The following is a 72,089-nucleotide window of genomic DNA, read 5'->3' as shown; positions in this document are numbered from 1 at the left end:
AATCTGCAAGTGTTTATTTGGAGCGCTCTGAGGCCTATGATGGAAAAGGAAATATCTTCACATAAAAATTAGACAGAAGCATTCTCAGAAACTTCTGCATGATGAGTTCATTCAACTCACAAAGTTGAACGTTCCTTTCTATAGGACACTTTTGAAACACTCCTTTAGTAGAATCTGCAAGTGTTTATTTCGAGCCCTTTGAGGCCAAAGATTCAAAAGGAAATGTCTTCAAATAACAACTAGACAGAAGCATTCTCAGAAACTTCTTTGTGATGAGTGCATTCAACTCACAGACTTGAACCTTCCTTTTGAAAGAGCAGTTTTGAAACACTCTTTTTGTAGAATCTGCAAGTAGACATTTGGAGCGCTTTGAGGCCTATGCTGGGAAATGAAATATCTTCACCTAAAAACAAGAGAGAAACATTCTCAGAAACTTCTGTGTGATGAGTGCATTCAACTCACAGACTTGAACATTCCTTTCGATAGAGCAGTTTGGAAACACTCTTTTGTAGAATCTGCAAGTGTTTATTTGTAGTGCTTTGAGGCCTATGCTGGAAAAGGAAATATCTTCACATACAAACTACACAGAAGCATTCTGAGATACTTCTTGGTGATGAGTGCATTCAACTCACAGACTTCAACCTTCCTTTTGAAAGAGCAGTTTTGAAACACTCTTTTTGTAGACTCTGCAAGTAGATATTTGGAGCGCTTTGAGGCCTATGCTGGGAAATGAAATATCTTCATCTAAAAACAAGAGAGAAGCATTCTCAGAAACTTCTGTGTGATGAGTGCATTCAACTCACAGACTTCAACCTTCCTTTTGAAAGACCAGTTTTGAAACACTCTTTTTGTGGAATCTGCAAGTAGATATTTGGAGCGCTTTGAGGCCTATGCTGGGAAATGAAATATCTTCACCTAAAAACAAGAGAGAAGCATTCTCAGAAACTTCTGTGTGATGAGTGCATTCAACTCACAGACTTGAACATTCCTTTTGATAGAGCAGTTTGAAAACACTCCTTTTGTGGAATCTCCAAGTGTTTATTTGGAGCCCTCTGAGGCCTATGCTGGAAAAGGAAATATCTTCACATAAAAACTAGACAGAAGCATTCTCAGAAACTTCGGTGTGATGAGTTCATTCAACTCACAGACTTGAACGTTCCTTTTGATAGGACAGTTTTGAAACACTCCTTTAGTAGAATCTGCAACTGTTTATTTCGAGCCCTTTGAGGCCAATGATGGAAAAGGAAATGTCTTCAAATAAAAACTGCAAAGAAGCATTCTCAGAAACTTGTTTGCGATGAGTGCATTCAACTCACAGACTTGAACCTTCCTTTTGAAAGAGCAGTTTTGAAACACTCTTTTTGTAGAATCTTCATGTGTTTATTTGGAGTGCTTTGAGGCCTATGCTGGAAAAGGAAATATCTTCACATTAAAACTACACAGAAGCATTCTGAGATACTTCTTGGTGATGAGTGCATTCAACTCACAGACCTGAACTTTCCTTTTGAAAGAGCAGTTTTGAAACACTCTTTTTGTAGAATCTGCAAGTGGATATTTGGAGCGCTTTGAGGCCTATGCTGGGAAATGAAATATCTTCACCTAAAAACAAGAGAGAGGCATTCTCAGAAACTTCTTTGTGATGAGGGCATTCAACTCACAGACTTGAACCTTCCTTTGGAAAGAGCAGTTTTGAAACACTTTTTGTAGAATCTGCAAGTAGACATTTGGAGCGCTTTGAGGCCTATGCTGGCAAACGAAATATCTTCACCTAAAAACAGGAGAGAAGCATTCTCAGAAACTTCTGTGTGATGAGTGCATTCAACTCACAGACTTGAACATTCCTTTCAATAGAGCAGTTTGGAAACACTCCTTTTGTAGAATCTGCAAGTGTTTATTTGGAGTGCTTTGAGGCCTATGCTGGAAAAGGAAATATCTTCACATACAAACTACACAGAAGCATTCTGAGATACTTCTTGGTGATGAGTGCATTCAACTCACAGACTTCAACCTTCCTTTTGAAAGAGCAGTTTTCAAACACTCTTTTTGTAGAATCTGCAAGTAGATATTTGGAGCGCTTTGAGGCCTATGCTGGGAAATGAAATACCTTCACCTAAAAGCAAGAGAGAACCATTCTCAGAAACTTCTCTGTGATGAGTGCATTCAACTCACAGACTTGAATATTCCCTTCGATAGAGCAGTTTGGAAACACTCCTTTTGTAGAATCTGCAAGTGTTTATTTGGAGCGCTCTGAGGCCTATGCTGGAAAAGGAAATATCTTCACATAAAAACTAGACAGAAGCATTCTCAGAAACTTCTGCATGATGAGTTCATTCAACTCACAAAGTTGAACGTTCCTTTCTATAGGACACATTTGAAACACTCCTTTAGTAGAATCTGCAAGTGTTTATTTCGAGCCCTTTGAAGCCAAAGATTGAAAAGGAAATGTCTTCAAATAACAACTAGACAGAAGCATTCTCTAAACTTCTTTGTGATGAGTGCATTCAACTCACAGACTTGAACCTTCCTTTTGAAAGAGCAGTTTTGAAACACTCTTTTTGTAGAATCTGCAAGTAGACATTTGGAGCGCTTTGAGGCCTATGCTGGGAAATGAAATATCTTCACCTAAAAACAAGAGAGAAACATTCTCAGAAACTTCTGTGTGATGAGTGCATTCAACTCACAGACTTGAACATTCCTTTCAATAGAGCAGTTTGGAAACACTCCTTTTGTAGAATCTGCAAGTGTTTATTTGGAGTGCTTTGAGGCCTATGCTGGAAAAGGAAATATCTTCACATACAAACTACACAGAAGCATTCTGAGATACTTCTTGGTGTTGAGTGCATTCAACTCACAGACGTCAACCTTCCTTTTGAAAGAGCAGTTTTGAAACACTCTTTTTGTAGACTCTGCAAGTAGATATTTGGAGCGCTTTGAGGCCTATGCTGGGAAATGAAATATCTTCACCTAAAAACAAGAGAGAAGCATTCTCAGAAACTTCTGTGTGATGAGTGCATTCAACTCACAGACTTGAATATTCCCTTCGATAGAGCAGTTTGGAAACACTCCTTTTGTAGAATCTGCAAGTGTTTATTTGGAGCGCTCTGAGGCCTATGATGGAAAAGGAAATATCTTCACATAAAAATTAGACAGAAGCATTCTCAGAAACTTCTGCATGATGAGTTCATTCAACTCACAAAGTTGAACGTTCCTTTCTATAGGACACTTTTGAAACACTCCTTTAGTAGAATCTGCAAGTGTTTATTTCGAGCCCTTTGAGGCCAAAGATTGAAAAGGAAATGTCTTCAAATAACAACTAGACAGAAGCATTCTCAGAAACTTCTTTGTGATGAGTGCATTCAACTCACAGACTTGAACCTTCCTTTTGAAAGAGCAGTTTTGAAACACTCTTTTTGTAGAATCTGCAAGTAGACATTTGGAGCGCTTTGAGGCCTATGCTGGGAAATGAAATATCTTCACCTAAAAACAAGAGAGAAACATTCTCAGAAACTTCTGTGTGATGAGTGCATTCAACTCACAGACTTGAACATTCCTTTCAATAGAGCAGTTTGGAAACACTCCTTTTGTAGAATCTGCAAGTGTTTATTTGGAGTGCTTTGAGGCCTATGCTGGAAAAGGAAATATCTTCACATACAAACTACACAGAAGCATTCTGAGATACTTCTTGGTGTTGAGTGCATTCAACTCACAGACGTCAACCTTCTTTTTGAAAGAGCAGTTTTGAAACACTCTTTTTGTAGACTCTGCAAGTAGATATTTGGAGCGCTTTGAGGCCTATGCTGGGAAATGAAATATCTTCACCTAAAAACAAGAGAGAAGCATTCTCAGAAACTTCTGTGTGATGAGTGCATTCAACTCACAGACTTGAATATTCCCTTCGATAGAGCAGTTTGGAAACACTCCTTTTGTAGAATCTGCAAGTGTTTATTTGGAGCGCTCTGAGGCCTATGATGGAAAAGGAAATATCTTCACATAAAAATTAGACAGAAGCATTCTCAGAAACTTCTGCATGATGAGTTCATTCAACTCACAAAGTTGAACGTTCCTTTCTATAGGACACTTTTGAAACACTCCTTTAGTAGAATCTGCAAGTGTTTATTTCGAGCCCTTTGAGGCCAAAGATTGAAAAGGAAATGTCTTCAAATAACAACTAGACAGAAGCATTCTCAGAAACTTCTTTGTGATGAGTGCATTCAACTCACAGACTTGAACCTTCCTTTTGAAAGAGCAGTTTTGAAACACTCTTTTTGTAGAATCTGCAAGTAGACATTTGGAGCGCTTTGAGGCCTATGCTGGGAAATGAAATATCTTCACCTAAAAACAAGAGAGAAACATTCTCAGAAACTTCTGTGTGATGAGTGCATTCAACTCACAGACTTGAACATTCCTTTCGATAGAGCAGTTTGGAAACACTCCTTTTGTAGAATCTGCAAGTGTTTATTTGGGGTGCTTTGAGGCCTATGCTGGAAAAGGAAATATCTTCACATACAAACTACACAGAAGCATTCTGAGATACTTCTTGGTGATGAGTGCATTCAACTCACAGACTTCAACCTTCCTTTTGAAAGAGCAGTTTTGAAACACTCTTTTTGTAGACTCTGCAAGTAGATATTTGGAGCGCTTTGAGGCCTATGCTGGGAAATGAAATATCTTCATCTAAAAACAAGAGAGAAGCATTCTCAGAAACTTCTGTGTGATGAGTGCATTCAACTCACAGACTTCAACCTTCCTTTTGAAAGACCAGTTTTGAAACACTCTATTTGTGGAATCTGCAAGTAGATATTTGGAGCGCTTTGAGGCCTATGCTGGGAAATGAAATATCTTCACCTAAAAACAAGAGAGAAGCATTCTCAGAAACTTCTGTGTGATGAGTGCATTCAACTCACAGACTTGAACATTCCTTTTGATAGAGCAGTTTGAAAACACTCCTTTTGTGGAATCTCCAAGTGTTTATTTGGAGCCCTCTGAGGCCTATGCTGGAAAAGGAAATATCTTCACATAAAAACTAGACAGAAGCATTCTCAGAAACTTCGGTGTGATGAGTTCATTCAACTCACAGACTTGAACGTTCCTTTTGATAGGACAGTTTCGAAACACTCCTTTAGTAGAATCTGCAACTGTTTATTTCGAGCCCTTTGAGGCCAAAGATGGAAAAGGAAATGTCTTCAAATAAAAACTACAAGGAAGCATTCTCAGAAACTTCTTTGCGATGAGTGCATTCAACTCACAGACTTAAACCTTCCTTTTGAAACAGCAGTTTTGAAACACTCTTTTTGTTGAATCTGCAAGTAGACATTTGGAGCGCTTTGATGCCTATGCTGGCAAATGAAATATCTTCACCTAAAAACAAGAGAGAAACATTCTCAGAAACTTCTGGATGATGGGTGCATTCAACTCACAGACTTGAACATTCCTTTCGATAGAGCAGTTTGGAAACACTCCTTTTGTAGAATCTGCAAGTGTTTATTTGGAGTGCTTTGAGGCTTATGCTGGAAAGGAAATATCTTCACATAAAAACTACACAGAAGCATTCTGAGATACTTCTTGGTGATGAGTGCATTCAACTCACAGACCTGAACTTTCCCTTTGAAAGAGCAGTTTTGAAACTCTCTTTTTGTAGAATCTGCAAGTAGATATTTCGAGCGCTTTGAGGCCTATGCTGGGAAATGAAATATCTTCACCTAAAAACAAGAGAGAGGCATTCTCAGAAACTTCTTTGGATGAGGGCATTCAACTCAGAGACTTGAACCTTCCTTTTGAAAGAGGAGTTTTGAAACACTCTTTTTGTAGAATCTGCAAGTGTTTATTTGGAGTGCTTTGAGGCCTATGCTGGAAAAGGAAATATCTTCACATACAAACTACACAGAAGCATTCTGAGATACTTCTTTGTGTTGAGTGCATTCAGCTCACAGACTTCAACCTTCCTTTTGAAAGAGCAGTTTTGAAACACTCTTTGTGTAGACTCTGCAAGTAGATATTTGGAGCGCTTTGAGGCCTACGCTGGGAAATGAAATATCTTCACCTAAAAACAAGAGAGAAGCATTCTCAGAAACTTCTGTGTGATGAGTGCATTCAACTCACAGACTTCAACCTTCCTTTTGAAAGACCAGTTTTGAAACACTCTTTTTGTAGAATCTGCAAGTAGATATTTGGAGCGCTTTGAGGCCTATGCTGGGAAATGAAATATCTTCACCTAAAAACAAGAGAGAAGCATTCTCAGAAACTTCTGTGTGATGAGTGCATTCAACTCACAGACTTGAACATTCCTTTTGATAGAGCAGTTTGAAAACACTCCTTTTGTGGAATCTCCAAGTGTTTATTTGGAGCCCTCTGAGGCCTATGCTGGAAAAGGAAATATCTTCCCATAAAAACTAGACAGAAGCATTCTCAGAAACTTCGGTGTGATGAGTTCATTCAACTCACAGACTTGAACGTTCCTTTTGATAGGACAGTTTTGAAACACTCCTTTAGTAGAATCTGCAACTGTTTATTTCGAGCCCTTTGAGGCCAATGATGGAAAAGGAAATGTCTTCAAATAAAAACTACAAAGAAGCATTCTCAGAAACTTCTTTGCGATGAGTGCATTCAACTCACAGACTTGAACCTTCCTTTTGAAAGAGCAGTTTTGAAACACTCTTTTTGTAGAATCTGCAAGTGTTTATTTGGAGTGCTTTGAGGCCTATGCTGGAAAAGGAAATATCTTCACATTAAAACTACACAGAAGCATTCTGAGATACTTCTTGGTGATGAGTGCATTCAACTCACAGACCTGAACTTTCCTTTTGAAAGAGCAGTTTTGAAACACTCTTTTTGTAGAATCTGCAAGTAGATATTTGGAGCGCTTTCAGGGCTATGCTGGGAAATGAAATATCTTCACCTAAAAACAAGAGAGAGGCATTCTCAGAAACTTCTTTGTGATGAGGGCATTCAACTCACAGACTTGAACCTTCCTTTGGAAAGAGCAGTTTTGAAACACTCTTTTTGTAGAATCTGCAAGTAGACATTTGGAGCGCTTTGAGGCCTATGCTGGTAAACGAAATATCTTCACCTAAAAACAGGAGAGAAGCATTCTCAGAAACTTCTGTGTGATGAGTGCATTCAACTCACAGACTTCAACATTCCTTTCGATAGAGCAGTTTGGAAACACTCCTTTTGTAGAATCTGCAACTGTTTATTTGGAGTGCTTTGAGGCCTATGCTGGAAAAGGAAATATCTTCACATACAAACTACACAGAAGCTTTCTGAGATACTTCTTGGTGATGAGTGCATTCAACTCACAGACTTCAACCTTCCTTTTTAAAGAGCAGTTTTCAAACACTCTTTTTGTAGAATCTGCAAGTAGATATTTGGAGCTCTTTGAGGCCTATGCTGGGAAATGAAATATCTTCACCTAAAAGCAAGAGAGAAGCATTCTCAGAAACTTCTGTGTGATGAGTGCATTCAACTCACAGACTTGAATATTCCCTTCGATAGAGCAGTTTGGAAACACTCCTTTTATAGAATCTGCAAGTGTTTATTTGGAGCGCTTTGAGGCCTATGCTGGAAAAGGAAATATCTTCACAAAAAAACTAGACAGAAGCATTCTCAGAAACTTCTGCCTGATGAGTTCATTCAACTCACAAAGTTGAACGTTCCTTTCTATAGGACACTTTTGAAACACTCCTTTAGTAGAATCTGCAAGTGTTTATTTCCAGCCCTTTGAGGCCAAAGATTGAAAAGGAAATGTCTTCAAATAACAACTAGACAGAAGCATTCTCAGAAACTTCTTTGTGGTGAGTGCATTCAACTCACAGACTTGAACCTTCCTTTTGAAAGAGCAGTTTTGAAACACTCTTTTTGTAGAATCTGCAAGTAGACATTTGGAGCGCTTTGAGGCCTATGCTGGGAAATGAAATATCTTCACCTAAAAACAAGAGAGAAACATTCTCAGAAACTTCTGTGTGATGAGTGCATTCAACTCACCGACTTGAACATTCCTTTCGATAGAGCAGTTTGGAAACACTCCTTTTGTAGAATCTGCAAGTGTTTATTTGGAGTGCTTTGAGGCCTATGCTGGGAAAGGAAATATCTTCACATACAAACTACACAGAAGCATTCTGAGATACTTCTTGGTGTTGAGTGCATTCAACTCACAGACTTCAACCTTCCTTTTGAAAGAGCAGTTTTGAAACACTCTTTTTGTAGACTCTGCAAGTAGATATTTGGAGCGCTTTGAGGCCTATGCTGGGAAATGAAATATCTTCACCTAAAAACAAGAGAGAAGCATTCTCAGAAACTTCTGTGTGATGAGTGCATTCAACTCACCGACTTGAACATTCCTTTTGATAGAGCAGTTTGAAAACACTCCTTTTGTGGAATCTCCAAGTGTTTATTTGGAGCCCTCTGAGGCCTATGCTGGAAAAGGAAATATCTTCCCATAAAAACTAGACAGAAGCATTCTCAGAAACTTCGGTGTGATGAGTTCATTCAACTCACAGACTTGAACGTTCCTTTTGATAGGACAGTTTTGAAACACTCCTTTAGTAGAATCTGCAACTGTTTATTTCGAGCCCTTTGAGGCCAATGATGGAAAAGGAAATGTCTTCAAATAAAAACTACAAAGAAGCATTCTCAGAAACTTCTTTGCGATGAGTGCATTCAACTCACAGACTTGAACCTTCCTTTTGAAAGAGCAGTTTTGAAACACTCTTTTTGTTGAATCTGCAAGTAGACATTTGGAGCGCTTTGAGGCCTATGCTGGCAAATGAAATATCTTCACCTAAAAACAAGAGAGAAACATTCTCAGAAACTTCTGGATGATGGGTGCATTCAACTCACAGACTTGAACATTCCTTTCGATAGAGCAGTTTGGAAACACTCCTTTTGTAGAATCTGCAAGTGTTTATTTGGAGTGCTTTGAGGCTTATGCTGGAAAGGAAATATCTTCACATAAAAACTACACAGAAGCATTCTGAGATACTTCTTGGTGATGAGTGCATTCAACTCACAGACCTGAACTTTCCTTTTGAAAGAGCAGTTTTGAAACACTCTTTTTGTAGAATCTGCAAGTAGATATTTGGAGCGCATTGAGGCCTATGCTGGGAAATGAAATATCTTCACCTAAAAATAAGAGAGAGGCATTCTCAGAAACTTCTTTGTGATGAGGGCAATCAACTCAGAGACTTGAACCTTCCTTTTGAAAGAGGAGTTTTGAAACACTCTTTTTGTAGAATCTGCAAGTGTTTATTTGGAGTGCTTTGAGGCCTATGCTGGAAAAGGAAATATCTTCACATACAAACTACACAGAAGCATTCTGAGATACTTCTTGGTGATGAGTGCATTCAACTCACAGACCTGAACTTTCCTTTTAAAGAGCAGTTTTGAAACACTCTTTTTGTAGAATCTGCAAGTAGATATTTGGAGCGCTTTGAGGCCTACGCTGGGAAATGAAATATCTTCACCTAAAAACAAGAGAGAGGCATTCTTAGAAACTTCTTTGTGATGAGGGCATTCAACTCACAGACTTGAACCTTCCTTTGGAAAGAGCAGTTTTGAAACACTCTTTTTGTAGAATCTGCAAGTAGACATTTGGAGCGCTTTGAGGCCTGTGCTGGCAAACGAAATATCTTCACCTAAAAACAGGAGAGAAGCATTCTCAGAAACTTCTGTGTGATAAGTGCATTCAACTCACAGACTTGAACATTCCTTTCGATAGAGCAGTTTGGAAACACTCCTTTTGTAGAATCTGCATGTGTTTATTTGGAGTGCTTTGAGGCCTATGCTGGAAAAGGAAATATCTTCACATACAAACTACACAGAAGCATTCTGAGATACTTCTTGGTGATGAGTGCATTCAACTCACAGACTTCAACCTTCCTTTTGAAAGAGCAGTTTTGAAACACTCTTTTTGTAGAATCTGCAAGTAGATATTTGGAGCGCTTTGAGGCCTATGCTGGGAAACGAAATATCTTCACCTAAAAACAAGAGAGAAGCATTCTCAGAAACTTCTGTGTGATGAGTGCATTCAACTCACAGACTTGAATATTCCCTTCGATAGAGCAGTTTGGAAACACTCCTTTTGTAGAATCTGCAAGTGTTTATTTGGAGCGCTCTGAGGCCTATGCTGGAAAAGGAAATATCTTCACAAAAAACTAGACAGAAGCATTCTCAGAAACTTCTGCGTGATGAGTTCATTCAACTCACAAAGTTGAACGTTCCTTTCTATAGAACACTTTTGAAACACTCCTTTAGTAGAATCTGCAAGTGTTTATTTCGAGCCCTTTGAGGCCAAAGTTTGAAAAGGAGATGTCTTCAAATAACAACTAGACAGAAGCATTCTCAGAAACTTCTTTGTGATGAGTGCATTCAACTCACAGACTTGAACCTTCCTTTTGAAAGAGCAGTTTTGAAACACTCTTTTTGTAGAATCTGCAAGTAGACATTTGGAGCGCTTTGAGGCCTATGCTGGGAAATGAAATATTTTCACCTAAAAACAAGAGAGAAACATTCTCAGAAACTTCTGTGTGATGAGTGCATTCAACTCACAGACTTGAACATTCCTTTCGATAGAGCAGTTTGGAAACACTCCTTTTGTAGAATCTGCAAGTGTTTATTTGGAGTGCTTTGAGGCCTATGCTGGAAAAGGAAATATCTTCACATACAAACTACACAGAAGCATTCTGAGATACTTCTTGGTGATGAGTGCATTCAACTCACAGACTTCAACCTTCCTTTTGAAAGAGCAGTTTTGAAACACTCTTTTTGTAGACTCTGCATCTAGATATTTGGAGCGCTTTGAGGCCTATGCTGGGAAATGAAATATCTTCACCTAAAAACAAGAGAGAAGCATTCTCAGAAACTTCTGTGTGATGAGTGCATTCAACTCACAAACTTCAACCTTCCTTTTGAAAGACCAGTTTTGAAACACTCTTTTTGTAGAATCTGCAAGTAGATATTTGGAGCGCTTTGAGGCCTATGCTGGGAAATGAAATATCTTCAACTAAAAACAAGAGAGAAGCATTCTCAGAAACTTCTGTGTGATGAGTGCATTCAACTCACAGACTTGAACATTCCTTTTGATAGAGCAGTTTGAAAACACTCCTTTTGTGGAATCTCCAAGTGTTTATTTGGAGCCCTCTGAGGCCTATGCTGGAAAAGGAAATATCTTCACATAAAAACTAGACAGAAGCATTCTCAGAAACTTCGGTGTGATGAGTTCATTCAACTCACAGACTTGAACGTTCCTTTTGATAGGACAGTTTTGAAACACTCCTTTAGTAGAATCTGCAACTGTTTATTTCGAGCCCTTTGAGGCCAATGATGGAAAAGGAAATGTCTTCAAATAAAAACTACAAAGAAGCATTCTCAGAAACTTGTTTGCGATGAGTGCATTCAACTCACAGACTTGAACCTTCCTTTTGAAAGAGCAGTTTTGAAACACTCTTTTTGTAGAATCTTCATGTGTTTATTTGGAGTGCTTTGAGGCCTATGCTGGAAAAGGAAATATCTTCACATTAAAACTACACAGAAGCATTCTGAGATACTTCTTGGTGATGAGTGCATTCAACTCACAGACCTGAACTTTCCTTTTGAAAGAGCAGTTTTGAAACACTCTTTTTGTAGAATCTGCAAGTGGATATTTGGAGCGCTTTGAGGCCTATGCTGGGAAATGAAATATCTTCACCTAAAAACAAGAGAGAGGCATTCTCAGAAACTTCTTTGTGATGAGGGCATTCAACTCACAGACTTGAACCTTCCTTTGGAAAGAGCAGTTTTGAAACACTCTTTTTGTAGAATCTGCAAGTAGACATTTGGAGCGCTTTGAGGCCTATGCTGGCAAACGAAATATCTTCACCTAAAAACAGGAGAGAAGCATTCTCAGAAACTTCTGTGTGATGAGTGCATTCAACTCACAGACTTGAACATTCCTTTCAATAGAGCAGTTTGGAAACACTCCTTTTGTAGAATCTGCAAGTGTTTATTTGGAGTGCTTTGAGGCCTATGCTGGAAAAGGAAATATCTTCACATACAAACTACACAGAAGCATTCTGAGATACTTCTTGGTGATGAGTGCATTCAACTCACAGACTTCAACCTTCCTTTTGAAAGAGCAGTTTTCAAACACTCTTTTTGTAGAATCTGCAAGTAGATATTTGGAGCGCTTTGAGGCCTATGCTGGGAAATGAAATATCTTCACCTAAAAGCAAGAGAGAAGCATTCTCAGAAACTTCTGTGTGATGAGTGCATTCAACTCACAGACTTGAATATTCCCTTCGATAGAGCAGTTTGGAAACACTCCTTTTGTAGAATCTGCAAGTGTTTATTTGGAGCGCTCTGAGGCCTATGCTGGAAAAGGAAATATCTTCACATAAAAACTAGACAGAAGCATTCTCAGAAACTTCTGCATGATGAGTTCATTCAACTCACAAAGTTGAACGTTCCTTTCTATAGGACACATTTGAAACACTCCTTTAGTAGAATCTGCAAGTGTTTATTTCCAGCCCTTTGAGGCCAAAGATTGAAAAGGAAATGTCTTCAAATAACAACTAGACAGAAGCATTCTCAGAAACTTCTTTGTGATGAGTGCATTCAACTCACAGACTTGAACCTTCCTTTTGAAAGAGCAGTTTTGAAACACTCTTTTTGTAGAATCTGCAAGTAGACATTTGGAGCGCTTTGAGGCCTATGCTGGGAAATGAAATATCTTCACCTAAAAACAAGAGAGAAACATTCTCAGAAACTTCTGTGTGATGAGTGCATTCAACTCACAGACTTGAACATTCCTTTCGATAGAGCAGTTTGGAAACACTCCTTTTGTAGAATCTGCAAGTGTTTATTTGGAGTGCTTTGAGGCCTATGCTGGGAAAGGAAATATCTTCACATACAAACTACACAGAAGAATTCTGAGATACTTCTTGGTGTTGAGTGCATTCAACTCACAGACTTCAACCTTCCTTTTGAAAGAGCAGTTTTGAAACACTCTTTTTGTAGACTCTGCAAGTAGATATTTGGAGCGCTTTGAGGCCTATGCTGGGAAATGAAATATCTTCACCTAAAAACAAGAGAGAAGCATTCTCAGAAACTTCTGTGTGATGAGTGCATTCAACTCACCGACTTGAACATTCCTTTTGATAGAGCAGTTTGAAAACACTCCTTTTGTGGAATCTCCAAGTGTTTATTTGGAGCCCTCTGAGGCCTATGCTGGAAAAGGAAATATCTTCCCATAAAAACTAGACAGAAGCATTCTCAGAAACTTCGGTGTGATGAGTTCATTCAACTCACAGACTTGAACGTTCCTTTTGATAGGACAGTTTTGAAACACTCCTTTAGTAGAATCTGCAACTGTTTATTTCGAGCCCTTTGAGGCCAATGATGGAAAAGGAAATGTCTTCAAATAAAAACTACAAAGAAGCATTCTCAGAAACTTCTTTGCGATGAGTGCATTCAACTCACAGACTTGAACATTCCTTTTGAAAGAGCAGTTTTGAAACACTCTTTTTGTTGAATCTGCAAGTAGACATTTGGAGCGCTTTGAGGCCTATGCTGGCAAATGAAATATCTTCACCAAAAAACAAGAGAGAAACATTCTCAGAAACTTCTGGATGATGGGTGCATTCAACTCACAGACTTGAACCTTCCTTTGGAAAGAGCAGTTTTGAAACACTCTTTTTGTAGAATCTGCAAGTAGACATTTGGAGCGCTTTGAGGCCTATGCTGGCAAATGAAATATCTTCACCTAAAAACAGGAGAGAAGCATTCTCAGAAACTTCTGTGTGATGCGTGCATTCAACTCACAGACTTGAACATTCCTTTCGATAGAGCAGTTTGGAAACACTCCTTTTGTAGAATCTGCAAGTGTTTATTTGGAGTGCTTTGAGGCCTATGCTGGAAAAGGAAATATCTTCACATACAAACTACACAGAAGCATTCTGAGATACTTCTTGGTGATGAGTGCATTCAACTCACAGACTTCAACCTTCCTTTTGAAAGACCAGTTTTCAAACACTCTTTTTGTAGAATCTGCAAGTAGATATTTGGAGCGCTTTGAGGCCTATGCTGGGAAATGAAATATCTTCACCTAAAAGCAAGAGAGAAGCATTCTCAGAAACTTCTGTGTGATGAGTGCATTCAACTCACAGACTTGAATATTCCCTTTGATAGAGCAGTTTGGAAACACTCCTTTTGTAGAATCTGCAAGTGTTTATTTGGAGCGCTCTGAGGCCTATGATGGAAAAGGAAATATCTTCACCTAAAAATTAGACAGAAGCATTCTCAGAAACTTCTGCATGATGAGTTCATTCAAGTCACAAAGTTGAACGTTCCTTTCTATAGGACACTTTTGAAACACTCCTTTAGTAGAATCTGCAAGTGTTTATTTCGAGCCCTTTGAGGCCAAAGATTGAAAAGGAAATGTCTTCAAATAACAACTAGACAGAAGCATTCTCAGAAACTTCTTTGTGATGAGTGCATTCAACTCACAGACTTGAACCTTCCTTTTGAAAGAGCAGTTTTGAAACACTCTTTTTGTAGAATCTGCAAGTAGACATTTCGAGCGCTTTGAGGCCTATGCTGGGAAATGAAATATCTTCACCTAAAAACAAGAGAGAAACATTCTCAGAAACTTCTGTGTGATGAGTGCATTCAACTCACAGACTTGAACATTCCTTTCGATAGAGCAGTTTGGAAACACTCCTTTTGTAGAATCTGCAAGTGTTTATTTGGAGTGCTTTGAGGCCTATGCTGGAAAAGGAAATATCTTCACATACAAACTACACAGAAGCATTCTGAGATACTTCTTGGTGTTGAGTGCATTCAACTCACAGACTTCAACCTTCCTTTTGAAAGAGCAGTTTTGAAACACTCTTTTTGTAGACTCTGCAAGTAGATATTTGGAGCGCTTTGAGGCCTATGCTGGGAAATGAAATATCTTCACCTAAAAACAAGAGAGAAGCATTCTCAGAAACTTCTGTGTGATGAGTGCATTCAACTCACAGACTTCAACCTTCCTTTTGAAAGACCAGTTTTGAAACAGTCTTTTTGTAGAATCTGCAAGTAGATATTTGGAGCGCTTTGAGGCCTATGCTGGGAAATGAAATATCTTCACCTAAAAACAAGAGAGAAGCATTCTCAGAAACTTCTGTGTGATGAGTGCATTCAACTCACAGACTTGAACATTCCTTTTGATAGAGCAATTTGAAAACACTCCTTTTGTGGAATCTCCAAGTGTTTATTTGGAGCCCTCTGAGGCCTATGCTGGAAAAGGAAATATCTTCCCATAAAAACTAGACAGAAGCATTCTCAGAAACTTCGGTGTGATGAGTTCATTCAACTCACAGACTTGAACGTTCCTTTTGATAGGACAGTTTTGAAACACTCCTTTAGTAGAATCTGCAACTGTTTATTGCGAGCCCTTTGAGGCCAATGATGGAAAAGGAAATGTCTTCAAATAAAAACTACAAAGAAGCATTCTCAGAAACTTCTTTGCGATGAGTGTATTCAACTCACAGACTTGAACCTTCCTTTTGAAAGAGCAGTTTTGAAACACTCTTTTTGTTGAATCTACAAGTAGACATTTGGAGCGCTTTGAGGCCTATGCTTGCAAATGAAATATCTTCACCTAAAAACAAGAGAGAAACATTCTCAGAAACTTCTGGATGATGGGTGCATTCAACTCACAGACTTGAACATTCCTTTCGATAGAGCAGTTTGGAAACACTCCTTTTGTAGAATCTGCAAGTGTTTATTTGGAGTGCTTTGAGGCCTATGCTGGAAAAGGAAATATCTTCACATTAAAACTACACAGAAGCATTCTGAGATACTTCTTGGTGATGAGTGCATTCAACTCACAGACCTGAACTTTCCTTTTGAAAGAGCAGTTTTGAAACACTCTTTTTGTAGAATCTGCAAGTAGATATTTGGAGCGCTTTGAGGCCTACGCTGGGAAATGAAATATCTTCACCTAAAAACAAGAGAGAGGCATTCTCAGAAACTTCTTTGTGATGAGGGCATTCAACTCACAGACTTGAACCTTCCTTTGGAAAGAGCAGTTTTGAAACACTCTTTTTGTAGAATCTGCAAGTAGACATTTGGAGCGCTTTGAGGCCTATGCTGGCAAACGAAATATCTTCACCTAAAAACAGGAGAGAAGCATTCTCAGAAACTTCTGTGTGATAAGTGCATTCAACTCACAGACTTGAACATTCCTTTCGATAGAGCAGTTTGGAAACACTCCTTTTGTTGAATCTGCAAGTGTTTATTTGGAGTGCTTTGAGGCCTATGCTGGAAAAGGAAATATCTTCACATACAAACTACACAGAAGCATTCTGAGATACTTCTTGGTGATGAGTGCATTCAACTCACAGACTTCAACCTTCCTTTTGAAAGAGCAGTTTTGAAACACTCTTTTTGTAGACTCTGCATGTAGATATTTGGAGCGCTTTGAGGCCTATGCTGGGAAATGAAATATCTTCACCTAAAAGCAAGAGAGAAGCATTCTCAGAAACTTCTGTTTGATGAGTGCATTCAACTCACATACTTCAACCTTCCTTTTGAAAGAGCAGTTTTGAAACACTCTTTTTGTAGAATCTGCAAGTAGATATTTGGAGCGCTTTGAGGCCTATGCTGGGAAATGAAATATCTTCAACTAAAAACAAGAGAGAAGCATTCTCAGAAACTTCTGTGTGATGAGTGCATTCAACTCACAGACTTGAACTTTCCTTTTGATAGAGCAGTTTGAAAACACTCCTTTTGTGGAATCTCCAAGTGTTTATTTGAAGCCCTCTGAGGCCTATGCTGGAAAAGGGAATATCTTCCCATAAAAACTGGACAGAAGCATTCTCAGAAACTTCGGTGTGATGAGTTCATTCAACTCACAGACTTGAACGTTCCTTTTGATAGGACAGTTTTGAAACACTCCTTTAGTAGAATCTGCAACTGTTTATTTCGAGCCCTTTGAGGCCAATGATGGAAAAGGAAATGTCTTCAAATAAAAACTACAAAGAAGCATTCTCAGAAACTTGTTTGCGATGAGTGCATTCAACTCACAGACTTGAACCTTCCTTTTGAAAGAGCAGTTTTGAAACACTCTTTTTGTAGAATCTGCAAGTGTTTATTTGGAGTGCTTTGAGGCCTATGCTGGAAAAGGAAATATCTTCACATTAAAACTACACAGAAGCATTCTGAGATACTTCTTGGTGATGAGTGCATTCAACTCACAGACCTGAACTTTCCTTTTGAAAGAGCAGTTTTGAAACACTCTTTTTGTAGAATCTGCAAGTAGATATTTGGAGCGCTTTGAGGCCTATGCTGGGAAATGAAATATCTTCACCTAAAAACAAGAGAGAGGCATTCTCAGAAACTTCTTTGAGATGAGGGCATTCAACTCACAGACTTGAACCTTCCTTTGGAAAGAGCAGTTTTGAAACACACTTTTTGTAGAATCTGCAAGTAGACATTTGGAGCGCTTTGAGGCCTATGCTGGCAAATGAAATATCTTCACCTAAAAACAGGAGAGAAGCATTCTCAGAAACTTCTGTGTGATGAGTGCATTCAACTCACAGACTTGAACATTCCTTTCGATAGAGCAGTTTGGAAACACTCCTTTTGTAGAATCTGCAAGTGTTTATTTGGAGTGCTTTGAGGCCTATGCTGGAAAAGGAAATATCTTCACATACAAACTACACAGAAGCATTCTGAGATACTTCTTGGTGATGAGTGCATTCAACTCACAGACTTCAACCTTCCTTTTGAAAGACCAGTTTTCAAACACTCTTTTTGTAGAATCTGCAAGTAGATATTTGGAGCGCTTTGAGGCCTATGCTGGGAAATGAAATATCTTCACCTAAAAGCAAGAGAGAAGCATTCTCAGAAACTTCTGTGTGATGAGTGCATTCAACTCACAGACTTGAATATTCCCTTCGATAGAGCAGTTTGGAAACACTCCTTTTGTAGAATCTGCAAGTGTTTATTTGGAGCGCTCTGAGGCCTATGATGGAAAAGGAAATATCTTCACATAAAAATTAGACAGAAGCATTCTCAGAAACTTCTGCATGATGAGTTCATTCAACTCACAAAGTTGAACGTTCCTTTCTATAGGACACTTTTGAAACACTCCTTTAGTAGAATCTGCAAGTGTTTATTTCGAGCCCTTTGAGGCCAAAGATTGAAAAGGAAATGTCTTCAAATAACAACTAGACAGAAGCATTCTCAGAAACTTCTTTGTGATGAGTGCATTCAACTCACAGACTTGAACCTTCCTTTTGAAAGAGCAGTTTTGAAACACTCTTTTTGTAGAATCTGCAAGTAGACATTTGGAGCGCTTTGAGGCCTATGCTGGGAAATGAAATATCTTCACCTAAAAACAAGAGAGAAACATTCTCAGAAACTTCTGTGTGATGAGTGCATTCAACTCACAGACTTGAACATTCCTTTCGATAGAGCAGTTTGGAAACACTCCTTTTGTAGAATCTGCAAGTGTTTATTTGTAGTGCTTTGAGGCCTATGCTGGAAAAGGAAATATCTTCACATACAAACTACACAGAAGCATTCTGAGATACTTCTTGGTGATGAGTGCATTCAACTCACAGACTTCAACCTTCCTTTTGAAAGAGCAGTTTTGAAACACTCTTTTTGTAGACTCTGCAAGTAGATATTTGGAGCGCTTTGAGGCCTATGCTGGGAAATGAAATATCTTCATCTAAAAACAAGAGAGAAGCATTCTCAGAAACTTCTGTGTGATGAGTGCATTAAACTCACAGACTTCAACCTTCCTTTTGAAAGACCAGTTTTGAAACACTCTTTTTGTGGAATCTGCAAGTAGATATTTGGAGCGCTTTGAGGCCTATGCTGGGAAATGAAATATCTTCACCTAAAAACAAGAGAGAAGCATTCTCAGAAACTTCTGTGTGATGAGTGCATTCAACTCACAGACTTGAACATTCCTTTTGATAGAGCAGTTTGAAAACACTCCTTTTGTGGAATCTCCAAGTGTTTATTTGGAGCCCTCTGAGGCCTATGCTGGAAAAGGAAATATCTTCACATAAAAACTAGACAGAAGCATTCTCAGAAACTTCGGTGTGATGAGTTCATTCAACTCACAGACTTGAACGTTCCTTTTGATAGGACAGTTTTGAAACACTCCTTTAGTAGAATCTGCAACTGTTTATTTCGAGCCCTTTGAGGCCAATGATGGAAAAGGAAATGTCTTCAAATAAAAACTACAAAGAAGCATTCTCAGAAACTTCTTTGCGATGAGTGCATTCAACTCACAGACTTGAACCTTCCTTTTGAAACAGCAGTTTTGAAACACTCTTTTTGTAGAATCTTCATGTGTTTATTTGGAGTGCTTTGAGGCCTATGCTGGAAAAGGAAATATCTTCACATTAAAACTACACAGAAGCATTCTGAGATACTTCTTGGTGATGAGTGCATTCAACTCACAGACCTGAACTTTCCTTTTGAAAGAGCAGTTTTGAAACACTCTTTTTGTAGAATCTGCAAGGGGATATTTGGAGCGCTTTGAGGCCTATGCTGGGAAATGAAATATCTTCACCTAAAAACAAGAGAGAGGCATTCTCAGAAACTTCTTTGTGATGAGGGCATTCAACTCACAGACTTGAACATTCCTTTGGAAAGAGCAGTTTTGAAACACTTTTTGTAGAATCTGCAAGTAGACATTTGGAGCGCTTTGAGGCCTATGCTGGCAAACGAAATATCCTCACCTAAAAACAGGAGAGAAGCATTCTCAGAAACTTCTGTGTGATGAGTGCATTCAACTCACAGACTTGAACATTCCTTTCAATAGAGCAGTTTGGAAACACTCCTTTTGTAGAATCTGCAAGTGTTTATTTGGAGTGCTTTGAGGCCTATGCTGGAAAAGGAAATATCTTCACATACAAACTACACAGAAGCATTCTGAGATACTTCTTGGTGATGAGTGCATTCAACTCACAGACTTCAACCTTCCTTTTGAAAGAGCAGTTTTCAAACACTCTTTTTGTAGAATCTGCAAGTAGATATTTGGAGCGCTTTGAGGCCTATGCTGGGAAATGAAATACCTTCACCTAAAAGCAAGAGAGAACCATTCTCAGAAACTTCTGTGTGATGAGTGCATTCAACTCACAGACTTGAATATTCCCTTCGATAGAGCAGTTTGGAAACACTCCTTTTGTAGAATCTGCAAGTGTTTATTTGGAGCGCTCTGAGGCCTATGCTGGAAAAGGAAATATCTTCACATAAAAACTAGACAGAAGCATTCTCAGAAACTTCTGCATGATGAGTTCATTCAACTCACAAAGTTGAACGTTCCTTTCTATAGGACACATTTGAAACACTCCTTTAGTAGAATCTGCAAGTGTTTATTTCGAGCCCTTTGAGGCCAAAGATTGAAAAGGAAATGTCTTCAAATAACAACTAGACAGAAGCATTCTCTAAACTTCTTTGTGATGAGTGCATTCAACTCACAGACTTGAACCTTCCTTTTGAAAGAGCAGTTTTGAAACACTCTTTTTGTAGAATCTGCAAGTAGACATTTGGAGCGCTTTGAGGCCTATGCTGGGAAATGAAATATCTTCACCTAAAAACAAGAGAGAAACATTCTCAGAAACTTCTGTGTGATGAGTGCATTCAACTCACAGACTTGAACATTCCTTTCAATAGAGCAGTTTGGAAACACTCCTTTTGTAGAATCTGCAAGTGTTTATTTGGAGTGCTTTGAGGCCTATGCTGGAAAAGGAAATATCTTCACATACAAACTACACAGAAGCATTCTGAGATACTTCTTGGTGTTGAGTGCATTCAACTCACAGACGTCAACCTTCCTTTTGAAAGAGCAGTTTTGAAACACTCTTTTTGTAGACTCTGCAAGTAGATATTTGGAGCGCTTTGAGGCCTATGCTGGGAAATGAAATATCTTCACCTAAAAACAAGAGAGAAGCATTCTCAGAAACTTCTGTGTGATGAGTGCATTCAACTCACAGACTTGAATATTCCCTTCGATAGAGCAGTTTGGAAACACTCCTTTTGTAGAATCTGCAAGTGTTTATTTGGAGCGCTCTGAGGCCTATGATGGAAAAGGAAATATCTTCACATAAAAATTAGACAGAAGCATTCTCAGAAACTTCTGCATGATGAGTTCATTCAACTCACAAAGTTGAACGTTCCTTTCTATAGGACACTTTTGAAACACTCCTTTAGTAGAATCTGCAAGTGTTTATTTCGAGCCCTTTGAGGCCAAAGATTGAAAAGGAAATGTCTTCAAATAACAACTAGACAGAAGCATTCTCAGAAACTTCTTTGTGATGAGTGCATTCAACTCACAGACTTGAACCTTCCTTTTGAAAGAGCAGTTTTGAAACACTCTTTTTGTAGAATCTGCAAGTAGACATTTGGAGCGCTTTGAGGCCTATGCTGGGAAATGAAATATCTTCACCTAAAAACAAGAGAGAAACATTCTCAGAAACTTCTGTGTGATGAGTGCATTCAACTCACAGACTTGAACATTCCTTTCGATAGAGCAGTTTGGAAACACTCCTTTTGTAGAATCTGCAAGTGTTTATTTGTAGTGCTTTGAGGCCTATGCTGGAAAAGGAAATATCTTCACATACAAACTACACAGAAGCATTCTGAGATACTTCTTGGTGATGAGTGCATTCAACTCACAGACTTCAACCTTCCTTTTGAAAGAGCAGTTTTGAAACACTCTTTTTGTAGACTCTGCAAGTAGATATTTGGAGCGCTTTGAGGCCTATGCTGGGAAATGAAATATCTTCATCTAAAAACAAGAGAGAAGCATTCTCAGAAACTTCTGTGTGATGAGTGCATTCAACTCACAGACTTCAACCTTCCTTTTGAAAGACCAGTTTTGAAACACTCTTTTTGTGGAATCTGCAAGTAGATATTTGGAGCGCTTTGAGGCCTATGCTGGGAAATGAAATATCTTCACCTAAAAACAAGAGAGAAGCATTCTCAGAAACTTCTGTGTGATGAGTGCATTCAACTCACCGACTTGAACATTCCTTTTGATAGAGCAGTTTGAAAACACTCCTTTTGTGGAATCTCCAAGTGTTTATTTGGAGCCCTCTGAGGCCTATGCTGGAAAAGGAAATATCTTCACATAAAAACTAGACAGAAGCATTCTCAGAAACTTCGGTGTGATGAGTTCATTCAACTCACAGACTTGAACGTTCCTTTTGATAGGACAGTTTCGAAACACTCCTTTAGTAGAATCTGCAACTGTTTATTTCGAGCCCTTTGAGGCCAAAGATGGAAAAGGAAATGTCTTCAAATAAAAACTACAAAGAAGCATTCTCAGAAACTTCTTTGCGATGAGTGCATTCAACTCACAGACTTGAACCTTCCTTTTGAAACAGCAGTTTTGAAACACTCTTTTTGTTGAATCTGCAAGTAGACATTTGGAGCGCTTTGATGCCTATGCTGGCAAATGAAATATCTTCACCTAAAAACAAGAGAGAAACATTCTCAGAAACTTCTGGATGATGGGTGCATTCAACTCACAGACTTGAACATTCCTTTCGATAGAGCAGTTTGGAAACACTCCTTTTGTAGAATCCGCAAGTGTTTATTTGGAGTGCTTTGAGGCTTATGCTGGAAAGGAAATATCTTCACATAAAAACTACACAGAAGCATTCTGAGATACTTCTTGGTGATGAGTGCATTCAACTCACAGACCTGAACTTTCCCTTTGAAAGAGCAGTTTTGAAACTCTCTTTTTGTAGAATCTGCAAGTAGATATTTCGAGCGCTTTGAGGCCTATGCTGGGAAATGAAATATCTTCACCTAAAAACAAGAGAGAGGCATTCTCAGAAACTTCTTTGGATGAGGGCATTCAACTCAGAGACTTGAACCTTCCTTTTGAAAGAGGAGTTTTGAAACACTCTTTTTGTAGAATCTGCAAGTGTTTATTTGGAGTGCTTTGAGGCCTATGCTGGAAAAGGAAATATCTTCACATACAAACTACACAGAAGCATTCTGAGATACTTCTTTGTGTTGAGTGCATTCAGCTCACAGACTTCAACCTTCCTTTTGAAAGAGCAGTTTTGAAACACTCTTTGTGTAGACTCTGCAAGTAGATATTTGGAGCGCTTTGAGGCCTACGCTGGGAAATGAAATATCTTCACCTAAAAACAAGAGAGAAGCATTCTCAGAAACTTCTGTGTGATGAGTGCATTCAACTCACAGACTTCAACCTTCCTTTTGAAAGACCAGTTTTGAAGCACTCTTTTTGTAGAATCTGCAAGTAGATATTTGGAGCGCTTTGAGGCCTATGCTGGGAAATGAAATATCTTCACCTAAAAACAAGAGAGAAGCATTCTCAGAAACTTCTGTGTGATGAGTGCATTCAACTCACAGACTTGAACATTCCTTTTGATAGAGCAGTTTGAAAACACTCCTTTTGTGGAATCTCCAAGTGTTTATTTGGAGCCCTCTGAGGCCTATGCTGGAAAAGGAAATATCTTCCCATAAAAACTAGACAGAAGCATTCTCAGAAACTTCGGTGTGATGAGTTCATTCAACTCACAGACTTGAACGTTCCTTTTGATAGGACAGTTTTGAAACACTCCTTTAGTAGAATCTGCAACGGTTTATTTCGAGCCCTTTGAGGCCAATGATGGAAAAGGAAATGTCTTCAAATAAAAACTACAAAGAAGCATTCTCAGAAACTTCTTTGCGATGAGTGCATTCAACTCACAGACTTGAACCTTCCTTTTCAAAGAGCAGTTTTGAAACACTCTTTTTGTAGAATCTGCAAGTGTTTATTTGGAGTGCTTTGAGGCCTATGCAGGAAAAGGAAATATCTTCACATTAAAACTACACAGAAGCATTCTGAGATACTTCTTGGTGATGAGTGCATTCAACTCACAGACCTGAACTTTCCTTTTGAAAGAGCAGTTTTGAAACACTCTTTTTGTAGAATCTGCAAGTAGATATTTGGAGCGCTTTCAGGGCTATGCTGGGAAATGAAATATCTTCACCTAAAAACAAGAGAGAGGCATTCTCAGAAACTTCTTTGTGATGAGGGCATTCAACTCACAGACTTGAACCTTCCTTTGGAAAGAGCAGTTTTGAAACACTCTTTTTGTAGAATCTGCAAGTAGACATTTGGAGCGCTTTGAGGCCTATGCTGGTAAACGAAATATCTTCACCTAAAAACAGGAGAGAAGCATTCTCAGAAACTTCTGTGTGATGAGTGCATTCAACTCACAGACTTCAACATTCCTTTCGATAGAGCAGTTTGGAAACACTCCTTTTGTAGAATCTGCAACTGTTTATTTGGAGTGCTTTGAGGCCTATGCTGGAAAAGGAAATATCTTCACATACAAACTACACAGAAGCTTTCTGAGATACTTCTTGGTGATGAGTGCATTCAACTCACAGACTTCAATCTTCCTTTTTAAAGAGCAGTTTTCAAACACTCTTTTTGTAGAATCTGCAAGTAGATATTTGGAGCTCTTTGAGGCCTATGCTGGGAAATGAAATATCTTCACCTAAAAGCAAGAGAGAAGAATTCTCAGAAACTTCTGTGTGATGAGTGCATTCAACTCACAGACTTGAATATTCCCTTCGATAGAGCAGTTTGGAAACACTCCTTTTATAGAATCTGCAAGTGTTTATTTGGAGCGCTTTGAGGCCTATGCTGGAAAAGGAAATATCTTCACAAAAAAACTAGACAGAAGCATTCTCAGAAACTTCTGCCTGATGAGTTCATTCAACTCACAAAGTTGAACGTTCCTTTCTATAGGACACTTTTGAAACACTCCTTTAGTAGAATCTGCAAGTGTTTATTTCCAGCCCTTTGAGGCCAAAGATTGAAAAGGAAATGTCTTCAAATAACAACTAGACAGAAGCATTCTCAGAAACTTCTTTGTGGTGAGTGCATTCAACTCACAGACTTGAACCTTCCTTTTGAAAGAGCAGTTTTGAAACACTCTTTTTGTAGAATCTGCAAGTAGACATTTGGAGCGCTTTGAGGCCTATGCTGGGAAATGAAATATCTTCACCTAAAAACAAGAGAGAAACATTCTCAGAAACTTCTGTGTGATGAGTGCATTCAACTCACCGACTTGAACATTCCTTTCGATAGAGCAGTTTGGAAACACTCCTTTTGTAGAATCTGCAAGTGTTTATTTGGAGTGCTTTGAGGCCTATGCTGGGAAAGGAAATATCTTCACATACAAACTACACAGAAGCATTCTGAGATACTTCTTGGTGTTGAGTGCATTCAACTCACAGACTTCAACCTTCCTTTTGAAAGAGCAGTTTTGAAACACTCTTTTTGTAGACTCTGCAAGTAGATATTTGGAGCGCTTTGAGGCCTATGCTGGGAAATGAAATATCTTCACCTAAAAACAAGAGAGAAGCATTCTCAGAAACTTCTGTGTGATGAGTGCATTCAACTCACCGACTTGAACATTCCTTTTGATAGAGCAGTTTGAAAACACTCCTTTTGTGGAATCTCCAAGTGTTTATTTGGAGCCCTCTGAGGCCTATGCTGGAAAAGGAAATATCTTCCCATAAAAACTAGACAGAAGCATTCTCAGAAACTTCGGTGTGATGAGTTCATTCAACTCACAGACTTGAACGTTCCTTTTGATAGGACAGTTTTGAAACACTCCTTTAGTAGAATCTGCAACTGTTTATTTCGAGCCCTTTGAGGCCAATGATGGAAAAGGAAATGTCTTCAAATAAAAACTACAAAGAAGCATTCTCAGAAACTTCTTTGCGATGAGTGCATTCAACTCACAGACTTGAACCTTCCTTTTGAAAGAGCAGTTTTGAAACACTCTTTTTGTTGAATCTGCAAGTAGACATTTGGAGCGCTTTGAGGCCTATGCTGGCAAATGAAATATCTTCACCTAAAAACAAGAGAGAAACATTCTCAGAAACTTCTGGATGATGGGTGCATTCAACTCACAGACTTGAACATTCCTTTCGATAGAGCAGTTTGGAAACACTCCTTTTGTAGAATCTGCAAGTGTTTATTTGGAGTGCTTTGAGGCTTATGCTGGAAAGGAAATATCTTCACATAAAAACTACACAGAAGCATTCTGAGATACTTCTTGGTGATGAGTGCATTCAACTCACAGACCTGAACTTTCCTTTTGAAAGAGCAGTTTTGAAACACTCTTTTTGTAGAATCTGCAAGTAGATATTTGGAGCGCATTGAGGCCTATGCTGGGAAATGAAATATCTTCACCTAAAAATAAGAGAGAGGCATTCTCAGAAACTTCTTTGTGATGAGGGCAATCAACTCAGAGACTTGAACCTTCCTTTTGAAAGAGGAGTTTTGAAACACTCTTTTTGTAGAATCTGCAAGTGTTTATTTGGAGTGCTTTGAGGCCTATGCTGGAAAAGGAAATATCTTCACATACAAACTACACAGAAGCATTCTGAGATACTTCTTGGTGATGAGTGCATTCAACTCACAGACCTGAACTTTCCTTTTAAAGAGCAGTTTTGAAACACTCTTTTTGTAGAATCTGCAAGTAGATATTTGGAGCGCTTTGAGGCCTACGCTGGGAAATGAAATATCTTCACCTAAAAACAAGAGAGAGACATTCTTAGAAACTTCTTTGTGATGAGGGCATTCAACTCACAGACTTGAACCTTCCTTTGGAAAGAGCAGTTTTGAAACACTCTTTTTGTAGAATCTGCAAGTAGACATTTCGAGCGCTTTGAGGCCTGTGCTGGCAAACGAAATATCTTCACCTAAAAACAGGAGAGAAGCATTCTCAGAAACTTCTGTGTGATAAGTGCATTCAACTCACAGACTTGAACATTCCTTTCGATAGAGCAGTTTGGAAACACTCCTTTTGTAGAATCTGCAAGTGTTTATTTGGAGTGCTTTGAGGCCTATGCTGGAAAAGGAAATATCTTCACATACAAACTACACAGAAGCATTCTGAGATACTTCTTGGTGATGAGTGCATTCAACTCACAGACTTCAACCTTCCTTTTGAAAGAGCAGTTTTGAAACACTCTTTTTGTAGAATCTGCAAGTAGATATTTGGAGCGCTTTGAGGCCTATGCTGGGAAACGAAATATCTTCACCTAAAAACAAGAGAGAAGCATTCTCAGAAACTTCTGTGTGATGAGTGCATTCAACTCACAGACTTGAATATTCCCTTCGATAGAGCAGTTTGGAAACACTCCTTTTGTAGAATCTGCAAGTGTTTATTTGGAGCGCTCTGAGGCCTATGCTGGAAAAGGAAATATCTTCACAAAAAACTAGACAGAAGCATTCTCAGAAACTTCTGCGTGATGAGTTCATTCAACTCACAAAGTTGAACGTTCCTTTCTATAGAACACTTTTGAAACACTCCTTTAGTAGAATCTGCAAGTGTTTATTTCGAGCCCTTTGAGGCCAAAGTTTGAAAAGGAGATGTCTTCAAATAACAACTAGACAGAAGCATTCTCAGAAACTTCTTTGTGATGAGTGCATTCAACTCACAGACTTGAACCTTCCTTTTGAAAGAGCAGTTTTGAAACACTCTTTTTGTAGAATCTGCAAGTAGACATTTGGAGCGCTTTCAGGCCTATGCTGGGAAATGAAATATTTTCACCTAAAAACAAGAGAGAAACATTCTCAGAAACTTCTGTGTGATGAGTGCATTCAACTCACAGACTTGAACATTCCTTTCGATAGAGCAGTTTGGAAACACTCCTTTTGTAGAATCTGCAAGTGTTTATTTGGAGTGCTTTGAGGCCTATGCTGGAAAAGGAAATATCTTCACATACAAACTACACAGAAGCATTCTGAGATACTTCTTGGTGATGAGTGCATTCAACTCACAGACTTCAACCTTCCTTTTGAAAGAGCAGTTTTGAAACACTCTTTTTGTAGACTCTGCATCTAGATATTTGGAGCGCTTTGAGGCCTATGCTGGGAAATGAAATATCTTCACCTAAAAACAAGAGAGAAGCATTCTCAGAAACTTCTGTGTGATGAGTGCATTCAACTCACAAACTTCAACCTTCCTTTTGAAAGACCAGTTTTGAAACACTCTTTTTGTAGAATCTGCAAGTAGATATTTGGAGCGCTTTGAGGCCTATGCTGGGAAATGAAATATCTTCAACTAAAAACAAGAGAGAAGCATTCTCAGAAACTTCTGTGTGATGAGTGCATTCAACTCACAGACTTGAACATTCCTTTTGATAGAGCAGTTTGAAAACACTCCTTTTGTGGAATCTCCAAGTGTTTATTTGGAGCCCTCTGAGGCCTATGCTGGAAAAGGAAATATCTTCACATAAAAACTAGACAGAAGCATTCTCAGAAACTTCGGTGTGATGAGTTCATTCAACTCACAGACTTGAACGTTCCTTTTGATAGGACAGTTTTGAAACACTCCTTTAGTAGAATCTGCAACTGTTTATTTCGAGCCCTTTGAGGCCAATGATGGAAAAGGAAATGTCTTCAAATAAAAACTACAAAGAAGCATTCTCAGAAACTTGTTTGCGATGAGTGCATTCAACTCACAGACTTGAACCTTCCTTTTGAAAGAGCAGTTTTGAAACACTCTTTTTGTAGAATCTTCATGTGTTTATTTGGAGTGCTTTGAGGCCTATGCTGGAAAAGGAAATATCTTCACATTAAAACTACACAGAAGCATTCTGAGATACTTCTTGGTGATGAGTGCATTCAACTCACAGACCTGAACTTTCCTTTTGAAAGAGCAGTTTTGAAACACTCTTTTTGTAGAATCTGCAAGTGGATATTTGGAGCGCTTTGAGGCCTATGCTGGGAAATGAAATATCTTCACCTAAAAACAAGAGAGAGGCATTCTCAGAAACTTCTTTGTGATGAGGGCATTCAACTCACAGACTTGAACCTTCCTTTGGAAAGAGCAGTTTTGAAACACTCTTTTTGTAGAATCTGCAAGTAGACATTTGGAGCGCTTTGAGGCCTATGCTGGCAAACGAAATATCTTCACCTAAAAACAGGAGAGAAGCATTCTCAGAAACTTCTGTGTGATGAGTGCATTCAACTCACAGACTTGAACATTCCTTTCGATAGAGCAGTTTGGAAACACTCCTTTTGTAGAATCTGCAAGTGTTTATTTGGATTGCTTTGAGGCCTATGCTGGAAAAAGAAATATCTTCACATACAAACTACACAGAAGCATTCTGAGATACTTCTTGTTGATGAGTGCATTCAACTCACAGACTTCAACCTTCCTTTTGAAAGAGCAGTTTTGAAACACTCTTTTTGTAGAATCTGCAAGTAGATATTTGGAGCGCTTTGAGGCCTATGCTGGGAAACGAAATATCTTCACCTAAAAGCAAGAGAGAAGCATTCTCAGAAACTTCTGTTTGATGAGTGCATTCAACTCACAGACTTGAATATTCCCTTCGATAGAGCAGTTTGGAAACACTCCTTTTGTAGAATCTGCAAGTGTTTATTTGGAGCGCTCTGAGGCCTATGCTGGAAAAGGAAATATCTTCACATAAAAACTAGACAGAAGCATTCTCAGAAACTTCTGCGTGATGAGTTCATTCAACTCACAAAGTTGAACGTTCCTTTCTATAGGACACTTTTGAAACACTCCTTTAGTAGAATCTGCAAGTGTTTATTTCGAGCCCTTTGATGCCAAAGATTGAAAAGGAAATGTCTTCAAACAACAACTAGACAGAAGCATTCTCAGAAGCTTCTTTGTGATGAGTGCATTCAACTCACAGACTAGAACCTTCCTTTTGAAAGAACAGTTTTGAAACACTCTTTTTGTAGAATCTGCAAGTAGATATTTGGAGCGCTTTGAGGCCTATGCTGGGAAATGAAATATCTTCACCTAAAAACAAGAGAGAAGCATTCTCAGAAACTTCTGTGTGATGAGTGCATTCAACTCACAGACTTCAACCTTCCTTTTGAAAGAGCAGTTTTGAAACACTCTTTTTGTAGACTCTGCAAGTAGATATTTGGAGCGCTTTGAGGCCTATGCTGGGAAATGAAATATCTTCACCTAAAAACAAGAGAGAAGCATTCTCAGAAACTTCTGTGTGATGAGTGCATTCAACTCACAGACTTGAACATTCCTTTTGATAGAGCAGTTTGAAAACACTCCTTTTGTGGAATCTCCAAGTGTTTATTTGGAGCCCTCTGAGGCCTATGCTGGAAAAGGAAATATCTTCACATAAAAACTAGACAGAAGCATTCTCAGAAACTTCGGTGTGATGAGTTCATTCAACTCACAGACTTGAACGTTCCTTTTGATAGGACAGTTTTGAAACACTCCTTTAGTAGAATCTGCAACTGTTTATTTCGAGCCCTTTGAGGCCAATGATGGAAAAGGAAATGTCTTCAAATAAAAACTACAAAGAAGCATTCTCAGAAACTTCTTTGCGATGAGTGCATTCAACTCACAGACTTGAACCTTCCTTTTGAAACAGCAGTTTTGAAACACTCTTTTTGTAGAATCTGCAAGTAGACATTTGGAGCGCTTTGAGGCCTATGCTTTGAAATGAAATATCTTCACCTAAAAACAAGAGAGAAACATTCTCAGAAACTTCTGGATGATGGGTGCATTCAACTCACAGACTTGAACATTCCTTTCGATAGAGCAGTTTGGAAACACTCCTTTTGTAGAATCTGCAAGTGTTTATTTGGAGTGCTTTGAGGCTTATGCTGGAAAGGAAATATCTTCACATAAAAACTACACAGAAGCATTCTGAAATACTTCTTGGTGATGAGTTCATTCAACTCACAGACCTGAACTTTCCTTTTGAAAGAGTAGTTTTGAAACTCTCTTTTTGTAGAATCTGCAAGTAGATATTTCGAGCGCTTTGAGGCCTATGCTGGGAAATGAAATATCTTCACCTAAAAACAAGAGAGAGGCATTCTCAGAAACTTCTGTGTGATGAGGGCAATCAACTCAGAGACTTGAACCTTCCTTTTGAAAGAGGAGTTTTGAAACACTCTTTTTGTAGAATCTGCAAGTGTTTATTTGGAGTGCTTTGAGGCCTATGCTGGAAAAGGAAATATCTTCACATTAAAACTACACAGAAGCATTCTGAGATACTTCTTGGTGATGAGTGCATTCAACTCACAGACCTGAACTTTCCTTTTGAAAGAGCAGTTTTGAAACACTCTTTTTGTAGAATCTGCAAGTAGATATTTGGAGCGCTTTGAGGCCTATGCTGGGAAATGAAATATCTTCACCTAAAAACAAGAGAGAGGCATTCTCAGAAACTTCTTTGTGATGAGGGCATTCAACTCACAGACTTGAACCTTCCTTTGGAAAGAGCAGTTTTGAAACACTCTTTTTGTAGAATCTGCAAGTAGACATTTGGAGCGCTTTGAGGCCTATGCTGGCAAACGAAATATCTTCACCTAAAAACAGGAGAGAAGCATTCTCAGAAACTTCTGTGTGATGAGTGCATTCAACTCACAGACTTGAACATTCCTTTCGATAGAGCAGTTTGGAAACACTCCTTTTGTAGAATCTGCAAGTGTTTATTTGGAGTGCTTTGAGGCCTATGCTGGAAAAGGAAATATCTTCACATACAAACTACACAGAAGCATTCTGAGATACTTCTTGGTGATGAGTGCATTCAACTCACAGACTTCAACCTTCCTTTTGAAAGAGCAGTTTTGAAACACTCTTTTTGTAGAATCTGCAAGTAGATATTTGGAGCGCTTTGAGGCCTATGCTGGGAAATGAAATATCTTCACCTAAAAGCAAGAGAGAAGCATTCTCAGAAACTTCTGTTTAATGAGTGCATTCAACTCACAGACTTGAATATTCCCTTCGATAGAGCGGTTTGGAAACACTCCTTTTGTAGAATCTGCAAGTGTTTATTTGGAGCGCTCTGAGGCCTATGCTGGAAAAGGAAATATCTTCACATAAAAACTAGACAGAAGCATTCTCAGAAACTTCTGCATGATGAGTTCATTCAACTCACAAAGTTGAACGTTCCTTTCTATAGGACACATTTGAAACACTCCTTTAGTAGAATCTGCAAGTGTTTATTTCGAGCCCTTTGATGCCAAAGATTGAAAAGGAAATGTCTTCAAATAACAACTAGACAGAAGCATTCTCAGAAGCTTCCTTGTGATGAGTGCATTCAACTCACAGACTAGAACCTTCCTTTTGAAAGAGCAGTTTTGAAACACTCTTTTTGTAGAATCTGCAAGTAGACATTTGGAGCGCTTTGAGGCCTATGCTGGGAAATGAAATATCTTCACCTAAAAACAAGAGAGAAACATTCTCAGAAACTTCTGTGTGATGAGTGCATTCAACTCACAGACTTGAACATTCCTTTCGATAGAGCAGTTTGGAAACACTCCTTTTGTAGAATCTGCAAGTGTTTATTTGGAGTGCTTTGAGGCCTATGCTGGAAAAGGAAATAACTTCACATACAAACTACAGAGAAGCATTCTGAGATACTTCTTGGTGTTGAGTGCATTCAACTCACAGACTTCAACCTTCCTTTTGAAAGAGCAGTTTTGAAACACTCTTTTTGTAGACTCTGCAAGTAGATATTTGGAGCGCTTTGAGGCCTATGCTGGGAAATGAAATATCTTCACCTAACAACAAGAGAGAAGAATTCTCAGAAACTTCTGTGTGATGAGTGCATTCAACTCACAGACTTCAACCTTCCTTTTGAAAGACCAGTTTTAAAACACTCTTTTTGTAGAATCTGCAAGTAGATATTTGGAGCGCTTTGAGGCCTATGCTGGGAAATGAAATATCTTCACCTAAAAACAAGAGAGAAGCATTCTCAGAAACTTCTGTGTGATGAGTGCATTCAACTCACAGACTTCAACATTCCTTTTGATAGAGCAGTTTGAAAACACTCCTTTTGTGGAATCTCCAAGTGTTTATTTGGAGCCCTCTGAGGCCTATGCTGGAAAAGGAAATATCTTCCCATAAAAACTAGACAGAAGCATTCTCAGAAACTTCGGTGTGATGAGTTCATTCAACTCACAGACTTGAACGTTCCTTTGGATAGGACAGTTTTGAAACACTCCTTTAGTAGAATCTGCAACTGTTTATTTCGAGCCCTTTGAGGCCAATGATGGAAAAGGAAATGTCTTCAAATAAAAACTACAAAGAAGCATTCTCAGAAACTTCTTTGCGATGAGTGCATTCAACTCACAGACTTGAACCTTCCTTTTGAAAGAGCAGTTTTGAAACACTCTTTTTGTTGAATCTGCAAGTAGACATTTGGAGCGCTTTGAGGCCTATGCTGGCAAATGAAATATCTTCACCTAAAAACAAGAGAGAAACATTCTCAGAAACTTCTGGATGATGGGTGCATTCAACTCACAGACTTGAACATTCCTTTCGATAGAGCAGTTTGGAAACACTCCTTTTGTAGAATCTGCAAGTGTTTATTTGGAGTGCTTTGAGGCTTATGCTGGAAAGGAAATATCTTCACATAAAAACTACACAGAAGCATTCTGAGATACTTCTTGGTGATGAGTGCATTCAACTCACAGATCTGAACATTCCTTTTGGAAGAGCAGTTTTGAAACTCTCTTTTTGTAGAATCTGCAAGTAGATATTTCGAGCGCTTTGAGGCCTATGCTGGGAAATGAAATATCTTCACCTAAAAACAAGAGAGCGGCATTCTCAGAAACTTCTTTGTGATGAGGGCATTCAACTCAGAGACTTGAACCTTCCTTTTGAAAGAGGAGTTTTGAAACACTCTTTTTGTAGAATCTGCAAGTGTTTATTTGGAGTGCTTTGAGGCCTATGCTGGAAAAGGAAATATCTTCACATTAAAACTACACAGAAGCATTCTGAGATACTTCTTGGTGATGAGTGCATTCAACTCACAGACCTGAACTTTCCTTTTGAAAGAGCAGTTTTGAAACACTCTTTTTCTAGAATCTGCAAGTAGATATTTGGAGCGCTTTGAGGCCTATGCTGGGAAATGAAATATCTTCACCTAAAAACAAGAGAGAGGCATTCTCAGAAACTTCTTTGTGATGAGGGCATTCAACTCACAGACTTGAACGTTCCTTTGGAAAGAGCAGTTTTGAAACACTCTTTTTGTAGAATCTGCAAGTAGACATTTGGAGCGCTTTGAGGCCTATGCTGGCAAACGAAATATCTTCACCTAAAAACAGGAGAGAAGCATTCTCAGAAACTTCTGTGTGATGAGTGCATTCAACTCACAGACTTGAACATTCCTTTCGATAGAGCAGTTTGGAAACACTCCTTTTATAGAATCTGCAAGTGTTTATTTGGAGCCCTCTGAGGCCTATGCTGGAAAAGGAAATATCTTCACATACAAACTACACAGAAGCATTCTGAGATACTTCTTGGTGATGAGTGCATTCAACTCACAGACTTCAACCTTCCTTTTGAAAGAGCAGTTTTCAAACACTCTTTTTGTAGAATCTGCAAGTAGATATTTGGAGCGCTTTGAGGCCTATGCTGGGAAATGAAATATCTTCACCTAAAAGCAAGAGAGAAGCATTCTCAGAAACTTCTGTGTGATGAGTGCATTCAACTCACAGACTTGAATATTCCCTTCGATAGAGCAGTTTGGAAACACTCCTTTTGTAGAATCTGCAAGTGTTTATTTGGAGCGCTCTGAGGCCTATGCTGGAAAAGGAAATATCTTCACATAAAAACTAGACAGAAGCATTCTCAGAAACTTCTGCATGATGAGTTCATTCATCTCACAAAGTTGAACGTTCCTTTCTATAGGACACATTTGAAACACTCCTTTAGTAGAATCTGCAAGTGTTTATTTCGAGCCCTTTGAGGCCAAAGATTGAAAAGGAAATGCCTTCAAATAACAACTAGACAGAAGCATTCTCAGAAACTTCTTTGTGATGAGTGCATTCAACTCACAGACTTGAACCTTCCTTTTGAAAGAGCAGTTTTGAAACACTCTTTTTGTAGAATCTGCAAGTAGACATTTGGAGCGCTTTGAGGCCTATGCTGGGAAATGAAATATCTTCACCTAAAAACAAGAGAGAAACATTCTCAGAAACTTCTGTGTGATGAGTGCATTCAACTCACAGACTTGAACATTCCTTTCGATAGAGCAGTTTGGAAACACTCCTTTTGTAGAATCTGCAAGTGTTTATTTGGAGTGCTTTGAGGCCTATGCTGGAAAAGGAAATATCTTCACATACAAACTACACAGAAGCATTCTGAGATATTTCTTGGTGATGAGTGCATTCAACTCAGACTTCACCCTTCCTTTTGAAAGAGCAATTTTGAAACACTCTTTTTGTAGAATCTGCAAGTAGATATTTGGAGCGCTTTGAGGCCTATGCTGGGAAATGAAATATCTTCACCTAAAAACAATAGAGAAGCATTCTCAGAAACTTCTGTGTGATGAGTGCATTCAACTCCCAGACTTGAATATTCCCTTCGATAGAGCAGTTTGGAAACACTCCTTTTGTAGAATCTGCAAGTGTGTATTTGGAGCGCTCTGAGGCCTATGCTGGAAAAGGAAATATCTTCACATAAAAACTAGACAGAAGCATTCTCAGAAACTTCTGCGTGATGAGTTCATTCAACTCACAAAGTTGAACGTTCCTTTCTACAGGACACTTTTGAAACACTCCTTTAGTAGAATCTGCAAGTGTTTATTTCGAGCCCTTTGGGGCCAAAGTTTGAAAAAGAAATGTCTTCAAATAACAACTAGACAGAAGCATTCTCAGAAACTTCTTTGTGATGAGTGCATTCAACTCACAGACTTGAACCTTCCTTTTGAAAGAGCAGTTTTGAAACACTCTTTTTGTAGAATCTGCAAGTAGACATTTGGAGCGCTTTGAGGCCTATGCTGGGAAATGAAATATCTTCACCTAAAAACAAGAGAGAAACATTCTCAGAAACTTCTGTGTGATGAGTGCATTCAACTCACAGACTTCAACCTTCCTTTTGAAAGAGCAGTTTTGAAACACTCTTTTTGTAGAATCTGCAAGTAGATATTTGGAGCGCTTTGAGGCCTATGCTGGGAAATGAAATATCTTCACCTAAAAACAAGAGAGAAGCATTCTCAGAAACTTCTGTGTGATGAGTGCATTCAACTCACAGACTTCAACCTTCCTTTTGAAAGACCAGTTTTGAAACACTCTTTTTGTAGAATCTGCAAGTAGATATTTGGAGCGCTTTGAGGCCTATGCTGGGAAATGAAATATCTTCAACTACAAACAAGAGAGAAGCATTCTCAGAAACTTCTGTGTGATGAGTGCATTCAACTCACAGACTTGAACATTCCTTTTGATAGAGCAGTTTGAAAACACTCCTTTTGTGGAATCTCCAAGTGTTTATTTGGAGCCCTCTGAGGCCTATGCTGGAAAAGGAAATATCTTCCCATAAAAACTAGACAGAAGCATTCTCAGAAACTTCGGTGTGATGAGTTCATTCAACTCACAGACTTGAACGTTCCTTTTGATGGGACAGTTTTGAAACACTCCTTTAGTAGAATCTGCAACTGTTTATTTCGAGCCCTTTGAGGCCAATGATGGAAAAGGAAATGTCTTCAAATAAAAACTACAAAGAAGCATTCTCAGAAACTTCTTTGCGATGAGTGCATTCATCTCACAGACTTGAACCTTCCTTTTGAAACAGCAGTTTTGAAACACTCTTTTTGTAGAATCTGCAAGTAGATATTTGGAGCGCTTTGAGGCCTATGCTTTGAAATGAAATATCTTCACCTAAAAACAAGAGAGAAACATTCTCAGAAACTTCTGGATGATGGGTGCATTCAACTCACAGACTTGAACATTCCTTTCGATAGAGCAGTTTGGAAACACTCCTTTTGTAGAATCTGCAAGTGTTTATTTGGAGTGCTTTGAGGCTTATGCTGGAAAGAAATATCTTCACATAAAAACTACACAGAAGCATTCTGAAATACTTCTTGGTGATGAGTTCATTCAACTCACAGACCTGAACTTTCCTTTTGAAAGAGTAGTTTTGAAACTCTCTTTTTGTAGAATCTGCAAGTAGATATTTCGAGCGCTTTGAGGCCTATGCTGGGAAATGAAATATCTTCACCTAAAAACAAAAGAGAGGCATTCTCAGAAACTTCTGTGTGATGAGGGCAATCAACTCAGAGACTTGAACCTTCCTTTTGAAAGAGGAGTTTTGAAACACTCTTTTTGTAGAATCTGCAAGTGTTTATTTGGAGTGCTTTGAGGCCTATGCTGGAAAAGGAAATATCTTCACATTAAAACTACACAGAAGCATTCTGAGATACTTCTTGGTGATGAGTGCATTCAACTCACAGACCTGAACTTTCCTTTTGAAAGAGCAGTTTTGAAACACTCTTTTTGTAGAATCTGCAAGTAGATATTTGGAGCGCTTTGAGGCCTATGCTGGGAAACGAAATATCTTCACCTAAAAACAAGAGAGAGGCATTCTCAGAAACTTCTTTGTGATGAGGGCATTCAACTCACAGACTTGAACCTTCCTTTGGAAAGAGCAGTTTTGAAACACTCTTTTTGTAGAATCTGCAAGTAGACATTTGGAGCGCTTTGAGGCCTATGCTGGCAAACGAAATATCTTCACCTAAAAACAGGAGAGAAGCATTCTCAGAAACTTCTGTGTGATGAGTGCATTCAACTCACAGACTTGAACATTCCTTTCGATAGAGCAGTTTGGAAACACTCCTTTTGTAGAATCTGCAAGTGTTTATTTGGAGTGCTTTGAGGCCTATGCTGGAAAAGGAAATATCTTCACATACAAACTACACAGAAGCATTCTGAGATACTTCTTGGTGATGAGTGCATTCAACTCACAGACTTCAACCTTCCTTTTGAAAGAGCAGTTTTGAAACACTCTTTTTGTAGAATCTGCAAGTAGGTATTTGGAGCGCTTTGAGGCCTAGGCTGGGAAATGAAATATCTTCACCTAAAAGCAAGAGAGAAGCATTCTCAGAAACTTCTGTGTGATGAGTGCATTCAACTCACAGACTTGAATATTCCCTTCGATAGAGCAGTTTGGAAACACTCCTTTTGTAGAATCTGCAAGTGTTTATTTGGAGCGCTCTGAGGCCTATGCTGGAAAAGGAAATATCTTCACATAAAAACTAGACAGAAGCATTCTCAGAAACTTCTGCGTGACGAGTTCATTCAACTCACAAAGTTGAACGTTCCTTTCTATAGGACACTTTTGAAACACTCCTTTAGTAGAATCTGCAAGTGTTTATTTCGAGCCCTTTGAGGCCAAAGATTGAAAAGGAAATGTCTTCAAATAACAACTAGACAGAAGCATTCTCAGAAACTTCTTTGTGATGAGTGCATTCAACTCACAGACTTGAACCTTCCTTTTGAAAGAGCAGTTTTCAAACACTCTTTTTGTAGAATCTGCAAGTAGACATTTGGAGCGCTTTGAGGCCTATGCTGGGAAATGAAATATCTTCACCTAAAAACAAGAGAGAAGCATTCTCAGAAACTTCTGTGTAATGAGTGCATTCAACTCACAGACTTCAACCTTCCTTTTGAAAGACCAGTTTTGAAACACTCTTTTTGTAGAATCTGCAAGTAGATATTTGGAGCGCTTTGAGGCCTATGCTGGGAAATGAAATATCTTCAACTAAAAACAAGAGAGAAGCATTCTCAGAAACTTCTGTGTGATGAGTGCATTCAACTCACAGACTTGAACATTCCTTTTGATAGAGCAGTTTGAAAACACTCCTTTTGTGGAATCTCCAAGTGTTTATTTGGAGCCCTCTGAGGCCTATGCTGGAAAAGGAAATATCTTCCCATAAAAACTAGACAGAAGCATTCTCAGAAACTTCGGTGTGATGAGTTCATTCAACTCACAGACTTGAACGTTCCTTTTGATAGGACAGTTTTGAAACACTCCTTTAGTAGAATCTGCAACTGTTTATTTCGAGCCCTTTGAGGCCAATGATGGAAAAGGAAATGTCTTCAAATAAAAACTACAAAGAAGCATTCTCAGAAACTTCTTTGCGATGAGTGCATTCAACTCACAGACTTGAACCTTCCTTTTGAAACAGCAGTTTTGAAACACTCTTTTTGTTGAATCTGCAAGAAGACATTTGGAGCGCTTTGATGCCTATGCTGGCAAATGAAATATCTTCACCTAAAAACAAGAGAGAAACATTCTCAGAAACTTCTGGATGATGGGTGCATTCAACTCACAGACTTGAACATTCCTTTCGATAGAGCAGTTTGGAAACACTCCTTTTGTAGAATCTGCAAGTGTTTATTTGGAGTGCTTTGAGGCTTATACTGGAAAGGAATTATCTTCACATAAAAACTACACAGAAGCATTCTGAGATACTTCTTGGTGATGAGTGCATTCAACTCACAGACCTGAACTTTCCCTTTGAAAGAGCAGTTTTGAAACTCTCTTTTTGTAGAATCTGCAAGTAGATATTTGGAGCGCTTTGAGGCCTATGCTGGGAAATGAAATATCTTCACCTAAAAACAAGAGAGAGGCATTCTCAGAAACTTCTTTGGATGAGGGCATTCAACTCAGAGACTTGAACCTTCCTTTTGAAAGAGGAGTTTTGAAACACTCTTTTTGTAGAATCTGCAAGTGTTTATTTGGAGTGCTTTGAGGCCTATGCTGGAAAAGGAAATATCTTCACATACAAACTACACAGAAGCATTCTGAGATACTTCTTTGTGTTGAGTGCATTCAACTCACAGACTTCAACCTTCCTTTTGAAAGAGCAGTTTTGAAACACTCTTTTTGTAGACTCTGCAAGTAGATATTTGGAGCGCTTTGAGGCCTACGCTGGGAAATGAAATATCTTCACCTAAAAACAAGAGAGAAGCATTCTCAGAAACTTCTGTGTGATGAGTGCATTCAACTCACAGACTTCAACCTTCCTTTTGAAAGACCAGTTTTGAAACACTCTTTTTGTAGAATCTGCAAGTAGATATTTGGAGCGCTTTGAGGCCTATGCTGGGAAATGAAATATCTTCACCTAAAAACAAGAGAGAAGCATTCTCAGAAACTTCTGTGTGATGAGTGCATTCAACTCACAGACTTGAACATTCCTTTTGATAGAGCAGTTTGAAAACACTCCTTTTGTGGAATCTCCAAGTGTTTATTTGGAGCCCTCTGAGGCCTATGCTGGAAAAGGAAATATCTTCCCATAAAAACTAGACAGAAGCATTCTCAGAAACTTCGGTGTGATGAGTTCATTCAACTCACAGACTTGAACGTTCCTTTTGATAGGACAGTTTTGAAACACTCCTTTAGTAGAATCTGCAACTGTTTATTTCGAGCCCTTTGAGGCCAATGATGGAAAAGGAAATGTCTTCAAATAAAAACTACAAAGAAGCATTCTCAGAAACTTCTTTGCGATGAGTGCATTCAACTCACAGACTTGAACCTTCCTTTTGAAAGAGCAGTTTTGAAACACTCTTTTTGTAGAATCTGCAAGTAGACATTTGGAGCGCTTTGAGGCCTATGCTGGCAAATGAAATATCTTCACCTAAAAACAAGAGAGAAACATTCTCAGAAACTTCTGGATGATGGGTGCATTCAACTCACAGACTTGAAAATTCCTTTCGATAGAGCAGTTTGGAAACACTCCTTTTGTAGAATCTGCAAGTGTTTATTTGGAGTGCTTTGAGGCTTATGCTGGAAAGGAAATATCTTCACATAAAAACTACACAGAAGCATTCTGAGATACTTCTTGTTGATGAGTGCATTCAACTCACAGATCTGAACTTTCCTTTTGAAAGAGCAGTTTTGAAACTCTCTTTTTGTAGAATCTGCAAGTAGATATTTCGAGCGCTTTGAGGCCTATGCTGGGAAATGAAATATCTTCACCTAAAAACAAGAGAGCGGCATTCTCAGAAACTTCTTTGTGATGAGGGCATTCAACTCAGAGACTTGAACCTTCCTTTTGAAAGAGGAGTTTTGAAACACTCTTTTTGTAGAATCTGCAAGTGTTTATTTGGAGTGCTTTGAGGCCTATGCTGGAAAAGGAAATATCTTCACATTAAAACTACACAGAAGCATTCTGAGATACTTCTTGGTGATGAGTGCATTCAACTCACAGACCTGAACTTTCCTTTTGAAAGAGCAGTTTTGAAACACTCTTTTTCTAGAATCTGCAAGTAGATATTTGGAGCGCTTTGAGGCCTATGCTGGGAAATGAAATATCTTCACCTAAAAACAAGAGAGAGGCATTCTCAGAAACTTCTTTGTGATGAGGGCATTCAACTCACAGACTTGAACGTTCCTTTGGAAAGAGCAGTTTTGAAACACTCTTTTTGTAGAATCTGCAAGTAGACATTTGGAGCGCTTTGAGGCCTATGCTGGCAAACGAAATATCTTCACCTAAAAACAGGAGAGAAGCATTCTCAGAAACTTCTGTGTGATGAGTGCATTCAACTCACAGACTTGAACATTCCTTTCGATAGAGCAGTTTGGAAACACTCCTTTTATAGAATCTGCAAGTGTTTATTTGGAGCCCTCTGAGGCCTATGCTGGAAAAGGAAATATCTTCACATACAAACTACACAGAAGCATTCTGAGATACTTCTTGGTGATGAGTGCATTCAACTCACAGACTTCAACCTTCCTTTTGAAAGAGCAGTTTTCAAACACTCTTTTTGTAGAATCTGCAAGTAGATATTTGGAGCGCTTTGAGGCCTTTGCTGGGAAATGAAATATCTTCACCTAAAAGCAAGAGAGAAGCATTCTCAGAAACTTCTGTGTGATGAGTGCATTCAACTCACAGACTTGAATATTCCCTTCGATAGAGCAGTTTGGAAACACTCCTTTTGTAGAATCTGCAAGTGTTTATTTGGAGCGCTCTGAGGCCTATGCTGGAAAAGGAAATATCTTCACATAAAAACTAGACAGAAGCATTCTCAGAAACTTCTGCATGATGAGTTCATTCAAGTCACAAAGTTGAACGTTCCTTTCTATAGGACACTTTTGAAACACTCCTTTAGTAGAATCTGAAAGTGTTTATTTCGAGCCATTTGAGGCCAAAGATTGAAAAGGAAATGTCTTCAAATAACAACTAGACAGAAGCATTCTCAGAAACTTCTGTGTGATGAGTGCATTCAACTCACAGACTTGAACATTCCTTTCGATAGAGCAGTTTGGAAACACTCCTTTTGTAGAATCTGCAAGTGTTTATTTGGAGTGCTTTGAGGCCTATGCTGGAAAAGGAAATATCTTCACATACAAACTACACAGAAGCATTCTGAGATACTTCTTGGTGATGAGTGCATTCAACTCACAGACTTCAACCTTCCTTTTGAAAGAGCAGTTTTGAAACACTCTTTTTGTAGACTCTGCAAGTAGATATTTGGAGCGCTTTGAGGCCTATGCTGGGAAATGAAATATCTTCACCTAAAAACAAGAGAGAAGCATTCTCAGAAACTTCTGTGTGATGAGTGCATTCAACTCACAGACTTGAACATTCCTTTTGATAGAGCAGTTTGAAAACACTCCTTTTGTGGAATCTCCAAGTGTTTATTTGGAGCCCTCTGAGGCCTATGCTGGAAAAGGAAATATCTTCACATGAAAACTAGACAGAAGCATTCTCAGAAACTTCGGTGTGATGAGTTCATTCAACTCACAGACTTGAACGTTCCTTTTGATAGGACAGTTTTGAAACACTCCTTTAGTAGAATCTGCAACTGTTTATTTCGAGCCCTTTGAGGCCAATGATGGAAAAGGAAATGTCTTCAAATAAAAACTACAAAGAAGCATTCTCAGAAACTTCTTTGCGATGAGTGGATTCAACTCACAGACTTGAACCTTCCTTTTGAAACAGCAGTTTTGAAACACTCTTTTTGTTGAATCTGCAAGTAGACATTTGGAGCGCTTTGATGCCTATGCTGGCAAATGAAATATCTTCACCTAAAAACAAGAGAGAAACATTCTCAGAAACTTCTGGATGATGGGTGCATTCAACTCACAGACTTGAACATTCCTTTCGATAGAGCAGTTTGGAAACACTCCTTTTGTAGAATCTGCAAGTGTTTATTTGGAGTGCTTTGAGGCTTATACTGGAAAGGAAATATCTTCACATAAAAACTACACAGAAGCATTCTGAGATACTTCTTGGTGATGAGTGCATTCAACTCACAGACCTGAACTTTCCCTTTGAAAGAGCAGTTTTGAAACTCTCTTTTTGTAGAATCTGCAAGTAGATATTTCGAGCGCTTTGAGGCCTATGCTGGGAAATGAAATATCTTCACCTAAAAACAAGAGAGAGGCATTCTCAGAAACTTCTTTGGATGAGGGCATTCAACTCAGAGACTTGAACCTTCCTTTTGAAAGAGGAGTTTTGAAACACTCTTTTTGTAGAATCTGCAAGTGTTTATTTGGAGTGCTTTGAGGCCTATGCTGGAAAAGGAAATATCTTCACATTAAAACTACACAGAAGCATTCTGAGATACTTCTTGGTGATGAGTGCATTCAACTCACAGACCTGAACTTTCCTTTTGAAAGAGCAGTTTTGAAACACTCTTTTTGTAGAATCTGCAAGTAGATATTTGGAGCGCTTTGAGGCCTATGCTGGGAAATGAAATATCTTCACCTAAAAACAAGAGAGAGGCATTCTCAGAAACTTCTTTGTGATGAGGGCATTCAACTCACAGACTTGAACCTTCCTTTGGAAAGAGCAGTTTTGAAACACTCTTTTTGTAGAATCTGCAAGTAGACATTTGGAGCGCTTTGAGGCCTATGCTGGCAAAGGAAATATCTTCACCTAAAAACAGGAGAGAAGCATTCTCAGAAACTTCTGTGTGATGAGTGCATTCAACTCACAGACTTGAACATTCCTTTCGATAGAGCAGTTTGGAAACACTCCTTTTGTAGAATCTGCAAGTGTCTATTTGGAGTGCTTTGAGGCTTATGCTGGAAAGGAAATATCTTCACATAAAAACTACACAGAAGCATTCTGAGATACTTCTTGGTGATGAGTGCATTCAACTCACAGACCTGAACTTTCCCTTTGAAAGAGCAATTTTGAAACTCTCTTTTTGTAGAATCTGCAAGTAGATATTTCGAGCGCTTTGAGGCCTATGCTGGGAAATGAAATATCTTCACCTAAAAACAAGAGAGAGGCATTCTCAGAAACTTCTTTGGATGAGGGCATTCAACTCAGAGACTTGAACCTTCCTTTTGACAGAGGAGTTTTGAAACACTCTTTTTGTAGAATCTGCATGTGTTTATTTGGAGTGCTTTGAGGCCTATGCTGGAAAAGGAAATATCTTCACATTAAAACTACACAGAAGCATTCTGAGATACTTCTTGGTGATGAGTGCATTCAACTCACAGACCTGAACTTTCCTTTTGAAAGAGCAGTTTTGAAACACTCTTTTTGTAGAATCTGCAAGTTGATATTTGGAGCGCTTTGTGTCCTATGCTGGGAAATGAAATATCTTCACCTAAAAACAAGAGAGAGGCATTCTCAGAAACTTCTTTGTGATGAGGGCATTCAACTCACAGACTTGAACCTTCGTTTGGAAAGAGCAGTTTGGAAACACTCCTTTTTTAGAATCTGCAAGTGTTTATTTGGAGTGCTTTGAGGCCTATGCTGGAAAAGGAAATATCTTCACATACAAACTACACAGAAGCATTCTGAGATACTTCTTGGTGATGAGTGCATTCAACTCACAGACTTCAACCTTCCTTTTGAAAGACCAGTTTTCAAACACTCTTTTTGTAGAATCTGCAAGTAGATATTTGGAGCGCTTTGAGGCCTATGCTGGGAAATGAAATATCTTCACCTAAAAGCAAGAGAGAAGCATTCTCAGAAACTTCTGTGTGATGAGTGCATTCAACTCACAGACTTGAATATTCCCTTTGATAGAGCAGTTTGGAAACACTCCTTTTGTAGAATCTGCAAGTGTTTATTTGGAGCGCTCTGAGGCCTATGCTGGAAAAGGAAATATCTTCACATAAAAATTAGACAGAAGCATTCTCAGAAACTTCTGCATGATGAGTTCATTCAAGTCACAAAGTTGAACGTTCCTTTCTATAGGACACTTTTGAAACACTCCTTTAGTAGAATCTGCAAGTGTTTATTTCGAGCCCTTTGAGGCCAAAGATTGAAAAGGAAATGTCTTCAAATAACAACTAGACAGAAGCATTCTCAGAAACTTCTGTGTGATGAGTGCATTCAACTCACAGACTTGAACATTCCTTTCGATAGAGCAGTTTGGAAACACTCCTTTTGTTGAATCTGCAAGTGTTTATTTGGAGTGCTTTGAGGCCTATGCTGGAAAAGGAAATATCTTCACATACAAACTACACAGAAGCATTCTGAGATACTTCTTGGTGATGAGTGCATTCAACTCACAGACTTCAACCTTCCTTTTGAAAGAGCAGTTTTGAAACACTCTTTTTGTAGACTCTGCAAGTAGATATTTGGAGCGCTTTGAGGCCTATGCTGGGAAATGAAATATCTTCATCTAAAAACAAGAGAGAAGCGTTCTCAGAAACTTCTGTGTGATGAGTGCATTCAATTCACAGACTTCAACCTTCCTTTTGAAAGACCAGTTTTGAAACACTCTTTTTGTGGAATCTGCAAGTAGATATTTGGAGCGCTTTGAGGCCTATGCTGGGAAATGAAATATCTTCACCTAAAAACAAGAGAGAAGCATTCTCAGAAACTTCTGTGTGATGAGTGCATTCAACTCACAGACTTGAACATTCCTTTTGATAGAGCAGTTTGAAAACACTCCTTTTGTGGAATCTCCAAGTGTTTATTTGGAGCCCTCTGAGGCCTATGCTGGAAAAGGAAATATCTTCACATGAAAACTAGACAGAAGCATTCTCAGAAACTTCGGTGTGATGAGTTCATTCAACTCACAGACTTGAACGTTCCTTTTGATAGGACAGTTTTGAAACACTCCTTTAGTAGAATCTGCAACTGTTTATTTCGAGCCCTTTGAGGCCAATGATGGAAAAGGAAATGTCTTCAAATAAAAACTACAAAGAAGCATTCTCAGAAACTTCTTTGCGATGAGTGGATTCAACTCACAGACTTGAACCTTCCTTTTGAAACAGCAGTTTTGAAACACTCTTTTTGTTGAATCTGCAAGTAGACATTTGGAGCGCTTTGATGCCTATGCTGGCAAATGAAATATCTTCACCTAAAAACAAGAGAGAAACATTCTCAGAAACTTCTGGATGATGGGTGCATTCAACTCACAGACTTGAACATTCCTTTCGATAGAGCAGTTTGGAAACACTCCTTTTGTAGAATCTGCAAGTGTTTATTTGGAGTGCTTTGAGGCTTATACTGGAAAGGAAATATCTTCACATAAAAACTACACAGAAGCATTCTGAGATACTTCTTGGTGATGAGTGCATTCAACTCACAGACCTGAACTTTCCCTTTGAAAGAGCAGTTTTGAAACTCTCTTTTTGTAGAATCTGCAAGTAGATATTTCGAGCGCTTTGAGGCCTATGCTGGGAAATGAAATATCTTCACCTAAAAACAAGAGAGAGGCATTCTCAGAAACTTCTTTGGATGAGGGCATTCAACTCAGAGACTTGAACCTTCCTTTTGAAAGAGGAGTTTTGAAACACTCTTTTTGTAGAATCTGCAAGTGTTTATTTGGAGTGCTTTGAGGCCTATGCTGGAAAAGGAAATATCTTCACATACAAACTACACAGAAGCATTCTGAGATACTTCTTTGTGTTGAGTGCATTCAACTCACAGACTTCAACCTTCCTTTTGAAAGAGCAGTTTTGAAACACTCTTTTTGTAGACTCTGCAAGTAGATATTTGGAGCGCTTTGAGGCCTACGCTGGGAAATGAAATATCTTCACCTAAAAACAAGAGAGAAGCATTCTCAGAAACTTCTGTGTGATGAGTGCATTCAACTCACAGACTTCAACCTTCCTTTTGAAAGACCAGTTTTGAAACACTCTTTTTGTAGAATCTGCAAGTAGATATTTGGAGCGCTTTGAGGCCTATGCTAGGAAATGAAATATCTTCAACTAAAAACAAGAGAGAAGCATTCTCAGAAACTTCTGTGTGATGAGTGCATTCAACTCACAGACTTGAACATTCCTTTTGATAGAGCAGTTTGAAAACACTCCTTTTGTGGAATCTCCAAGTGTTTATTTGGAGCCCTCTGAGGCCTATGCTGGAAAAGGAAATATCTTCCCATAAAAACTAGACAGAAGCATTCTCAGAAACTTCGGTGTGATGAGTTCATTCAACTCACAGACTTGAACGTTCCTTTTGATAGGACAGTTTTGAAACACTCCTTTAGTAGAATCTGCAACTGTTTATTTCGAGCCCTTTGAGGCCAATGATGGAAAAGGAAATGTCTTCAAATAAAAACTACAAAGAAGCATTCTCAGAAACTTCTTTGCGATGAGTGCATTCAACTCACAGACTTGAACCTTCCTTTTGAAAGAGCAGTTTTGAAACACTCTTTTTGTAGAATCTGCAAGTGTTTATTTGGAGTGCTTTGAGGCCTATGCTGGAAAAGGAAATATCTTCACATTAAAACTACACAGAAGCATTCTGAGATACTTCTTGGTGATGAGTGCATTCAACTCACAGACCTGAACTTTCCTTTTGAAAGAGCAGTTTTGAAACACTCTTTTTGTAGAATCTGCAAGTAGATATTTGGAGCGCTTTGAGGCCTATGCTGGGAAATGAAATATCTTCACCTAAAAACAAGAGAGAGGCATTCTCAGAAACTTCTTTGTGATGAGGGCATTCAACTCACAGACTTGAACCTTCCTTTGGAAAGAGCAGTTTTGAAACACTCTTTTTGTAGAATCTGCAAGTAGACATTTGGAGCGCTTTGAGGCCTATGCTGGCAAAGGAAATATCTTCACCTAAAAACAGGAGAGAAGCATTCTCAGAAACTTCTGTGTGATGAGTGCATTCAACTCACAGACTTGAACATTCCTTTCGATAGAGCAGTTTGGAAACACTCCTTTTGTAGAATCTGCAAGTGTCTATTTGGAGTGCTTTGAGGCTTATGCTGGAAAGGAAATATCTTCACATAAAAACTACACAGAAGCATTCTGAGATACTTCTTGGTGATGAGTGCATTCAACTCACAGACCTGAACTTTCCCTTTGAAAGAGCAATTTTGAAACTCTCTTTTTGTAGAATCTGCAAGTAGATATTTCGAGCGCTTTGAGGCCTATGCTGGGAAAAGAAATATCTTCACCTAAAAACAAGAGAGAGGCATTCTCAGAAACTTCTTTGGATGAGGGCATTCAACTCAGAGACTTGAACCTTCCTTTTGACAGAGGAGTTTTGAAACACTCTTTTTGTAGAATCTGCAAGTGTTTATTTGGAGTGCTTTGAGGCCTATGCTGGAAAAGGAAATATCTTCACATTAAAACTACACAGAAGCATTCTGAGATACTTCTTGGTGATGAGTGCATTCAACTCACAGACTTCACCCTTCCTTTTGAAAGAGCAGTTTTGAAACACTCTTTTTGTAGAATCTGCAAGTAGATATTTGGAGCGCTTTGAGGCCTAGGCTGGGAAATGAAATATCTTCACCTAAAAACAAGAGAGAAGCATTCTCAGAAACTTCTGTGTGATGAGTGCATTCAACTCACAGACTTGAATACTCCCTTCGATAGAGCAGTTTGGAAACACTCCTTTTGTAGAATCTGCAAGTGTTTATTTGGAGCGCTCTGAGGCCTATGCTGGAAAAGGAAATATCTTCCCATAAAAACTAGACAGAAGCATTCTCAGAAACTTCTGCGTGATGAGTTCATTCAACTCACAAAGTTGAACGTTCCTTTCTATAGGACACTTTTGAAACACTCCTTTAGTAGAATCTGCAAGTGTTTATTTCGAGACCTTTGAGGCCAAAGTTTGAAAAGGAAATGTCTTCAAATAACAACTAGACAGAAGCATTCTCAGAAACTTCTTTGTGATGAGTGCATTCAACTCACAGACTTGAACCTTCCTTTTGAAAGAGCAGTTTTGAAACACTCTTTTTGTAGAATCTGCAAGTAGACATTTGGAGCGCTTTGAGGCCTATACTGGGAAATGAAATACCTTCACCTAAAAACAAGAGAGAAACATTCTCAGAAACTTCTGTGTGATGAGTGCATTCAGCTCACAGACTTCAACCTTCCTTTTGAAAGAGCAGTTTTGAAACACTCTTTTTGTAGAATCTGCAAGTAGATATTTGGAGCGCTTTGAGGCCTATGCTGGGAAATGAAATATCTTCACCTAAAAACAAGAGAGAAGCATTCTCAGAAACTTCTGTGTGATGAGTGCATTCAACTCACAGACTTCAACCTTCCTTTTGAAAGAGCAGTTTTGAAACACTCTTTTTGTAGACTCTGCAAGTAGATATTTGGAGCGCTTTGAGGCCTATGCTGGGAAATGAAATATCTTCACCTAAAAACAAGAGAGAAGCATTCTCAGAAACTTCTGTGTGATGAGTGCATTCAACTCACAGACTTGAACATTCCTTTTGATAGAGCAGTTTGAAAACACTCCTTTTGTGGAATCTCCAAGTGTTTATTTGGAGCCCTCTGAGGCCTATGCTGGAAAAGGAAATATCTTCACATAAAAACTAGACAGAAGCATTCTCAGAAACTTCGGTGTGATGAGTTCATTCAACTCACAGACTTGAACGTTCCTTTTGATAGGACAGTTTTGAAACACTCCTTTAGTAGAATCTGCAACTGTTTATTTCGAGCCCTTTGAGGCCAATGATGGAAAAGGAAATGTCTTCAAATAAAAACTACAAAGAAGCATTCTCAGAAACTTCTTTGCGATGAGTGCATTCAACTCACAGACTTGAACCTTCCTTTTGAAACAGCAGTTTTGAAACACTCTTTTTGTAGAATCTGCAAGTAGATATTTGGAGCGCTTTGAGGCCTATGCTTTGAAATGAAATATCTTCACCTAAAAACAAGAGAGAAACATTCTCAGAAACTTCTGGATGATGGGAGCATTCAACTCACAGACTTGAACATTCCTTTCGATAGAGCAGTTTGGAAACACTCCTTTTGTAGAATCTGCAAGTGTTTATTTGGAGTGCTTTGAGGCTTATGCTGGAAAGGAAATATCTTCACATAAAAACTACACAGAAGCATTCTGAAATACTTTTGGTGATGAGTTCATTCAACTCACAGACCTGAACTTTCCTTTTGAAAGAGTAGTTTTGAAACTCTCTTTTTGTAGAATCTGCAAGTAGATACTTCGAGCGCTTTGAGGCCTCTGCTGGGAAATGAAATATCTTCACCTAAAAACAAGAGAGAGGCATTCTCAGAAACTTCTGTGTGATGAGGGCAATCAACTCAGAGACTTGAACCTTCCTTTTGAAAGAGGAGTTTTGAAACACTCTTTTTGTAGAATCTGCAAGTGTTTATTTGGAGTGCTTTGAGGCCTATGCTGGAAAAGGAAATATCTTCACATACAAACTACACAGAAGCATTCTGAGATACTTCTTGGTGATGAGTGCATTCAACTCACAGACTACAACCTTCCTTTTGAAAGAGCACTTTTGAAACACTCTTTTTGTAGAATCTGCAAGTAGATATTTGGAGCGCTTTGAGGCCTAGGCTGGGAAATGAAATATCTTCACCTAAAAACAAGAGAGAAGCATTCTCAGAAACTTCTGTGTGATGAGTGCATTCAACTCACAGACTTGAATATTCCCTTCGATAGAGCAGTTTGGAAACACTCCTTTTGTAGAATCTGCAAGTGTTTATTTGGAGCGCTCTGAGGCCTATGCTGGAAAAGGAAATATCTTCACATAAAAACTAGACAGAAGCATTCTCAGAAACTTCTGCGTGATGAGTTCATTCAACTCACAAAGTTGAACGTTCCTTTCTATAGGACACTTTTGAAACACTCCTTTAGTAGAATCTGCAAGTGTTTATTTCGAGCCCTTTGAGGCCAAAGTTTGAAAAGGAAATGTCTTCAAATAACAACTAGACAGAAGCATTCTCAGAAACTTCTTTGTGATGAGTGCATTCAACTCACAGACTTGAACCTTCCTTTTGAAAGAGCAGTTTTGAAACACTCTTTTTGTAGAATCTGCAAGTAGACATTTGGAGCGCTTTGAGGCCTATGCTGGGAAATGAAATATCTTCACCTAAAAACAAGAGAGAAACATTCTCAGAAACTTCTGTGTGATGAGTGCATTCAACTCACAGACTTCAACCTTCCTTTTGAAAGAGCAGTTTTGAAACACTCTTTTTGTAGAATCTGCAAGTAGATATTTGGAGCGCTTTGAGGCCTATGCTGGGAAATGAAATATCTTCACCTAAAAACAAGAGAGAAGCATTCTCAGAAACTTCTGTGTGATGAGTGCATTCAACTCACAGACTTCAACCTTCCTTTTGAAAGACCAGTTTTGAAACACTCTTTTTGTAGAATCTGCAAGTAGATATTTGGAGCGCTTTGACGAATATGCTGGGAAATGAAATATCTTCACCTAAAAACAAGAGAGAAGCATTCTCAGAAACTTCTGTGTGATGAGTGCATTCAACTCATAGACTTGAACATTCCTTTCGATAGAGCAGTTTGGAAACACTCCTTTTGTAGAATCTGCAAGTGTTTATTTGGAGTGCTTTGAGGCCTATGCTGGAAAAGGAAATATCTTCACATACAAACTACACAGAAGCATTCTGAGATACTTCTTGGTGTCGAGTGCATTCAACTCACAGACTTCAACCTTCCTTTTGAAAGAGCAGTTTTGAAACACTCTTTTTGTAGACTCTGCAAGTAGATATTTGGAGCGCTTTGAGGCCTATGCTGGGAAATGAAATATCTTCACCTAAAAACAAGAGAGAAGCATTCTCAGAAACTTCTGTGTGATGAGTGCATTCAACTCACAGACTTCAACCTTCCTTTTGAAAGACCAGTTTTGAAACACTCTTTTTGTAGAATCTGCAAGTAGATATTTGGAGCGCTTTGAGGCCTATGCTGGGAAATGAAATATCTTCACCTAAAAACAAGAGAGAAGCATTCTCAGAAACTTCTGTGTGATGAGTGCATTCAACTCACAGACTTGAACATTCCTTTTGATAGAGCAGTTTGAAAACACTCCTTTTGTGGAATCTCCAAGTGTTTATTTGGAGCCCTCTGAGGCCTATGCTGGAAAAGGAAATATCTTCACATAAAAACTAGACAGAAGCATTCTCAGAAACTTCTTTGTGATGAGTGCATTCAACTCACAGACTTGAACCTTCCTTTTGAAAGAGCAGTTTTGAAACACTCTTTTTGTTGAATCTGCAAGTAGACATTTGGAGCGCTTTGAGGCCTATGCTGGCAAATGAAATATCTTCACCTAAAAACAAGAGAGAAACATTCTCAGAAACTTCTGGATGATGGGTGCATTCAACTCACAGACTTGAACATTCCTTTCGATAGAGCAGTTTGGAAACACTCCTTTTGTAGAATCTGCAAGTGTTTATTTGGAGTGCTTTGAGGCTTATGCTGGAAAGGAAATATCTTCACATAAAAACTACACAGAAGCATTCTGAGATACTTCTTGGTGATGAGTGCATTCAACTCACAGATCTGAACTTTCCTTTTGAAAGAGCAGTTTTGAAACCCTCTTTTTGTAGAATCTGCAAGTAGATATTTGGAGCGCTTTGAGGCCTATGCTGGGAAATGAAATATCTTCACCTAAAAACAAGAGAGCGGCATTCTCAGAAACTTCTTTGTGATGAGGGCATTCAACTCAGAGACTTGAACCTTCCTTTTGAAAGAGGAGTTTTGAAACACTCTTTTTGTAGAATCTGCAAGTGTTTATTTGGAGTGCTTTGAGGCCTATGCTGGAAAAGGAAATATCTTCACATACAAACTACACAGAAGCATTCTGAGATACTTCTTGGTGATGAGTGCATTCAACTCACAGACTTCAACCTTCCTTTTGAAAGAGCAGTTTTGAAACACTCTTTTTGTAGAATCTGCAAGTAGATATTTGGAGCGCTTTGAGGCCTAGGCTGGGAAATGAAATATCTTCACCTAAAAACAAGAGAGAAGCATTCTCAGAAAATTCTGTGTGATGAGTGCATTCAACTCACAGAATTGAATATTCCCTTCGATAGAGCAGTTTGGAAACACTCCTTTTGTAGAATCTGCAAGTGTTTATTTGGAGCGCTCTGAGGCCTATGCTGGAAAAGGAAATATCTTCACATAAAAACTAGACAGAAGCATTCTCAGAAACTTCTGCGTGATGAGTTCATTCAACTCACAAAGTTGAACGTTCCTTTCTATAGGACACTTTTGAAACACTCCTTTAGTAGAATCTGCAAGTGTTTATTTCGAGCCCTTTGAGGCCAAAGATTGAAAAGGAAATGTCTTCAAATAACAACTAGACAGAAGCATTCTCAGAAACTTCTTTGTGATGAGTGCATTCAACTCACAGACTTGAACCTTCCTTTTGAAAGAGCAGTTTTGAAACACTCTTTTTGTAGAATCTGCAAGTAGACATTTGGAGCGCTTTGAGGCCTATGCTGGGAAATGAAATATCTTCACCTAAAAACAAGAGAGAAGCATTCTCAGAAACTTCTGTGTGATGAGTGCATTCAACTCACATACTTCAACCTTCCTTTTGAAAGACCAGTTTTGAAACACTCTTTTTGTAGAATCTGCAAGTAGATATTTGGAGCGCTTTGAGGCCTATGCTGGGAAATGAAATATCTTCAACTACAAACAAGAGAGAAGCATTCTCAGAAACTTCTATGTGATGAGTGCATTCAACTCACAGACTTGAACATTCCTTTTGATAGAGCAGTTTGAAAGCACTCCTTTTGTGGAATCTCCAAGTGTTTATTTGGAGCCCTCTGAGGCCTATGCTGGAAAAGGAAATATCTTCCCATAAAAACTAGACAGAAGTATTCTCAGAAACTTCGGTGTGATGAGTTCATTCAACTCACAGACTTGAACGTTCCTTTTGATAGGACAGTTTTGAAACACTCCTTTAGTAGAATCTGCAACTGTTTATTTCGAGCCCTTTGAGGCCAATGATGGAAAAGGAAATGTCTTCAAATAAAAACTACAAAGAAGCATTCTCAGAAACTTCTTTGCGATGAGTGCATTCAACTCACAGACTTGAACCTTCCTTTTGAAAGAGCAGTTTTGAAACACTCTTTTTGTAGAATCTGCAAGTGTTTATTTGGAGTGCTTTGAGGCCTATGCTGGAAAAGGAAATATCTTCACATTAAAACTACACAGAAGCATTCTGAGATACTTCTTGGTGATGAGTGCATTCAACTCACAGACCTGAACTTTCCTTTTGAAAGAGCAGTTTTGAAACACTCTTTTTGTAGAATCTGCAAGTAGATATTTGGAGCGCTTTGAGGCCTATGCTGGGAAATGAAATATCTTCACCTAAAAACAAGAGAGAGGCATTCTCAGAAACTTCTTTGTGATGAGGGCATTCAACTCACAGACTTGAACCTTCCTTTGGAAAGAGAAGTTTTGAAACACTCTTTTTGTAGAATCTGCAAGTAGACATTTGGAGCGCTTTGAGGCCTATGCTGGCAAATGAAATATCTTCACCTAAAAACAGGAGAGAAGCATTCTCAGAAACTTCTGTGTGATGAGTGCATTCAACTCACAGACTTGAACATTCCTTTCGATAGAGCAGTTTGGAAACACTCCTTTTGTAGAATCTGCAAGTGTTTATTTGGAGTGCTTTGAGGCCTATGCTGGAAAAGGAAATATCTTCACATACAAACTACACAGAAGCATTCTGAGATACTTCTTGGTGATGAGTGCATTCAACTCACAGACTTCAACCTTCCTTTTGAAAGACCAGTTTTCAAACACTCTTTTTGTAGAATCTGCAAGTAGATATTTGGAGCGCTTTGAGGCCTATGCTGGGAAATGAAATATCTTCACCTAAAAGCAAGAGAGAAGCATTCTCAGAAACTTCTGTGTGATGAGTGCATTCAACTCACAGACTTGAATATTCCCTTTGATAGAGCAGTTTGGAAACACTCCTTTTGTAGAATCTGCAAGTGTTTATTTGGAGCGCTCTGAGGCCTATGCTGGAAAAGGAAATATCTTCACATAAAAATTAGACAGAAGCATTCTCAGAAACTTCTGCATGATGAGTTCATTCAAGTCACAAAGTTGAACGTTCCTTTCTATAGGACACTTTTGAAACACTCCTTTAGTAGAATCTGCAAGTGTTTATTTCGAGCCCTTTGAGGCCAAAGATTGAAAAGGAAATGTCTTCAAATAACAACTAGACAGAAGCATTCTCAGAAACTTCTTTGTGATGAGTGCATTCAACTCAGAGACTTGAACCTTCCTTTTGAAAGAGCAGTTTTGAAACACTCTTTTTGTAGAATCTGCAAGTAGACATTTGGAGCGCTTTGAGGCCTATGCTGGGAAATGAAATATCTTCACCTAAAAACAAGAGAGAAACATTCTCAGAAACTTCTGTGTGATGAGTGCATTCAACTCACAGACTGGAACATTCCTTTCGATAGAGCAGTTTGGAAACACTCCTTTTGTAGAATCTGCAAGTGTTTATTTGGAGTGCTTTGAGGCCTATGCTGGAAAAGGAAATATCTTCACATACAAACTACACAGAAGCATTCTGAGATACTTCTTGGTGATGAGTGCATTCAACTCACAGACTTCAACCTTCCTTTTGAAAGAGCAGTTTTGAAACACTCTTTTTGTAGACTCTGCAAGTAGATATTTGGAGCGCTTTGAGGCCTATGCTGGGAAATGAAATATCTTCATCTAAAAACAAGAGAGAAGCGTTCTCAGAAACTTCTGTGTGATGAGTGCATTCAACTCACAGACTTCAACCTTCCTTTTGAAAGACCAGTTTTGAAACACTCTTTTTGTGGAATCTGCAAGTAGATATTTGGAGCGCTTTGAGGCCTATGCTGGGAAATGAAATATCTTCACCTAAAAACAAGAGAGAAGCATTCTCAGAAACTTCTGTGTGATGAGTGCATTCAACTCACAGACTTGAACATTCCTTTTGATAGAGCAGTTTGAAAACACTCCTTTTGTGGAATCTCCAAGTGTTTATTTGGAGCCCTCTGAGGCCTATGCTGGAAAAGGAAATATCTTCACATGAAAACTAGACAGAAGCATTCTCAGAAACTTCGGTGTGATGAGTTCATTCAACTCACAGACTTGAACGTTCCTTTTGATAGGACAGTTTTGAAACACTCCTTTAGTAGAATCTGCAACTGTTTATTTCGAGCCCTTTGAGGCCAATGATGGAAAAGGAAATGTCTTCAAATAAAAACTACAAAGAAGCATTCTCAGAAACTTCTTTGTGATGAGGGCATTCAACTCAGAGACTTGAACCTTCCTTTTGAAAGAGGAGTTTTGAAACACTCTTTTTGTAGAATCTGCAAGTGTTTATTTGGAGTGCTTTGAGGCCTATGCTGGAAAAGGAAATATCTTCACATTAAAACTACACAGAAGCATTCTGAGATACTTCTTGGTGATGAGTGCATTCAACTCACAGACCTGAACTTTCCTTTTGAAAGAGCAGTTTTGAAACACTCTTTTTGTAGAATCTGCAAGTTGATATTTGGAGCGCTTTGAGGCCTATGCTGGGAAATGAAATATCTTCACCTAAAAACAAGAGAGAGGCATTCTCAGAAACTTCTTTGTGATGAGGGCATTCAACTCACAGACTTGAACCTTCCTTTGGAAAGAGCAGTTTTGAAACACTCTTTTTGTAGAATCTGCAAGTAGACATTTGGAGCGCTTTGAGGCCTATGCTGGCAAATGAAATATCTTCACCTAAAAACAGGAGAGAAGCATTCTCAGAAACTTCTGTGTGATGAGTGCATTCAACTCACAGACTTGAACATTCCTTTCGATAGAGCAGTTTGGAAACACTCCTTTTGTAGAATCTGCAAGTGTTTATTTGGAGTGCTTTGAGGCCTATGCTGGAAAAGGAAGTATCTTCACATACAAACTACACAGAAGCATTCTGAGATAGTTCTTGGTGATGAGTGCATTCAACTCACAGACTTCACCCTTCCTTTTGAAAGAGCAATTTTGAAACACTCTTTTTGTAGAATCTGCAAGTAGATATTTGGAGCGCTTTGAGGCCTATGCTGGGAAATGAAATATCTTCACCTAAAAACAATAGAGAAGCATTCTCAGAAACTTCTGTGTGATGAGTGCATTCAACTCACAGACTTGAATATTCCCTTCGATAGAGCAGTTTGGAAACACTCCTTTTGTAGAATCTGCAAGTGTTTATTTGGAGCGCTCTGAGGCCTATGCTGGAAAAGGAAATATCTTCACATAAAAACTAGACAGAAGCATTCTCAGAAACTTCTGCGTGATGAGTTCATTCAACTCACAAAGTTGAACGGTCCTTTCTATAGGACACTTTTGAAACACTCCTTTAGTAGAATCTGCAAGTGTTTATTTCGAGCCCTTTGAGGCCAAAGTTTGAAAAGGAAATGTCTTCAAATAACAACTAGACAGAAGCATTCTCAGAAACTTCTTTGTGATGAGTGCATTCAACTCACAGACTTGAACCTTCCTTTTGAAAGAGCAGTTTTGAAACACTCTTTTTGTAGAATCTGCAAGTAGATATTTCGAGCGCTTTGAGGCCTATGCTGGGAAATGAAATATCTTCACCTAAAAACAAGAGAGAAGCATTCTCAGAAACTTCTGTGTGATGAGTGCATTCAACTCACAGACTTCAACCTTCCTTTTGAAAGACCAGTTTTGAAACACTCTTTTTGTAGAATCTGCAAGTAGATATTTGGAGCGCTTTGACGAATATGCTGGGAAATGAAATATCTTCACCTAAAAACAAGAGAGAAGCATTCTCAGAAACTTCTGTGTGATGAGTGCATTCAACTCACAGACTTGAACATTCCTTTTGATAGAGCAGTTTGAAAACACTCCTTTTGTGGAATCTCCAAGTGTTTATTTGGAGCCCTCTGAGGCCTATGCTGGAAAAGGAAATATCTTCACATAAAAACTAGACAGAAGCATTCTCAGAAACTTCGGTGTGATGAGTTCATTCAACTCACAGACTTGAACGTTCCTTTTGATAGGACAGTTTTGAAACACTCCTTTAGTAGAATCTGCAACTGTTTATTTCGAGCCCTTTGAGGCCAATGATGGAAAAGGAAATGTCTTCAAATAAAAACTACAAAGAAGCATTCTCAGAAACTTCTTTGCGATGAGTGCATTCAACTCACAGACTTGAACCTTCCTTTTGAAACAGCAGTTTTGAAACACTCTTTTTGTTGAATCTGCAAGTAGACATTTGGAGCGCTTTGATGCCTATGCTGGCAAATGAAATATCTTCACCTAAAAACAAGAGAGAAACATTCTCAGAAACTTCTGGATGATGGGTGCATTCAACTCACGGACTTGAACACTCCTTTCGATAGAGCAGTTTGGAAACACTCCTTTTGTAGAATCTGCAAGTGTTTATTTGGAGTGCTTTGAGGCTTATACTGGAAAGGAATTATCTTCACATAAAAACTACACAGAAGCATTCTGAGATACTTCTTGGTGATGAGTGCATTCAACTCACAGACCTGAACTTTCCCTTTGAAAGAGCAGTTTTGAAACTCTCTTTTTGTAGAATCTGCAAGTAGATATTTCGAGCGCTTTGAGGCCTATGCTGGGAAATGAAATATCTTCACCTAAAAACAAGAGAGAGGCATTCTCAGAAACTTCTTTGGATGAGGGCATTCAACTCAGAGACTTGAACCTTCCTTTTGAAAGAGGAGTTTTGAAACACTCTTTTTGTAGAATCTGCAAGTGTTTATTTGGAGTGCTTTGAGGCCTATGCTGGAAAAGGAAATATCTTCACATACAAACTACACAGAAGCATTCTGAGATACTTCTTTGTGTTGAGTGCATTCAACTCACAGACTTCAACCTTCCTTTTGAAAGAGCAGTTTTGAAACACTCTTTTTGTAGACTCTGCAAGTAGATATTTGGAGCGCTTTGAGGCCTACGCTGGGAAATGAAATATCTTCACCTAAAAACAAGAGAGAAGCATTCTCAGAAACTTCTGTGTGATGAGTGCATTCAACTCACAGACTTCAACCTTCCTTTTGAAAGACCAGTTTTGAAGCACTCTTTTTGTAGAATCTGCAAGTAGATATTTGGAGCGCTTTGAGGCCTATGCTGGGAAATGAAATATCTTCACCTAAAAACAAGAGAGAAGCATTCTCAGAAACTTCTGTGTGATGAGTGCATTCAACTCACAGACTTGAACATTCCTTTTGATAGAGCAGTTTGAAAACACTCCTTTTGTGGAATCTCCAAGTGTTTATTTGGAGCCCTCTGAGGCCTATGCAGGAAAAGGAAATAACTTCCCATAAAAACTAGACAGAAGCATTCTCAGAAACTTCGGTGTGATGAGTTCATTCAACTCACAGACTTGAACGTTCCTTTTGATAGGACAGTTTTGAAACACTCCTTTAGTAGAATCTGCAACTGTTTATTTCGAGCCCTTTGAGGCCAATGATGGAAAAGGAAATGTCTTCAAATAAAAACTACAAAGAAGCATTCTCAGAAACTTATTTGCGATGAGTGCATTCAACTCACAGACCTGAACTTTCCCTTTGAAAGAGCAGTTTTGAAACTCTCTTTTTGTAGAATCTGCAAGTAGATATTTGGAGCGCTTTGAGGCCTATGCTGGGAAATGAAATATCTTCACCTAAAAACAAGAGAGAGGCATTCTCAGAAACTTCTTTGGATGAGGGCATTCAACTCAGAGACTTGAACCTTCCTTTTGAAAGAGGAGTTTTGAAACACTCTTTTTGTAGAATCTGCAAGTGTTTATTTGGAGTGCTTTGAGGCCTATGCTGGAAAAGGAAATATCTTCACATTAAAACTACACAGAAGCATTCTGAGATACTTCTTGGTGATGAGTGCATTCAACTCACAGACCTGAACTTTCCTTTTGAAAGAGCAGTTTTGAAACACTCTTTTTGTAGAATCTGCAAGTTGATATTTGGAGCGCTTTGAGGCCTATGCTGGGAAATGAAATATCTTCATCTAAAAACAAGAGAGAGGCATTCTCAGAAACTTCTTTGTGATGAGGGCATTCAACTCACAGACTTGAACCTTCCTTTGGAAAGAGCAGTTTTGAAACACTCTTTTTGTAGAATCTGCAAGTAGACATTTGGAGCGCTTTGAGGCCTATGCTGGCAAATGAAATATCTTCACCTAAAAACAGGAGAGAAGCATTCTCAGAAACTTCTGTGTGATGAGTGCATTCAACTCACAGACTTGAACATTCCTTTCGATAGAGCAGTTTGGAAACACTCCTTTTGTAGAATCTGCAAGTGTTTATTTGGAGTGCTTTGAGGCCTATGCTGGAAAAGGAAATATCTTCACATACAAACTACACAGAAGCATTCTGAGATACTTCTTGGTGATGAGTGCATTCAACTCACAGACTTCACCCTTCCTTTTGAAAGAGCAGTTTTGAAACACTCTTTTTGTAGAATCTGCAAGTAGATATTTGGAGCGCTTTGAGGCCTAGGCTGGGAAATGAAATATCTTCACCTAAAAACAAGAGAGAAGCATTCTCAGAAACTTCTGTGTGATGAGTGCATTCAACTCACAGACTTGAATATTCCCTTCGATAGAGCAGTTTGGAAACACTCCTTTTGTAGAATCTGCAAGTGTTTATTTGGAGCGCTCTGAGGCCTATGCTGGAAAAGGAAATATCTTCACATAAAAACTAGACAGAAGCATTCTCAGAAACTTCTGCGTGATGAGTTAATTCAACTCACAAAGTTGAACGTTCCTTTCTATAGGACACTTTTGAAACACTCCTTTAGTAGAATCTGCAAGTGTTTATTTCGAGCCCTTTGAGGCCAAAGTTTGAAAAGGAAATGACTTCAAATAACAACTAGACAGAAGCATTCTCAGAAACTTCTTTGTGATGAGTGCATTCAACTCACAGACTTGAACCTTCCTTTTGAAAGAGCAGTTTTGAAACACTCTTTTTGTAGAATCTGCAAGTAGACATTTGGAGCGCTTTGAGGCCTATGCTGGGAAATGAAATATCTTCACCTAAAAACAAGAGAGAAACATTCTCAGAAACTTCTGTGTGATGAGTGCATTCAACTCACAGACTTCAACCTTCCTTTTGAAAGAGCAGTTTTGAAACACTCTTTTTGTAGAATCTGCAAGTAGATATTTGGAGCGCTTTGAGGCCTATGCTGGGAAATGAAATATCTTCACCTAAAAACAAGAGAGAGGCATTCTCAGAAACTTCTGTGTGATGAGTGCATTCAACTCACAGACTTCAACCTTCCTTTTGAAAGACCAGTTTTGAAACACTCTTTTTGTAGAATCTGCAAGTAGATATTTGGAGCGCTTTGACGAATATGCTGGGAAATGAAATATCTTCACCTAAAAACAAGAGAGAAGCATTCTCAGAAACTTCTGTGTGATGAGTGCATTCAACTCACAGACTTGAACATTCCTTTTGATAGAGCAGTTTGAAAACACTCCTTTTGTGGAATCTCCAAGTGTTTATTTGGAGCCCTCTGAGGCCTATGCTGGAAAAGGAAGTATCTTCACATAAAAACTAGACAGAAGCATTCTCAGAAACTTCGGTGTGATGAGTTCATTCAACTCACAGACTTGAACGTTCCTTTTGATAGGACAGTTTTGAAACACTCCTTTAGTAGAATCTGCAACTGTTTATTTCGAGCCCTTTGAGGCCAATGATGGAAAAGGAAATGTCTTCAAATAAAAACTACAAAGAAGCATTCTCAGAAACTTCTTTGCGATGAGTGCATTCAACTCACAGACTTGAACCTTCCTTTTGAAACAGCAGTTTTGAAACACTCTTTTTGTAGAATCTGCAAGTAGATATTTGGAGCGCTTTGAGGCCTATGCTTTGAAATGAAATATCTTCACCTAAAAACAAGAGAGAAACATTCTCAGAAACTTCTGGATGATGGGTGCATTCAACTCACAGACTTGAACATTCCTTTCGATAGAGCAGTTTGGAAACACTCCTTTTGTAGAATCTGCAAGTGTTTATTTGGAGTGCTTTGAGGCTTATGCTGGAAAGGAAATATCTTCACATAAAAACTACACAGAAGCATTCTGAAATACTTCTTGGTGATGAGTTCATTCAACTCACAGACCTGAACTTTCCTTTTGAAAGAGTAGTTTTGAAACTCTCTTTTTGTAGAATCTGCAAGTAGATATTTCGAGCGCTTTGAGGCCTATGCTGGGAAATGAAATATCTTCACCTAAAAACAGGAGAGAGGCATTCTCAGAAACTTCTGTGTGATGAGGGCAATCAACTCAGAGACTTGAACCTTCCTTTTGAAAGAGGAGTTTTGAAACACTCTTTTTGTAGAATCTGCAAGTGTTTATATGGAGTGCTTTGAGGCCTATGCTGGAAAAGGAAATATCTTCACATTAAAACTACACAGAAGCATTCTGAGATACTTCTTGGTGATGAGTGCGTTCAACTCACAGACCTGAACTTTCCTTTTGAAAGAGCAGTTTTGAAACACTCTTTTTGTAGAATCTGCAAGTAGATATTTGGAGCGCTTTGAGGCCTATGTTGGGAAATGAAATATCTTCACCTAAAAACAAGAGAGAGGCATTCTCAGAAACTTCTTTGTGATGAGGGCATTCAACTCACAGACTTGAACGTTCCTTTGGAAAGAGCAGTTTTGAAACACTCTTTTTGTAGAATCTGCAAGTAGACATTTGGAGCGCTTTGAGGCCTATGCTGGCAAACGAAATATCTTCACCTAAAAACAGGAGAGAAGCATTCTCAGAAACTTCTGTGTGATGAGTGCATTCAACTCACAGACTTGAACATTCCTTTCGATAGAGCAGTTTGGAAACACTCCTTTTGTAGAATCTGCAAGTGTTTATTTGGAGTGCTTTGAGGCCTATGCTGGAAAAGGAAATATCTTCACATACAAACTACACAGAAGCATTCTGAGATACTTCTTGGTGATGAGTGCATTCAACTCACAGACTTCAACCTTCCTTTTGAAAGAGCAGTTTTGAAACACTCTTTTTGTAGAATCTGCAAGTAGATATTTGGAGCGCTTTGAGGCCTAGGCTGGGAAATGAAATATCTTCACCTAAAAACAAGAGAGAAGCATTCTCAGAAACTTCTGTGTGATGAGTGCATTCAACTCACAGACTTGAATATTCCCTTCGATAGAGCAGTTTGGAAACACTCCTTTTGTAGAATCTGCAAGTGTTTATTTGGAGCGCTCTGAGGCCTATGCTGGAAAAGGAAATATCTTCACATAAAAACTAGACAGAAGCATTCTCAGAAACTTCTGCGTGATGAGTTCATTCAACTCACAAAGTTGAACGTTCCTTCCTATAGGACACTTTTGAAACACTCCTTTAGTAGAATCTGCAAGTGTTTATTTCGAGCCCTTTGAGGCCAAAGATTGAAAAGGAAATGTCTTCAAATAACAACTAGACAGAAGCATTCTCAGAAACTTCTTTGTGATGAGTGCATTCAACTCACAGACTTAAACCTTCCTTTTGAAAGAGCAGTTTTGAAACACTCTTTTTGTAGAATCTGCAAGTAGACATTTGGAGCGCTTTGAGGCCTATGCTGGGAAATGAAATATCTTCACCTAAAAACAAGAGAGAAGCATTCTCAGAAACTTCTGTGCGATGAGTGCATTCAACTCACAGACTTCAACCTTCCTTTTGAAAGACCAGTTTTGAAACACTCTTTTTGTAGAATCTGCAAGTAGATATTTGGAGCGCTTTGAGGCCTATGCTGGGAAATGAAATATCTTCAACTACAAACAAGAGAGAAGCATTCTCAGAAACTTCTGTGTGATGAGTGCATTCAACTCACAGACTTGAACATTCCTTTTGATAGAGCAGTTTGAAAACACTCCTTTTGTGGAATCTCCAAGTGTTTATTTGGAGCCCTCTGAGGCCTATGCTGGAAAAGGAAATATCTTCCCATAAAAACTAGACAGAAGCATTCTCAGAAACTTTGGTGTGATGAGTTCATTCGACTCACAGACTTGAACGTTCCTTTTGAGAGGACAGTTTTGAAACACTCCTTTAGTAGAATCTGCAACTGTTTATTTCGAGCCCTTTGAGGCCAATGATGGAAAAGGAAATGTCTTCAAATAAAAACTACAAAGAAGTATTCTCAGAAACTTCTTTGCGATGAGTGCATTCAACTCACAGACTTGAACCTTCCTTTTGAAAGAGCAGTTTTGAAACACTCTTTTTGTAGAATCTGCAAGTGTTTATTTGGAGTGCTTTGAGGCCTATGCTGGAAAAGGAAATATCTTCACATTAAAACTACACAGAAGCATTCTGAGATACTTCTTGGTGATGAGTGCATTCAACTCACAGACCTGAACTTTCCTTTTGAAAGAGCAGTTTTGAAACACTCTTTTTGTAGAATCTGCAAGTAGATATTTGGAGCGCTTTGAGGCCTATGCTGGGAAATGAAATATCTTCACCTAAAAACAAGAGAGAGGCATTCTCAGAAACTTCTTTGTGATGAGGGCATTCAACTCACAGACTTGAACCTTCCTTTGGAAAGAGCAGTTTTGAAACACTCTTTTTGTAGAATCTGCAAGTAGACATTTGGAGCGCTTTGAGGCCTATGCTGGCAAATGAAATATCTTCACCTAAAAACAGGAGAGAAGCATTCTCAGAAACTTCTGTGTGATGAGTGCATTCAACTCACAGACTTGAACATTCCTTTCGATAGAGCAGTTTGGAAACACTCCTTTTGTAGAATCTGCAAGTGTTTATTTGGAGTGCTTTGAGGCCTATGCTGGAAAAGGAAATATCTTCACATACAAACTACACAGAAGCATTCTGAGATACTTCTTGGTGATGAGTGCATTCAACTCACAGACTTCAACCTTCCTTTTGAAAGAGCAGTTTTCAAACACTCTTTTTGTAGAATCTGCAAGTAGATATTTGGAGCGCTTTGAGGCCTATGCTGGGAAATGAAATATCTTCACCTAAAAGCAAGAGAGAAGCATTCTCAGAAACTTCTGTGTGATGAGTGCATTCAACTCACAGACTTGAATATTCCCTTTGATAGAGCAGTTTGGAAACACTCCTTTTGTAGAATCTGCAAGTGTTTATTTGGAGCGCTCTGAGGCCTATGCTGGAAAAGGAAATATCTTCACATAAAAATTAGACAGAAGCATTCTCAGAAACTTCTGCATGATGAGTTCATTCAAGTCACAAAGTTGAACGTTCCTTTCTATAGGACACTTTTGAAACACTCCTTTAGTAGAATCTGCAAGTGTTCATTTCGAGCCCTTTGAGGCCAAAGATTGAAAAGGAAATGTCTTCAAATAACAACTAGACAGAAGCATTCTCAGAAACTTCTTTGTGATGAGTGCATTCAACTCAGAGACTTGAACCTTCCTTTTGAAAGAGCAGTTTTGAAACACTCTTTTTGTAGAATCTGCAAGTAGACATTTGGAGCGCTTTGAGGCCTATGCTGGGAAATGAAATATCTTCACCTAAAAACAAGAGAGAAACATTCTCAGAAACTTCTGTGTGATGAGTGCATTCAACTCACAGACTTGAACATTCCTTTCGATAGAGCAGTTTGGAAACACTCCTTTTGTAGAATCTGCAAGTGTTTATTTGGAGTGCTTTGAGGCCTATGCTGGAAAAGGAAATATCTTCACATACAAACTACACAGAAGCATTCTGAGATACTTCTTGGTGATGAGTGCATTCAACTCACAGACTTCAACATTCCTTTTGAAAGAGCAGTTTTGAAACACTCTTTTTGTAGACTCTGCAAGTAGATATTTGGAGCGCTTTGAGGCCTATGCTGGGAAATGAAATATCTTCATCTAAAAACAAGAGAGAAGCATTCTCAGAAACTTCTGTGTGATGAGTGCATTCAATTCACAGACTTCAACCTTCCTTTTGAAAGACCAGTTTTGAAACACTCTTTTTGTGGAATCTGCAAGTAGATATTTGGAGCGCTTTGAGGCCTATGCTGGGAAATGAAATATCTTCACCTAAAAACAAGAGAGAAGCATTCTCAGAAACTTCTGTGTGATGAGTGCATTCAACTCACAGACTTGAACATTCCTTTTGATAGAGCAGTTTGAAAACACTCCTTTTGTGGAATCTCCAAGTGTTTATTTGGAGCCCTCTGAGGCCTATGCTGGAAAAGGAAATATCTTCACATGAAAACTAGACAGAAGCATTCTCAGAAACTTCGGTGTGATGAGTTCATTCAACTCACAGACTTGAACGTTCCTTTTGATAGGACAGTTTTGAAACACTCCTTTAGTAGAATCTGCAACTGTTTATTTCGAGCCCTTTGAGGCCAATGATGGAAAAGGAAATGTCTTCAAATAAAAACTACAAAGAAGCATTCTCAGAAACTTCTTTGCGATGAGTGGATTCAACTCACAGACTTGAACCTTCCTTTTGAAACAGCAGTTTTGAAACACTCTTTTTGTAGAATCTGCAAGTAGACATTTGGAGCGCTTTGAGGCCTATGCTGGAAAAGGAAATATCTTCACATTAAAACTACAGAGAAGCATTCTGAGATACTTCTTGGTGATGAGTGCATTCAACTCACAGACCTGAACTTTCCTTTTGAAAGAGCAGTTTTGAAACACTCTTTTTGTAGAATCTGCAGGTAGATATTTGGAGCGCTTTGAGGCCTATGCTGGGAAACGAAATATCTTCACCTAAAAACAAGAGAGAGGCATTCTCAGAAACTTCTTTGTGATGAGGGCATTCAACTCACAGACTTGAACCTTCCTTTGGAAAGAGCAGTTTTGAAACACTCTTTTTGTAGAATCTGCAAGTAGACATTTGGAGCGCTTTGAGGCCTATGCTGGCAAATGAAATATCTTCACCTAAAAACAGGAGAGAAGCATTCTCAGAAACTTCTGTGTGATGAGTGCATTCAACTCACAGACTTGAACATTCCTTTCGATAGAGCAGTTTGGAAACACTCCTTTTGTAGAATCTGCAAGTGTTTATTTGGAGTGCTTTGAGGCTTATGCTGGAAAGGAAATATCTTCACATAAAAACTACACAGAAGCATTCTGAGATACTTCTTGGTGATGAGTGCATTCAACTCACAGACCTGAACTTTCCCTTTGAAAGAGCAATTTTGAAACTCTCTTTTTGTAGAATCTGCAAGTAGATATTTCGAGCGCTTTGAGGCCTATGCTGGGAAATGAAATATCTTCACCTAAAAACAAGAGAGAGGCATTCTCAGAAACTTCTTTGGATGAGGGCATTCAACTCAGAGACTTGAACCTTCCTTTTGACAGAGGAGTTTTGAAACACTCTTTTTGTAGAATCTGCAAGTGTTTATTTGGAGTGCTTTGAGGCCTATGCTGGAAAAGGAAATATCTTCACATTAAAACTACACAGAAGCATTCTGAGATACTTCTTGGTGATGAGTGCATTCAACTCACAGACCTGAACTTTCCTTTTGAAAGAGCAGTTTTGAAACACTCTTTTTGTAGAATCTGCAAGTTGATATTTGGAGCGCTTTGAGTCCTATGCTGGGAAATGAAATATCTTCACCTAAAAACAAGAGAGAGGCATTCTCAGAAACTTCTTTGTGATGAGGGCATTCAACTCACAGACTTGAACCTTCCTTTGGAAAGAGCAGTTTTGAAATACTCTTTTTGTAGAATCTGCAAGTAGACATTTGGAGCGCTTTGAGGCCTATGCTGGCAAATGAAATATCTTCACCTAAAAACAGGAGAGAAGCATTCTCAGAAACTTCTGTGTGATGAGTGCATTCAACTCACAGACTTGAACATTCCTTTCGATAGAGCAGTTTGGAAACACTCCTTTTGTAGAATCTGCAAGTGTTTATTTGGAGTGCTTTGAGGCCTATGCTGGAAAAGGAAATATCTTCACATACAAACTACACAGAAGCATTCTGAGATACTTCTTGGTGATGAGTGCATTCAACTCACAGACTTCACCCTTCCTTTTGAAAGAGCAGTTTTGAAACACTCTTTTTGTAGAATCTGCAAGTAGATATTTGGAGCGCTTTGAGGCCTAGGCTGGGAAATGAAATATCTTCACCTAAAAACAAGAGAGAAGCATTCTCAGAAACTTCTGTGTGATGAGTGCATTCAACTCACAGACTTGAATACTCCCTTCGATAGAGCAGTTTGGAAACACTCCTTTTGTAGAATCTGCAAGTGTTTATTTGGAGCGCTCTGAGGCCTATGCTGGAAAAGGAAATATCTTCACATAAAAACTAGACAGAAGCATTCTCAGAAACTTCTGCGTGATGAGTTCATTCAACTCACAAAGTTGAACGTTCCTTTCTATAGGACACTTTTGAAACACTCCTTTAGTAGAATCTGCAAGTGTTTATTTCGAGACCTTTGAGGCCAAAGTTTGAAAAGGAAATGTCTTCAAATAACAACTAGACAGAAGCATTCTCAGAAACTTCTTTGTGATGAGTGCATTCAACTCACAGACTTGAACCTTCCTTTTGAAAGAGCAGTTTTGAAACACTCTTTTTGTAGAATCTGCAAGTAGACATTTGGAGCGCTTTGAGGCCTATACTGGGAAATGAAATACCTTCACCTAAAAACAAGAGAGAAACATTCTCAGAAACTTCTGTGTGATGAGTGCATTCAACTCACAGACTTCAACCTTCCTTTTGAAAGAGCAGTTTTGAAACACTCTTTTTGTAGAATCTGCAAGTAGATATTTGGAGCGCTTTGAGGCCTATGCTGGGAAATGAAATATCTTCACCTAAAAACAAGAGAGAAGCATTCTCAGAAACTTCTGTGTGATGAGTGCATTCAACTCACAGACTTCAACCTTCCTTTTGAAAGAGCAGTTTTGAAACACTCTTTTTGTAGACTCTGCAAGTAGATATTTGGAGCGCTTTGAGGCCTATGCTGGGAAATGAAATATCTTCACCTAAAAACAAGAGAGAAGCATTCTCAGAAACTTCTGTGTGATGAGTGCATTCAACTCACAGACTTGAACATTCCTTTTGATAGAGCAGTTTGAAAACACTCCTTTTGTGGAATCTCCAAGTGTTTATTTGGAGCCCTCTGAGGCCTATGCTGGAAAAGGAAATATCTTCACATAAAAACTAGACAGAAGCATTCTCAGAAACTTCGGTGTGATGAGTTCATTCAACTCACAGACTTGAACGTTCCTTTTGATAGGACAGTTTTGAAACACTCCTTTAGTAGAATCTGCAACTGTTTATTTCGAGCCCTTTGAGGCCAATGATGGAAAAGGAAATGTCTTCAAATAAAAACTACAAAGAAGCATTCTCAGAAACTTCTTTGCGATGAGTGCATTCAACTCACAGACTTGAACCTTCCTTTTGAAACAGCAGTTTTGAAACACTCTTTTTGTAGAATCTGCAAGTAGATATTTGGAGCGCTTTGAGGCCTATGCTTTGAAATGAAATATCTTCACCTAAAAACAAGAGAGAAACGTTCTCAGAAACTTCTGGATGATGGGAGCATTCAACTCACAGACTTGAACATTCCTTTCGATAGAGCAGTTTGGAAACACTCCTTTTGTAGAATCTGCAAGTGTTTATTTGGAGTGCTTTGAGGCTTATGCTGGAAAGGAAATATCTTCACATAAAAACTACACAGAAGCATTCTGAAATACTTCTTGGTGATGAGTTCATTCAACTCACAGACCTGAACTTTCCTTTTGAAAGAGTAGTTTTGAAACTCTCTTTTTGTAGAATCTGCAAGTAGATATTTCGAGCGCTTTGAGGCCTATGCTGGGAAATGAAATATCTTCACCTAAAAACAAGAGAGAGGCATTCTCAGAAACTTCTGTGTGATGAGGGCAATCAACTCAGAGACTTGAACCTTCCTTTTGAAAGAGGAGTTTTGAAACACTCTTTTTGTAGAATCTGCAAGTGTTTATTTGGAGTGCGTTGAGGCCTATGCTGGAAAAGGAAATATCTTCACATACAAACTACACAGAAGCATTCTGAGATACTTCTTGGTGATGAGTGCATTCAACTCACAGACTACAACCTTCCTTTTGAAAGAGCAGTTTTGAAACACTCTTTTTGTAGAATCTGCAAGTAGATATTTGGAGCGCTTTGAGGCCTATGCTGGGAAATGAAATATCTTCACCTAAAAGCAAGAGAGAAGCATTCTCAGAAACTTCTGTTTGATGAGTGCATTCAACTCACAGACTTGAATATTCCCTTCGATAGAGCAGTTTGGAAACACTACTTTTGTAGAATCTGCAAGTGTTTATTTGGAGCGCTCTGAGGCCTATGCTGGAAAAGGAAATATCTTCACATAAAAACTAGACAGAAGCATTCTCAGAAACTTCTGCATGATGAGTTCATTCAACTCACAAAGTTGAACGTTCCTTTCTATAGGACACATTTGAAACACTCCTTTAGTAGAATCTGCAAGTGTTTATTTCGAGCCCTTTGATGCCAAAGATTGAAAAGGAAATGTCTTCAAATAACAACTAGACAGAAGCATTCTCAGAAACTTCTTTGTGATGAGTGCATTCAACTCACAGACTAGAACCTTCCTTTTGAAAGAGCAGTTTTGAAACACTCTTTTTGTAGAATCTGCAAGTAGACATTTGGAGCTCTTTGAGGCCTATGCTGGGAAATGAAATATCTTCACCTAAAAACAAGAGAGAAACATTCTCAGAAACTTCTGTGCGATGAGTGCATTCAACTCACAGACTTGAACATTCCTTTCGATAGAGCAGTTTTTGAAACACTCCTTTTGTAGAATCTGCAAGTGTTCATTTGGAGTGCTTTGAGGCCTATGCTGGAAAAGGAAATATCTTCACATACAAACTACACAGAAGCATTCTGAGATACTTCTTGGTGTTGAGTGCATTCAACTCACAGACTTCAACCTTCCTTTTGAAAGAGCAGTTTTGAAACACTGTTTTTGTAGACTCTGCAAGTAGATATTTGGAGCGCTTTGAGGCCTATGCTGGGAAATGAAATATCTTCACCTAAAAACAAGAGAGAAGCATTCTCAGAAACTTCTGTGTGATGAGTGCATTCAACTCACAGACTTCAACCTTCCTTTTGAAAGACCAGTTTTCAAACACTCTTTTTGTAGAATCTGCAAGTAGATATTTGGAGCGCTTTGAGGCCTATGCTGGGAAATGAAATATCTTCACCTAAAAACAAGAGAGAAGCATTCTCAGAAACTTCTGTGTGATGAGTGCATTCAACTCACAGACTTGAACATTCCTTTTGATAGAGCAGTTTGAAAACACTCCTTTTGTGGAATCTCCAAGTGTTTATTTGGAGCCCTCTGAGGCCTATGCTGGAAAAGGAAATATCTTCCCATAAAAACTAGACAGAAGCATTCTCAGAAACTTCGGTGTGATGAGTTCATTCAACTCACAGACTTGAACGTTCCTTTGGATAGGACAGTTTTGAAACACTCCTTTAGTAGAATCTGCAACTGTTTATTTCGAGCCCTTGAGGCCAATGATGGAAAAGGAAATGTCTTCAAATAAAAACTACAAAGAAGCATTCTCAGAAACTTCTTTGCGATGAGTGCATTCAACTCACAGACTTGAACCTTCCTTTTGAAAGAGCAGTTTTGAAACACTCTTTTTGTTGAATCTGCAAGTAGATATTTGGAGCGCTTTGAGGCCTATGCTGGCAAATGAAATATCTTCACCTAAAAACAAGACAGAAACATTCTCAGAAACTTCTGGATGATGGGTGCATTCAACTCACAGACTTGAACATTCCTTTCGATAGAGCAGTTTGGAAACACTCCTTTTGTAGAATCTGCAAGTGTTTGTTTGGAGTGCTTTGAGGCTTATGCTGGAAAGGAAATATCTTCACATAAAAACTACACAGAAGCATTCTGAGATACTTCTTGGTGATGAGTGCATTCAACTCACAGACCTGAACTTTCCTTTTGAAAGAGCAGTTTTGAAACACTCTTTTTGTAGATTCTGCAAGTAGATATTTGGAGCGCTTTGAGGCCTATGCTGGGAAATGAAATATCTTCACCTAAAAACAAGAGAGAGGCATTCTCAGAAACTTCTTTGTGATGAGGGCATTCAACTCACAGACTTGAACCTTCCTTTGGAAAGAGCAGTTTTGAAACACTCTTTTTGTAGAATCTGCAAGTAGACATTTGGAGCGCTTTGAGGCCTATGCTGGCAAACGAAATATCTTCACCTAAAAACAGGAGAGAAGCATTCTCAGAAACTTCTGTGTGATGAGTGCATTCAACTCACAGACTTGAACATTCCTTTCGATA

The sequence above is a fragment of the Pongo abelii genome, chromosome 1 (genome assembly GCF_028885655.2).
Source record: "Pongo abelii isolate AG06213 chromosome 1, NHGRI_mPonAbe1-v2.0_pri, whole genome shotgun sequence".
In the NCBI taxonomy this organism is placed as follows: domain Eukaryota; kingdom Metazoa; phylum Chordata; class Mammalia; order Primates; family Hominidae; genus Pongo; species Pongo abelii.
The sequence above is the reverse complement of the archived record's forward strand: the minus strand, read 5'-3'. Positions refer to the sequence as shown.